The sequence below is a fragment of the Echiichthys vipera genome (assembly GCF_963691815.1).
Source record: "Echiichthys vipera genome assembly, chromosome: 4".
NCBI lineage: Eukaryota > Metazoa > Chordata > Actinopteri > Perciformes > Trachinidae > Echiichthys > Echiichthys vipera.
Window position 1 is genome coordinate 11,391,856 of NC_139829.1, and position 72,089 is coordinate 11,463,944.

At 40.6% G+C, this 72,089-nt stretch overlaps 4 protein-coding genes across 4 annotated transcripts; 1 reads left to right on the plus strand and 3 right to left on the minus strand.

The window, feature by feature from the left end:
* Positions 1 to 13,261: 13,261 nt before the first annotated feature.
* Positions 13,262 to 14,120, minus strand: LOC310946233 (gamma-crystallin M3-like; the record flags this gene model as incomplete). Its single annotated transcript, XM_083912650.1, has 3 exons — positions 13,262 to 13,540; positions 13,628 to 13,870; positions 14,088 to 14,120. 3 exons carry the CDS (start codon positions 14,118 to 14,120, stop codon positions 13,262 to 13,264), a joined length of 555 nt encoding a protein of 184 aa, XP_083768776.1.
* Positions 14,121 to 16,072: 1,952 nt separating this feature from the next.
* On the plus strand, positions 16,073 to 22,935 carry inpp5e (inositol polyphosphate-5-phosphatase E). The gene is made up of 11 exons (XM_083913103.1): positions 16,073 to 16,119; positions 16,651 to 17,525; positions 18,047 to 18,170; positions 18,283 to 18,380; positions 18,493 to 18,617; positions 18,892 to 19,011; positions 19,296 to 19,403; positions 19,983 to 20,144; positions 20,269 to 20,384; positions 20,548 to 20,684; positions 21,025 to 22,935. The coding sequence occupies exons 2-11, from the start codon at positions 16,720 to 16,722 to the stop codon at positions 21,155 to 21,157; spliced, it is 1,929 nt and encodes a 642-aa protein (XP_083769229.1). The 5' UTR covers positions 16,073 to 16,119; positions 16,651 to 16,719; the 3' UTR covers positions 21,158 to 22,935.
* A 237-nt stretch (positions 22,936 to 23,172) lies between these two features.
* On the minus strand, positions 23,173 to 30,250 carry pmpca (peptidase, mitochondrial processing subunit alpha). The gene is made up of 13 exons (XM_083912016.1): positions 30,198 to 30,250; positions 28,666 to 28,868; positions 28,490 to 28,569; positions 28,323 to 28,405; positions 28,071 to 28,165; positions 27,867 to 27,967; positions 26,419 to 26,682; positions 26,209 to 26,301; positions 25,993 to 26,111; positions 25,791 to 25,881; positions 25,029 to 25,091; positions 24,757 to 24,901; positions 23,173 to 24,601 (listed from the first exon to the last, which is right to left on the minus strand). Exons 1-13 carry the CDS (start codon positions 30,242 to 30,244, stop codon positions 24,432 to 24,434), a joined length of 1,554 nt encoding a protein of 517 aa, XP_083768142.1. The 5' UTR covers positions 30,245 to 30,250; the 3' UTR covers positions 23,173 to 24,431.
* A 19,847-nt stretch (positions 30,251 to 50,097) lies between these two features.
* LOC310946632 (prostaglandin G/H synthase 1-like) lies at positions 50,098 to 54,186 on the minus strand (the record flags this gene model as incomplete). Its single annotated transcript, XM_083913145.1, has 8 exons — positions 54,057 to 54,186; positions 53,684 to 53,827; positions 52,920 to 53,101; positions 52,500 to 52,583; positions 51,647 to 51,893; positions 51,290 to 51,576; positions 50,593 to 50,740; positions 50,098 to 50,447 (listed from the first exon to the last, which is right to left on the minus strand). The coding sequence occupies exons 1-8, from the start codon at positions 54,169 to 54,171 to the stop codon at positions 50,098 to 50,100; spliced, it is 1,557 nt and encodes a 518-aa protein (XP_083769271.1). The 5' UTR covers positions 54,172 to 54,186.
* Between the last annotated feature and the right edge of the window lie 17,903 nt (positions 54,187 to 72,089).

Here is a 72,089-nt window from a genome sequence, read left to right on the forward strand (position 1 = left end):
AGACGACAGAAGTTCCCATGCCCTGGAGGCCCCTTGGGAGTAGTGGTGGCAGATGTGACGTCTGGAGCTCGGCCTCCCTCCCTCCCTCTCTTCATCTCTTCATCTCCACTACTTCCCTTCCTCCCTGGTCTGGTGTCCTCCTCTCCGTGTCCTGGCTCGTCTGCTGCCTGTCTACTGACTTCAATCCATCACTCTGCCTTTCCATACACTGCCTTTCCATTCCATACAAACAACAGACTCAAAACTGATTCTCATTGGACGGGAGCATGTATTACTCTCACGACCAATTAGAAGAGATGTTGTCTCCTTGTCTCTGAGGATCCTGCAAAAAGTGTCCAACAATCGTATTCATTTTAATTTTTCATTCCTGTTTAAATTAATAATCAAGGAAGTCACGTAACCCTTAAAATGGCCGTCATTTGTTAATTAAGGGCTTTTGAAACCAAGGATCTGTCATATGGAATGTGAGAAACTCCCTTCATGTGTTAAAACCAAAACATTTTAAAAGGGTTTTGAGACTTCTTGTACCCAAACAGTATCTTAAATCAAATATTCAGGGATTTGTTTTATATTTCAAATAAAAGGAAAGGTTAAAAAAATGTTCATGTCCGTCTTAAAACAATAGTGAAGTGCCAATCTAAATATTAAAAACATGTTTTTCAGACTTTTTCTGGCTGCAATCATTGTTAAGAAGAAAGGAAATAAGGTAAGGAGGAAATGTACTAAAATCGCTGTAACTTTCAAAGATCTCAGGCTGCTGAAGCCAAATATAAACTTTAGACTGTAGTTTTGCACGGCCAACAAATAAGGGATTTCTGTCTACCAGACCAAACACCATAATTTAGTTTAAGGTGTTTGCCATGTTTTAAGGGAGTGAGGTTTCATAATGGTTGGTAGTTCATGTGCCTGAGAAAAATTGGAAAAACAAAAATGGTTCAGGCTTTGCAGTTAAGTGCACAGTGCCATGAACCAGCACCACGAGGAGACCTCATCATAACAACGATAAGAGAGATTTATGGGTAAAAAAGAAGGCCGAGCTCAAGGGTTTGAAAGGAAGTGTGAGGCTGCGAAGAAAGAAACCTGTGGAAAAGATACAGCAGTGGAGATGGAAAGGATCCTCCCAGATCCACCCCGAGCCGGTTTTTCCAAGAGTCTGTCAGCATGAGACAGCTGTGAGCAGAGGCCTTTATCTTACTAATGCACTGTATTACAGCAGGCCTCTTGGAGAAAGCTTCGTCTCTGTGCGGCTGGATGAAAAGGATCCGGATTGGATCCCCCCCTCCTCTGAACAGATTAGGACCCTGTGAGCAGTCACACATCTGCAGCCGCCACGTTACTCTTTGAAGCCCTACGAGTGGCTGTCGACGCCATCAAACATGGCAGCAGGAGCATGGCTCCTGACGCCGCACCGAGGGACCAAATCTCCGGGTTTGAAAACCAGCAGGCAGCTTTCTTTGAGGCCTCTTCCCCCTTCTAGCTCCCTGATGATCTGTAAATAAACATGTTTAAAGTTCCTGACTGATAAGCGCCCACTTACTTTGTGGAGGGTTTTCTTTGGGAATTAGAAAAAAGGAGAGGAGGTGATGAAGGCATAACAAATTAAGAAAGGACTTCCTGGATTGTTGGAAAACAGCTGCTGGGCCATTCAGGATGATAAACAAACAGGAAGTGACCTCAGATCCTCTATGAAAAATGCAAAAGGAGTTACTGTAAAGCGGATACTTTCAGGTCCTGAGAGACATCCTCCTTCTAGGATATGGATGTATTTTAGGCGCATTTTCCCACGTAACAATTCAATATATAAGAAATATTCAGCCCTGCTGCATGTCAGATTACTGGCTGTTTATTAGTTTACCTGGCAACAAGACTCACAAACATATCAATGAATCTAAATTATATTTACAGTAATAAATTGCTAGGAATTGAATAATTTTACACAGGTTCTTTTGTGATTATAATAGTCACGAGTGATGTGCGCGATCATCAACTTGTCATCACACATTATAATGTACACAACTGTTACACTGTTAAAATCATCATTATCATCAAACAGCAGAGGGAAGCAATACGTCATTTCACCATAGAGTCTGCCAAAGGAGAAGTAGTTGTTGCCGTCTCTCCATTCTGATCTGAAGTCCTGACACATGTCCATTTGGTCGCATTCATGTTAGCGTGCTATGAATCAAAGAAGCGGCTAACGCCAGCTAGCTCAATGAATCAAACGTGCATGCTGAAATACCAAATGATATAAGCGATGATGAACCATGACTTTTTTGAGACAGCAGTTAAAGTTTTGTGAAATATTAAGTTAGCTACACCACACACTGGGTTTGTGAGGTGCATTCCTCCAGCAACCATAACGCACAGCGGGGACATAACGTTATTGATTTTAGCTGCATTTAAAATACAATTTGGTTTCTGAAAAAGTCTTAATAGTTACTTACTTACTAGAGATAGAGGGTTTACTTTGACAGTCAAGATCAACTTTTCAGCCATTGTGGGTGAGAAGAATGAAAAGTTTGATATCACCATGACAACAGAGTATGCATCATCTGCTTATGGAGTCATGTGTGATATCTGAAAGACCCAAAACAAGTGAGTGGTGAAAGAAAATGAATTAATGGAAACTTATTTGAAACAGAGGAGGAACTGACTCTTTGCTATTTGAAATTTCTGAGACATTTTAAAAAGTTTGACCATTAACCTTTCCAAAACTTAAAGTGTATTTGTATGTTTGCATTTAGGAATCATTAAGTCTGATTGAAATAGTCACTTGAAATAGAAATGAAGAAATACAGAGATAGAAAAAATGTCACATGTCACAACAGCAAGAGGGCTGCAACTTAAACTGTACTTTCCTGAGCAAATCATATGTTGGTTATTTAATAAGATGTCAGACATAACTGTGAAAAATCACAATATCTCAGAGCATAGGGTGATGTCTTAAAATATTTTTTTTTGTCCAACCAACAGTCCAAAAACCAAAAGATAGTCATCCTGTAATTATACAACATAGAGAAAAGTAAACTCACACCTGTGGAGCCGGTAATGTTTGTTATTTTAACCTGATAAATGAAGAATCCTGCACACAGTCATCACATGACATGTTGGTCCTCAAAGTTGATTGTTAATGGAGTTTGTACATGTGATCAACAGTGCGTGGGATAATTTTAGTCCTTCAGAGTCAAGAGTTTCTGATGCTACACAACGTTGGCAAGTATTTATGCCTGTGCATCTCTATTTGCAGCACATCAGGGAGATGTTTTCAAACAATAACCTATTTTTTGCCATTGCACCACCTTAATGCAAACACTGTATTGTCATGAAGCATCCACCCTCAGGTATTTTTGTCACAGGCATGTAAACTGTGCTGCACACAGGGAGAAGGCTCTTCCCTATTGGTCCTTGGGGACGCCTCATCCACGCAGCACCTGTTACTCTTTACAGAAAAGGATGTCCTCTCACCCACCAGCCCCCCAACCTACATGCAACAATACAGAAAACCTATACTCATGAAACACACGGATGTACAGTGTTAAATATAGATCTCAGGTCACTTGTCCCTGTGGAGCACCCATCTGACACCATTGTCCCTGCGTACATTAACACCCACACTCACACAAAGCCGAATCTTTGAGATCGAAGTAAGGGGCTAGACAAAGGGTAGTATCTTCACCACAGTGCCTTCCACTCTCTCTATCTGCCTACAGGGCAGGGCTTCCCAGTCACTGAAACTCTTGATACCAGAGCAGAGAGAAAGATCCCAGCGGCATCTCAGATCTGCTCTCGACAAAGGGTCAGAGTTTGGTCTTCTTTGTCAGGTTTTGTTTCAGATGTTTGGCTTAGGGAGAGAGATCTGGTGAGTGTGCTCTGCAAAATTGGAGAATCCCGTTCCAGATCAACTGAGAATACAAGGTGGAGTATCAGGAGTAACAGCACCACTGCCCCCTTCTGACCATAGGGGGTACTGTACTGACAAAGGGGCAAACCTGCTTCTTCCTGTCTTGAATTCTTGCATTCATCAGTGGTTGCATCAGCTGTTGCAGTGGTGGAAGAAGCACTCAGAGGCTTTAAAGTACCGGTACTACAATAATATTAGTATTATTATTAATATTCTTCTCTGCAAGTCATGCAGTCAATATATTACCGATATATTGTATTTTATTTGCTGTATGGTGCTGTTTCCATGTCAAATCTCTAGTCCTTTACACACATAAATTCCACAACAGCTCCACAATAAAGGAATGTAACAACACCGGCTTTTTGTGAATAAATGTTACTGTGATCGCTCTTGTTCACAGTGCCACAATGAATGAATGCCACAACACAGACGTTTTGTGATTTCACACAGAACCAGGCAGAGGCGTAAAGTTGGGATTTCACACAGAACACTGGCATTCTGAAAGCAAAAGAGGCGTCTAGTGTGTGTGAGCCGATCTGCACCGTCACTTGAAGCCGACACGACCCACAAGGCCAACTTTATACATTTTAGCAGCACAACGGTCAGTAGAGAAAAGGACAGAGACGGACTGCAGCACTGTGGAACCCGCGTTCGTGTGTGTTTGAGAGGCAGGGAGAGCAAAGAGAAATGGGAAGAGACAGTGGACTATTAAATGCAATGTCACTTTTTGACCTTCCTCTGGGTCAACTTGCACAACACCACTTTGGGTCGTTCAGGTCTGTGACGTTCTAAGTTGCTCAGAGACTGCAGCCGTAATACAAGCACAAAGGGGCCGGTTAGGTTAGGGTTAATACAGTATAGCACTGACACAATTTTATATTCAGTGTTAAACAGAACAAGCTCAAGTTAAAAACACATTTGACTGCAGGGGATACACTTCTTATCAAAAATCAGTAACATAAAAGCTAGAGCTATAGATTCTAATAGTTCCCAACCAAATCAGATTCTAAGTTTGGGTGAAAAACAACAACAAAAAAAAACCTAAAACTAGGTTAAAACAACCCCTTTGCCCACTTCGGGTCAATTCTGACAGGGATTTCTAGTATGTAGCAACAGCAGCTGTCAGATAAATGTAATCTGTAAAAAAGTATTTCACTCTAGAAGTTAGGGACATAGAAGTATAAATTAACGTAAAATGAAAATTCTCAAGTATAGTGCAAGAATCTCATATTTAAGTGCAGCACTATCCAGCACTATGATATTTATTGAATATGACTACATTAAAGACTGTGGAAATAGAGTTATTGTACATGAAATAACATCAACCTAACATGAAGATGTTTTTCAGATCATATGACCACTGTTCCAGGTCCAACAAAATATCATCTCTGCTCATCATAGAGACATTTTCCTTTTCAGGTCAGAGAACATTTCCCAGACTGGTTTCACACGTCGGGGTGGGGAGAAAATCTTTCCAGTCTTTGTGCTTTCGTGAAGCTGCTGGGCTGGCAGCAGTGAGGTGCATCCTGGACAGTTTACACCCAGACTGCAGCTGTGTCAACAACACGGCCCACGCCACAGCCTCGGCAGAATCTGATAATCTGTCTGTGTATTACTAAGGGGAAAGATAAAGTACAAGTCACAATTTAAACCCTCCTTTCCACATGTTTACTGTGTGTGCTTTAACACTATAAGAAAGTGAAACTTGAAAACATGCTTCAAAGAAAGAAAATACTTTATTATGAACTGTATCATTTACAGTAAGCTAAAAACCCCTTTGATCATCCTCATCTTAATAAAGTTTGGTATGTTCCACTCATCCAGACGCAGGGGAAGTATAATTAAATTACTCTAAAGTGGTCTCATCCAGGCTCACCTCTCTGAATCCCCATATGGAGCTGATCTGCTGGGGTTATATTAAAAAGGCCGGGGCTAAGGCCAGAGCTCAGAGGTCACAGCTGGGCATCAGGGCCTCATCAGCGCCTTCACACCACAAACTGCCTGAGGTTGATTCAGAAGCCTCTGACATAGAGCTCGGCTGTAGATTTATTGTTTTAAGGCGGACCTCTTCTACGTTAAAAGCCTGACCACATAAAGGCTTTCTATCCGTTTAAGTCGTGACGTAAAGCCCTTTCAAGACGCGTTTTCCGGGCCCAAGCCTTGTATTTGTACAAATAGTGCTGTGCCCCTGTTGTTTGAACAGATCTGAATAAAAAAAAACAACTAACATAACTGTCATTTCACTGCTTTACTATAGATGTCTCACTGAAGAAAGAAGTGATCATTATTGTTCACCAAGTTTGGCCCTTGTTTGTTTTGTTCAACGGAGCATTGGGACTGGGAAATCCTATTGTGAAAGGGTGTCAAGTCATATTTAAGAACCTCATATCTAAAACGGTGCAGTGGTAATTCTTAAAGTAAATATCAAGATAGCAAAACTTCTAAATGTGGGCTCTAGAATTAATGTAAACAAACGAAGGCATATGGTCCCACTGTGCATAAACATTTTTAAAGTGGAGCTACTTTATCAGCCCAGCTACTGGTGTTCGACGTGTTTACCTTCTCAACTTGCTAAGTGGAAAATGAGGCAAAGGTCAGAGGTTAATCCAATGAGGCAGACTCCCAGGTCGTAAAGAGTTCCCTTTAACGTTTGTTCCTTATTTGAGCATTGATGAGTCCTGGAAATAAAGGTCATACAGTTCAGTAATAGTAAAGATAACAGGCAGAATTATAAATGTCAAAATTAAGTGTCAGAAAACAGTTACTCATGAGTATTTACACAACTTTTTAAATGTTGTGCTATCCAGCTGGGGCAGATAATAAACTCTTTTGTATTTAATCAGTATCTGTCTCAGCGAGTCATCTCTGGATCGTCTACAATCGGTCCAAAATGCTGCTGCAGATCCAGATTGGTGTATGACTCATAATAATGTAATGTTTTTTTACACTTGCTTCCCATCAGGTTTAGGATTGATTTTAAGGTTTTTGTTTTAACTTACAGAGCCCTGCAGCACCTTTAAATCATCTTTTTTTTGTTTAAAAACAATTGAAGACCCATTCTTTTAAACTGTCTAATGTCTAATGCTTGTTTTTGTGCATATCTACCATTGTCTGTGTTTGTTTGTATTTTTTTTATAAGATCTTATCTTTTGTTTGTTCTAATTTTCTTTCTTGCTCTTTTCTCTTGTTTTCGCCTCTTTTCGCCTTGTGTTTGTAAAGCACTGTGAATTTTATTTCTGTGAAAGGTCCAAACCAAATAATCTTCATTATTATTGTTATTTTTATATTAACAGCACATGAAATTACTTGAATGTGTGAGGGAGAAATATGACCTCACTCTGCTTTATAAAAACTTTTAAAATGCTCTAAAAATCCTACCAGCTCCATGTGAATGTTTCCACAACATATCATTAGAAATACATACAATAGCTACTGAGATATCTCAGTCTGGGCAGAGGACTGAAATATCACAGCAGAGAACCTATTTCATCCACGAGACCCCTCAGAAAAATTGAAAACATCAGAGTGAGCGACAGCAGCTCGACTTTCTTTAGAAACATTGGGACACAGAAGGCCCTACTTTTACTGCCACATCCACTCTCCGTCCACCCACTTCCTGGGTCTGGTGTTACGAGCCACCTGATTTCAGTGTTTGTTTCTTTTCCAAAAGGCTTCCAACTGCAACAAACATGGGGAAGAAGCCGGCGTAGACAAACACGCGGGGGAAACACGCAGCGCCAGAGCCCACATTCCTACTACAGAGCAGAGTTATTATCAGTGATGGCTGGAAACAGGAGGCGCAGATAGTGAAGAGAAGCACAGGAAGCAGCAGGAGGGAGAAGAAGACTGTTTGGGGATGGGGTGCCATTGTAATCAGAACTTTCGGTTCGTTTGAGCAAAGGTAGGAGGTCACACTGATACCGAACAAAAGCAAAAGATATCATTCAAAGTACTGTTTACTATGATACAGTAGTACCTGAACATAACGTCAGTATTTTGATTTTGTGCAACTTTGTGTTTGATTTGGGTCACTTAGCCCTGGCTGTGCTTTAAATCAATGCTTAATTAAGGTAATTGCAACCTTTTTTAAACTACAATATTGCTAATAGTAACCATGCCCCACAAGGACATGAAATCCTCAGTTTTATTGCATTATTGAACATTTTTTGTACTGTTCACCAACACTGCATTATCTCTGGTCAAATATAAAGAAAACTGAAGATATGAAAATAAAGTAGATAATAAAGACTACCTGTTAAAGCGACAACATGCAGTATTGGCGCTCAGGCTCCCCCTATAGTTGGGAAACAGTATTTTCTAAGTCAACTAAGTGGTGGCTGGCATTGTCCATAATGTCCAGCAGTTGTAGTATTTAGTATTTTATTTAGTTGTAATAATACTTGAGATAATAAGTAGCCTACTTAAGTAGCCTAATAGTTAAATTAATAACGTACAGTATTTGAGATAAAAAGAAGTTCTACTTCAAAGATAAATTAACGATTTTTGAAAATACTTGAAAAGTATACCAAAATATACCCATCCGTAGACTACATTTAAGTCAAGTCAATTCATCTTTATTCATATAGGCCTAGCCTATATAGTCCAAAATCACAAAACTGGAGCAGCAACTGAAAGGGGATCTGTCCTAAAGGACGGACAGACGTAGATAGCAAAATTACAATATGTAAAATCAGGACAGAAAAGAAAATGGATGTGGGAGGATGACATGCAACTTAAAGGTGCTGCCAAACAGATAAGGCCTGATACAACCTCCACTCCACCATTTTTTAAAATGAAATAATGATTTCTTCCGCTGTTGCCCCACTCTCGTGGCAACAGTAATACGTAACAGTAACAGTGTATGTAAGGCGAGCACACTGGATAGTCAGTAAATGCAGATATGAACTGTTATCTTTTCTTCTTAAGAAATGGAGCCAGCAGTGTGTGGTATGTCTGCATGTTTATTCCCATTTTTGTTTATGATCACTCTTTCACTGATCTGTGTGTGTTTTGCCTGATGTGGTCACGCCTCGCAGCTCGAGTGCCTGAGGCGTGTAACGTGTGCTTGCTATCTGTTGGCTGCAGATGCTATCATGTGTGATTAGTACACCGTGTTTGTTGGCACACGCTCTCCCTGCGTCTCATAGCAGTTACAATCGTCACAGCTGTGAGCTGCCCCCGAGGAGAAAAACCTCTGCACCTGCCTCTGTCTCTGCACAATGTAAACAGCTTTTTTTTTCAGCGCCTGCATGTGAGAAGGGGGAAACGTGAGATGTAAATGAAGTAATTTGCACAGATAAGATCAAGTTGTCAAGGTGCATTAAGGCGATCATACCGGAGTAGAAAAATGACACGGCGCTTATTAGACATGTAAGATCAGGGGGGTCGTGGGGATGAGACCCAGAGGATCACTGATGCAAATGTGTGTGAAATAAGGCAGGAGCTTGGTGTGGAATACACCCAGCATGTTGAAGCAAAGCATCGCCTCATTATCGCCCATCACCATCGCCTGTTCAAGATTTCAGGTTATATATCTTGGTTTTTATTTGGTTGAATTATGGTCATCGTTGGTGACGTAACACAACAATTGAGGAAGTAACTAAACACACGAAACCAATCGGACAAACTGACAAGACATGGAATAAAACATGCTCAACAATGGGTAGCAAAAGAGGGGCAGGACATGCAAGAAAGGTCCCACAGCTGGAATCAAACTGACCTTTACCAGACCTCCACAGCATTGGGGATATGCTCTGGCTACACCCGCTTATCATTTGGGGTTAGCAAAACATAACACTCTGGCTTGTTTATATTTCCTTAAACGGATCTCACAAAGCCAACTGTGCTCTGCCAAAACAGAGAGTAGCGATTGTACATAAGAGGCCTAATGTCAGGCTTCATCCCAGCTCTGTTCAACCGCACACCACTAGTGTGGCTAAAAAAATGTGGGAAAAATCAGGTCTCTCACTTGAAATTGTCATTGTACATGAAAAAAACTTACCCTTAGGATTTACCAAACTTCTTTACAGAACTACAAAAGAGCCCTTGTGCATTTTGCAGCATCAAATATTTACGAGAGAATGCCACGGGTGCATCATTGGGGAAATCATTTAAGCTTTTTCATCTCAAGATTTGCTCATGCTATGTAGAGTGATTTTCTTCATCTGCACCGGTCGAGATCAGGGGGAAAAAATGAAAACCTGCCAAAAGAGCAGCTCTGATTTAGAGAATCCCGCCTCAGGTTAAAAGACGATGAACTACAGCGGGCTTTGATCTGAGTTCATATCCAGGCAGAATAACGATGGCTCCTTTGACCGGAGCTAATGATGTCTGTGGTGCGTTAGCATACTGCAAAGGGGGGATTTGTAGCCACACGGGTACCTTTAATGAGTTTTATTTGTTTTGTTTTATCCTCCTCCACCTCCTACTCACCTCGGTACACAAAGTAATGAAGAGGGAGGGGTAGTTTGGGTTAACAATCAGCCTTCTCCACACCTTCATGGGGCTAATTATCCAACCCTCACGAGGATCATCTCACAGCTAAAGGAAAAGAGATTTCTTCTCCTCACTCGACATATAATTCTACATTAACCTCCTTCGTTATCCTAAATTGGAGTTTGTCTGGATGGGGCTATTTTCACTTTTTTATACCAACTATTCCCATCCAAAGGATTCATACCAGCGTGCTTCTGCCTTACTGAAAGAAATAAAGGAGCAAACACAATGCAAAGTACAGAGAAATAAGCTCATGACAGATTAATCCCTGCACCATCAAGGATATACTGTGTGCACTGTCAAAAAAATCTCAAGTATACCTCTATTTTTGAACTTGGGTAAAACTTCCCCAACTTTTGTGTTAATGCTGCACTAACATAAAACACTGAATCTTTCCAGGGCTCAGCATTAAACTTTAATCCATCTGTCCCACTTTTATTTTTTAGTAATTTTCACACTCTCAGAAGTCGATAATCACTGGCACAGACGTTGCCTGGAAAGTGTGCCTTTTCACAGTATCGGTCACAGCACTTTCTCCACACAATACACTCCCTATCTCTCTCTGTCGGACGGCAGGTCCCAGTCCATCTCCTCCTCATTAAGCATATGTCTCATTTTCCATTTCAGACAGGAGATAGCATAGAAGTGCACACAAAAGCACTATTTTCAGGCCCTTCTGCTCATCTCGTCTGAAAGTCTAATGAGAGCAGATCAAATATAACTGACACCGAGGGGAGACAAAGGCAGAAGTAGCCTTGGGTGAAAGATGAGGCGAGGTAGAACAATGGGCCTAAATGCGCCGTCACTGCGGCGGTATGGAGCAGAACCAGTGAATGCAGATGATTCTGTAATGAGGGATTAAGTGGTGGATTATGGGTCTTTATTAAGATGTTTCTGATCCTCATTAGGCTGAATCTCGTATCAGGGCATTGATTCCCCACTTGCACACAGGATCGGCCGTTCTCTGGAGGAAGAAGAGAGAGGAAAGAGAAAGAAAGAGCGAGAAAGAAAGATAGAGAGACATGTGCCTCTGCAATCCTCCTCTGAGGCGTGAAACAAAAAACTATATGTACATAACTTGTTGGAGATAGGCAGTGATTTATACAAATATCTTTGTATATATTTTTTAATAGAGTTTAATTAAAGTACATCTTGATCTTGGAAATACAAAGAACAACTGAGGCTGATGGGAATGTCATTAGCTCTGCAGGTATTTGTGTCATGAACAAAAGTATTAGACTTAATGATGGTACAAGATGAATATGTCACAGAATCACCAAAGTTATTACAATTCATTCAGAGCGGAACATGAACATGCATACTAAATTTCTAGACAATCCATCCAATAGTTGTTGTGTTTTTTGTGCCAATCTTTCCTGTAAATGTTTAAACATTTTACTGGATAAGTGACATGAAAATGCAGAGGATCAAAGCCAAATCATCCTGTAGGGAGCATTAATGTGTGTAACAGATTTCATAGCAATCTGTCATAAAGTTGTAGAGACATGTCACTCAAAACCACACGTCAACCTGCTGGTGGCAACAATTTCAGTAGGATTCATCCTTGGGGCACCATGAATGTCTGTACAAAGTGTCATGGTAATCAGTGCAATAGTTGTTGATCAACAGACCGATTTACAGACGAGCATTGCTGTCCCCAGGGCTAGGCTGCGGAACATTTGAAACATGTCTTTCCATTTGCATATTGTTACAATGCATGTTTCATATGTAATTCCAGTGAAAAATGACCTGACTGGTGTTTAGCTGTGTGACTCCTCTGTTATTGTCAACCTAATAGGAACAGGACTGAAGGAAATACACAGTGAAGCAAGGACAAATCCAGACACTCCAAAGACAATATTTACATCTCATAACAACTCTGAACCAGACCGAAAAAAAATTGGAGCAGCGTTAATATAATCAGAGAATCTCAGCTATCCCAGTATTTATGTGAGGATGTCCAAGTTCAGTGTAAACTCTAGACAGACAGACAACGGTTTGAATTCAGCTCTGAATTAGACTAAACTTCCTCCAGCTTACACAAGCCTTTTTTTATGACAAAGAGGGAGCGGTATGCATCACTGCTTCTCAGCTGCAAATCAAAAAGCGTCACAGACGGTGAACAGCAAATCTAGCTTCAGACTTCTGACACTCCCTCTAGATGTACAGCCCTTCTTTTTATCGCATCAGATCTAAGGAGACGAAAATGATCTGGATCTTATTCTTAGGGTCAGGGTTAGGGGGTAGTATTAGGGTCTACATGAGCCTATTTGCTGGGGAATTCGGCACTGAACATCGGACCCTTTTTTAAGAAAAGGGTCCGATGTTCCATGGTCACATACAAAGTGGGGAACATAGGTACACTCCCCTTGGCTCTCTCCAAAGCTAACAGCACTTAGAAAGTTCACTAATTCCTCATTCCAAACAAGAACTGGAGAGTAAAAAATAAGTTTTTAAAGGTGTTAGGTGCTGGAATATTGCATGGCAAAACATGTGGAATGAACAGAAATAGTTAGTATAATAGTAGTGTATGATGTGTACGTTGCTAATGACATTGCAGCGCTGATGTATTACCGTAGATTACTTGTGCAGGTTTTTGTGTTCAAGACCACAGTCATATGTGATTGGAGACTTGAGATTGGGAAGTTGTTGATTCAAAGTGTGGGTGGGAAATGAGAATAAGAGGGGAACAATTAAAGAAAATGAGAAACCTTCTCATCTTTGTCTACAACCTTGCGTTTGTGATTTCCCTGTCAGTCTGAGATCAGATTGGTGTGAACTGTTTGAAGTATGGGTGGTCAGAATAAGAAAGACTTAAACACACCAGCAGTATAGGTTATGACAGTTTTATTCAGTGCTGAGAGTCTAATAGCAGGAGTCGGTGATGCGCTTCATGCTCATGAACCTCATGTTGCTACTGGCCATGTTCATGAAGTTCCTGTAGTCGCCGGGCCTCACATACATCATCCTGCCTCTGAACTGGGACTGCTCGTACATCAGCCAGTGGCCCTCCATCACGTTGCACGACATGCAGTTGGACATGCGGAAACGGCTCATGATGTCCTCACAGTCATCCATCAGCTCAGACATCTGACCTCCGAAGTTCTCCCTCTCGTAGATCTTCATCCTGAAGGATCCCCTGTGCTGTTGTGCAGAAGAGAAGTGAGTTTAACTCAGAAGATTTCATGTTTTCAGCATCTACAGTAAATCTAGCCAGGTGTAAGATCTTACCATGGGAATCATGCGGCAGGACTTGATGCAGTCGCTCATGCCCAGCATGCTCATGTAGTCAGAGTAGTCTCCCCTCCTCATGAAGAACTGGTTGCCCATGTAGTTGTTGCGGTCATACACAATGAAGCAGCCTCTCTCCACCCTGCAGGAGTGGCACCTGTTCAGGTAGGAGGATATGTCGGGGCAGTCGCTGGTGCACTCATAGTTACGACCCTGGAAGTTCCTCTCCTCGTAGAAGATGATCTGAGGGTAAGAGAGGGGGAAAAAGATTGATTATATATGAAATAAGATTTATTCAGAATCAGAATCAGAAATACTTTAATAATCCAAGGGGGAAATAGTTTATTATATATTCAAGTACAAAAACAGCATGTGTTCAAAGGCCACAAGGACAATTTGCAGTTCATCCCATTAAGTTTTAGTGACATTTTGAAAATGAAAACTATCAGAGAGAACTGACCTTGCTCATCATGTTCATTCCAGTGGAAGTCATTTTGCTGGTCAGAGAGGAGCTGCTGCTGCTGCTGCTGGTGGTGGTACTGCTGCTGGTCTTGCACTGCACTGTACCCTACCTGGTTTAACCCTTTGTTTTTATACCTGACCCACAGACTGGCCCTATTGTGTGAACCCCCTGAGCCAGCAACAGTGCCATAGAAATGCACAGAATATGAAGGGCTGGCCTTTTTTTGTCATTGCCCAGCGGGCTCAGAAATCCTTTCAGCTGCCTTTTCTCGTACAGTGCAGGGGTTCACAGAAAGGGTGAAAGGGTTAACAATTTGAGGTCATATATTGATATTGTTTATTCACTGTGATATGTGCTGTACTGTCAGCAATGTTTTCTGTTGTTTATTTTTTTGTTGTTCCTGACACATAGTGGCCTGGTAACCAGACCAATCTGCAAGTCTCATGTTTGAAAATCACACCGTTTAGTTTGTAGTGTATGTGGAAAGTTTTTTCGTTGTGTTCAATTTTTGTAAATTTCATGATTTCACTTAATGATAGACCTACATGAAGAAGCATACTAATAATATTTTTCTCAGAGTTAACCATGGCAAAACAATATTATATAATAAACAGCAACGCCATATGGAAAAATGTTTTTTTTAGTGCACAAAGAAACATGTAAATGATCTTAGGTTAATTGTATTACACCCAGTAATAAAATAAAAATACAAATAAAAAAATATAATGAATCATGGCAAATGGCTGTGTTAGATGTAAGGGAAACAATAAAAGCAAATGTCTTCACAAGAATAAAATATGTATTCATGTTTAATTTATTGAAACAGTGTTGTAGGATACAGATACATGCATGCAGACTGATATGCTGTTTGATGAGTTGGCAGCTTGTGTAGACAAATGCTGTCCTATTAGGACAAACAGTGTCTCAACCCTTAGTTAAGTATATTGCCCTGTTCAGTTTTTTAAATGAGGATAATTATAACCTAATATTCATAATAGTTTATCAGACATTGCCACAAGGCAATTTAAGATAAATAGAATACACTATATGAAATTGCACATGCTGAAACACTTAAGAAGTGTATTCTTAGTTATGATAGCACCTGTCACTTCCCACTTCATCAGTGCCTTTAATTGTTGCTTTATATATTGTACAGTATGCCCATTGAATTGCACATTTTCACCTCCTGTTTTTCTATTTCTTTGCACTACTCAGTTTTTTGTGTTTTTTCTATTTCTCTTGCACTATTTAGAATTTATTTTATTTATTGTATATATATTTTGTACTATAGCATCGTGGGTTGGAGAGAAACTTATTTTCGATTCCTTTGTATGTCTGGGACATATTGCATCATTGACAATAAAGCTGACTTTGACTTTGATACATGCACTAATATTAGATGATGACAGCACTACAGTAGCCTACAACAAACAGGTAGACTAGAGATCTTCAACAGGGGATCCTCACTGTTACTGCAGGGGGTCCGCCAAATTGTTTGATAATCTTTCCAAAAATATGTCTGAAAATATACATTAACATGAATGCAATGTATGATTTGCAAAGACAAATTTGTGAGAATTTTTTTTTCTTACCAAAACCTGATAGGCCGACTGGCTTACAAGATTAACATATGATGTAGAAATGTAGGAATATGTCAATAATGATCATTGTGATATCTTTTGTATGCACCATAAAAAGCTGTGTGTATAGGCTTTAGGCAACCCTAGCTGTTCGGCCCAATTTAATATGCGACTCAATTGTATACCATATTTGTAGCAGGGGTCCCTGCTTTGCCTCTCTTTCAGCTAAAGGGTCCTCGGCCTAAAAAACGTTGAAGACCCCTGAGGTACACTACAATAGTTTGGGCTGCATGTACTTTCACTTCCCGGCAGACGGGGGCGCTGTGACGCACGCTCCGCTCTCTGTCTTGACTCTCTTGTCCTAGTAACAGAATCTGTTATCAACGTTGCTAGGGAAGTAACTGGGCTGCTCTTAACTTAGCCCCCTGACACCAAACAGTAAACCACAGGTAACTTTACTTCAACGTGATAATAACAGTGAAATATCTAAGTTATGCCACATAAGACGGAAACTACCAGCATTACCTGTTCATTATGAATCTTAGCTTAGCTAGCCTGTATAGCGCTACTGTTGTGCTAGAACATGCTAAGTACCGTAGACTAACTGAAGTCAGTAGTGTAGGTTATATGTTAACTGTTACGCTTAACTTGTTTGCTGGATGATAGATAGTTTGTTAAGCGGTTAAATTGTAAAAATAAAAAGGACTTCAGACTGATTATGAGCTAATTTACGCCGCTATGGCTAACATTAGCATAATTAGCTCACGCAGCTAGTATTCAACAAACTAACTATAGTTAGCGTTAATTGAGGTCACATTGCTAAGCTAACTAATGCTACACGTTTAAGGATTATTGTTAGTGCCTTTATTTGCTAATAAGCAGGACCTAAACTGGTTATTCAACAAACGTTACTAATGTTTCCTTCTCAGTCGTTTTAAGGCCAGCATTTCACTGAATCATGTTCTGTCCTGTATGTTCAGGTTTATGTTAGCTAGCAATGAGAGAGCTCCATCCACCTGACCACAGCTGTTTTCAGACATGACGAGAGCATGAATGGAGAGGAGAGCCCCCTCCATCAGTCCTGTGAAGCTCCCGGTAAAGGAGATTCAGTTGTCAATGACAGCAAGGCACTCAAGACCTCATTAGTGGATGCCAAATCCTTCAAGGAACACAATGATGCCCTTAAACTCATTGATGGAAATGCAGAGGGAGAGATCAGCACATACCAGCCTCGGCCACCCTCACTACCCAGGCTGTCAAAGTCCAGCAAAAGTGTCTCCTTGGAGGAGACCGCCGCAAGAAACAGGAGGCTGAGAAACAGCCAGGGGAGTCTGAGTGACCCGGTTGAGACTGGCTCCTCCACAGACTCTCTTAAAGAGGACCAAGCAGCTCCAACTCCAGGAGGGACTTTTCTCAGTGGTGCTGCCACTAACAGGAATGACCAGGACTCTGATGTGAGACCCCTTTCTGCTGTTGCAGCAGGATCCCCAGTCTTTCGGGACAGAGGGAGCAGTCTCTCCGAGTATGACAGGAGGCCTCCCAGCCAGCAGAGTGACCCCACAGACAACTGGGCCAGGTCCACCAAGGTGCGTCTGTCTCCGGTGCAACCCACAGGGACACTGCCTGCTCTGGGGAAGAGTTTTGCATCAGCCACCTTAAGGGCAGCTAATAGGATTGACAGGGATTGTTTGGATTATGCCATGTTGGCCAGAGAGAAACTCGGTGAGAGACTCCACAGAAACCTGAGCGACAGCCGGCTTCTGGAGAACATGGGGTCGGATAGTGCCTCTGTCAACTCCATGAGGTCCACCTACAGCGTGCTTAGCCCCATCAGACCCCAGGATGTGAGGAACAGGTACAGTAGGCATATCCAAAGCATGTAGATGATGTACCTGGAGTCATCCTCAGGCTGGGTGCAAAGGCTCTTTTGTAAGGTTTACTTACTGTTGTAAGAGAGAAGGCTAATAGAAGCCGGTCTGTTTCAAGGGTACCCTAAGGTTCTGAATTAGATACAGGCCAGACACAACATAAAACTAGGCAAATTTAGACCTGGGTGTGGATATTTTTTTCCATTGCTACAATAGCGCAGTCATGTAAGGGCAATTTGTCAATACCATGTCAGTCTGACTATTGGCCAGGCTTCAACTACCTTATCCTTGTAAGAAAATTGCTCAAAATAAAGTATTATGCTCAGGTACTGAATAAGAATTAGGTACATTGTGTTATACCCATTACAAGCCTTTTGTTATTTATTAAGCTTTTTCCCTTTTACTTTTGAATAATTGATGTAACATCATTTTTCCTACACTGCATCCTGCAAAACAAGTCGGCTGCCCTGACAAGCGCTAATTTTGCTTTCCAATGTGTATTTTTCAGGAGCTTTCTGGAGGGCAGCGTGCTGGGAAGCGGTGCCCTACTAGGGGCCGAGGAGCTGGATCGCCACTTCCCCGACAGGAGAGTGGCCATCTACATAGCCACTTGGAACATGCAGGGTGAGAAGGTAGGGGAAAGTCATGTCTCTGCAGTATCTGGCAGACTAAGAGTCGTTTAAAATCATATTACTAATTACCTAATTAGGGAATACGTTGTAACTAAGTTTCTGTCATTTTCAGGGGCTTCCTGCCAACTTAGATGATCTCCTCCTTCCAACAGACTCTGAATTTGCACAAGACTTTTATATTATTGGGGTCCAGGAGGGATGTCCTGACAGGTGTGTTGTGTTTTGTTAGATTTTATTTATTATCACTGAATAAAAGTGAGTCATCATGACTCTATCAGGGCTGTAAACACAGTTATACATCTGTGTATGTGCGTTTGTGAAGGAGGGAGTGGGAGACCCGTCTTCAGGAGACTCTGGGACCGTACTACGTCATGCTGTACGCAGCATCACATGGTGTTTTGTATCTCACTGTATTTGTCAGAAGAGACCTCATCTGGTTCTGCTCAGGTACTAAACTCCTATATCACTCCCTGCTTATATAACTTTTGTGTAGTGGAAATTGCGCTGAGATGATCTCTCAGTTATGTGATGACATATTAGCATATAGCATCAGATGCTAGTTCATCATCAATGGTCAAGAGTCTTCCCATAAAAGGATTTTAATGTAGTGACACATTTCTTTTATGTACACTGCACATGCACAAGGTTTTGTGTTGAACTGATGACACCGTTATGGCTCTGACATTGACCACTTGTTTTTTTAATCTATTGACCCACGCAGAGGTGGAGCATGCCACAGTCACAACCAGGATCATCTCTCAGATCAAGACCAAAGGCGCTGTGGGGATTGCCTTTACCTTTTTTGGCACTTCCTTCCTCTTCATCACATCCCATTTTACCTGTGAGTAGGTTTCCCCAAAGTCAGGGAGGATGTTGACTGAAGCAGTGGTTAGTGGTTATTATCAGGATGGTTGGAAATTTGTACTAAAGTTTAAGAGCAACACTGGTGTCTTTCGCACCTAAACACCATCCACACATTCTATGAGAGTAAAGTTTTAGTTATTAAACTCACCATGACTGCTTTTACATCTGCCCTTAGTATTACACGTTGGCATTTAAACTTTGCAGCATTGACAGCTAGGCAGTCTTACGCGTTTCCAATTTCTGATTCGGTTGTTCTTCCAGCTGGAGATGCCAAAGTTTACGAACGAGTGCTAGATTACAACAAGATTGTCGAGGCTCTAGCTCTACCCAAAGGCCTTCCAGACACCAACCCATACCGCTCCACACCATGTAAGTTACCATGTGTTTCTATGACCAGAGATGATTAACATGATCTATACTTAAACAGATTAACCTGCAGCAGTTAGCCTCATATTCTGTGTTAAAATATTGTCTTTATGAAACATGCAACATTCTGGCAGTGGGATACATTATACTTTACTTACAGTATCCAGCTAATTTTTAAAAACAAATTTGCTTCACTTGATTTTTGGCAATTCACAAATTATATTCAAGTCTTAGCCTTTTTGCACATTTTCAGTTCAGTTCAGTTTAATTTATTTATAGTGTCAAATCCTAACAAAGTTATCTTAGGAAACCTTTCATAATGAGTCAGGCCCACATTATGGTTTATTTAGGATTTATAGAGACTTAACAATTCCCCCATGAGCAACAGCAAGTTGCACCAGCAACTTGGAAACAGTGGCGATGAAAACCTAGATTTTTAAATTGTCAGAAACAGACCTGGCTCTATGATGGGAGGCTGTCTGTCATGACCAGTGGATAGAAAGAGAGAGCGACAGACCCCTGTTAGTAAGAATAATGGCTAACGATCTTTTCATAATCACCGGATGTCATTTTTAATTGTAGCCGACGTCACCACGAGATTCGACCAGGTCTTCTGGTTTGGAGACTTTAACTTCCGGTTGAGTAAAGCCCGGGTCGATGTGGAGACCATCATAAACCGCACAGTAGGTGGTGATATGGGCCCTCTTTTGGAGCACGACCAGCTCTCTCAGGAAATGAAAGATGGTATGCTTGAATGTTGGAGGCTACATTTCTGTGAAAACTTCTAACATTTCAATTTTTTTATAGAAGTAGGCTGTTGTGTTTGATTTTATTCTCACCGTGCAGGTGTGCTTTTTCCCCCCTCCAGGTTCTATCTTTAAAGGTTTCCAAGAGGCACCAATACACTTTCTCCCCACATACAAGTTTGACATCGGCTGTGATATCTACGACACTACTTCTAAACAGAGAACACCTTCATACACAGTAAGAAGCTAGCTTAAGATCATTAGCCAACCTTTTGATAGAAGGCACTTTTTATCACTTATATACTTTCCAGCTGCTCTAATTAACATCTCAACTGGCCAGAGCGGTTTAATCCAGTTTATTGTGGCTCTCAAAAGTGTTAAACCTCTGTTTGTGTTCACAGGACAGGATCTTGTTTAGGAGCAGGCAGGCTGATGACATAAAAGTGGTCAAGTACACCAGCTGCTCCAGCATCAAGACCTCAGACCATCGGCCTGTTATCAAAGTCTTCCAGGTCAAACTCAGGCCAGGCAGAGACAAGTGAGTCCCACTGTTATTCAAAATCATTGCTTAACATGGGTGTTCATCATGTTCAGGATACGTTTCACAATGTATATTGTTCTTGTAATTATATCAGTGAATATTATATATCACAAGTTGTTCTTAACACACGAATGAATAATAACCACCTGGAAAAGTACTCTTGAAATTATGAGTTTATAAATAACTGTGTAATATGTGGTAGTCACTTTGGAATGCTAGGGCAGCAAGAATCTTTTCTGCCCCTTTATACCAGATTCTTAATGCTTAATACTTAAATCCTAAACATTTCCTTTACTTGACCTCATCAGTCACACATTTGATTATTGCTGTTGTTTAGTATTCCCCTAGGTGCTGGACAGTTTGACCGAGGCTTGTACCTTGAGGGCATCAGGAGGAGGATCACTAGAGAGCTGAAGAGGAGGGAGGCCATGAAGAACCGCAGTAGCAGCACCATCTGCACCATCTCCTAAACCATTAAAACAAACTTTCCAGACCAGACCTGACTGGATCAAACTGTGCCAGAGACTAAGAACTGCCAGGGAATGTAAAACCAGAGGGGCAGAAAAGGACCAGATAAAACCAGAGTTGTGATTATGACACAGAGCCCAGTGATGGCTGTGGTAACTGAGCTGAGTGTGCCCTCTGTTGGGCGTCGTTGGGAACTGTCTGTGTGGGAAGTGGCTGGCTGTACTTGAGGGCAGGGACCTTGAGGTCAGACATGCACAGAGAGGTTTACAGACACAGCAGCAGTCTGGCCTTTATTTATTCAGCCCCCTTTACTCAAACATGACTGACAGAGTGTAAGGGGAAGGGGGGGACCATCGTGGCTTACCCTTCAGTCACATGCTCCAGTGTGAACTGATCGAACCTTTAAGGCTCTGTGTAACTGCATTTATTTTTATTTATTTTTTTTGTAGGTGTTTAAAAAGCATCTTGAACTACAATGTGACATTATCCTTAATGCTAACATCAGTGTTCAGATGCCTTGTGAATTTGTCAACGGCTTAACAAACGTAATTGCATTTTGGCGGCACAAGGAGGTGCACTTTTTAATGTAATTTAGGTGTATGCCAGTGGTCGATTTTAACTTGAAATTTGTTCTAAGATGAATGTTTTATAGGAGAGATACATTATGACTGAAGAAGGGAGGTTAAGTTTATAATTTCAAGGGCGTGACATTGATGCACACTACAGTCAGGAAGTTGTCACTACACGTTACACGCTACTGTTGAATTTCAGGGAGATCAAATGTATTTGACAGCTTATATTTAAAGGCATAATATGTAGAATATTGTACCGTGCGCAGAAATAACTAATAAACAGCATTCGAAGCTCGCCCCTCCTCTCCTCCCCAGCTTAATAGCCAGAGAGAGGGAGTGGTGGAAAGAGAATGCAGCAAGTCGAGCGAGTTAAAGAGTGAAAGAAGAGATGGAGGCGCTAGTTAGAACTAATGAGTAAATCAAGGGAATAAAATGGTATTTTCGGATTGCTTCATGGCGGTTACGTTCAAAGCACAAATAAACACAAACACACCTCTGCACGAAAGTGCCATATTGTTGGATTATGAGTGATTACAGAGCTTCCTCCGGTCTCTCTGTGTGTGTTGGTAAAAAACACAGCCTTGTGGCCTGTGTGTCAGTATGAGACGCTGAGGAGAAGGGGCATAACAAAGCGATGTTTGAGAACAACAGGCTGTTCACCCTGTGCGCTGTTGTTGGCTGGAGGTTAAACACCCATGCAGGGCCAAAGCTCTTGGCTTACACTCACAAACGTCCCTGCACAGCAGAAAATCCAGGCAGGCGGAAGGGTCTCTGCAGATACAGACACCACCAAACACTTCTAGAGGGTTATAAATTATGATTGTGAGGGATTACGTTTGTATTAGTTTATACATCATTTTTATGATAATCTGACTTACCTTTAACTGTTTTTGCAGGAACTCACTTACTATACAATAGGTTATATTTACACTGTTAACACCTGTCACTACTTTTTCCTGTTATTAGGCCAAGTGATCCTTTGCTACAGACTGTAACTCAATGCCTTACCTCGCACTGCTGCGTAACCTCATTTGTACTATAAACTGATGTACTGTATGTACCACATTAATGAACTTTTATTCCCAGCACGGAGAGCAATCTGCTCCCAAAACTTAAGTGCCTGTGGGTCTTGTTTTCATTTCCCCAAGACCTCTTAACTATATCCGGGTATTTTTTTTATAAGTCATCCATGATGTAACATCCTGTAATAAACGTTTTAAAACCCACTTGTTTGTTGAATAAATTGTGTCCATTGGACTCTAATGCAAAACCTTTAAAATATATAATTTTATTGATGGTAGTAATTCTTAAGAGATTCACATACTCGCTCAGAAACCACCGAAATACTTAAAACGTGTGTATATTGGTGTTAAACAAAAGCTTTGTTTTTAAATGTCTCATCTGGCAAAAGTAAGCCTCTAAATTCATTTGAATGCAGAGGAGACATGTCTTTTAGTGGAACAGTGTGACATTTTGGAAATGCTACTCGCTTTTGGAGTTCACAGAGGAGATGAATGCCATTTTCATATTTGTCAGTTAAATGTTTTAAAGTTTACAGCTCACTGCCAGTTATATTAACCTAAACATAAAAATTGTACAGTTGAGTTAATGTGAGATGGGCAGGTTAACACGGTAATTAGTGAGGTTAGAAGTGATTTTGATTTTGTTAGAGCTAGGTGAGAAGTTTCCCGTCTTTGTGCTAAGCTAAGTGGCAACGATTTTCTCATCTGGTTTAAACCTCTGCCCCTGAATTGCCCCCCGGGGACAAATAAAGTTTTTTTAATTGAATTGAATTGAATTGAAATAAGCATATTTCCCAAAATCAAGCCGTTCCTTTAATTTATCCCGATAATTTAACATTATTTTTTAAATTTGCAAGGGCACGCAAAAAAACACAAGAAATAACAGATTTCACTTTAGATTTAAATGTCTTTACAGTACATCTGAGACACACTGATGACAGAAACCATGATTTCAGTCTTGAGGATGACCTGGCTACAGTTGTGAGTTTTGTCACATCTATCAATATGTTTCCAAGGATTCCTTTGTTAATCTGTTCCATCACTGTGTGTAGAGCCTCCTGTGCATGTGAAGGGAGACTATTAAGCGCTTTTTTTTTTTTATAAATAGTAAGATTTTCAAAAGTTTTCTGATCCATCCTCTTTGGAAAACGAGACGACTCGAGGTGGAGCTCTGTGAATGTTAGAGAGCTGAAGGTTTGCAAGCTGCAAGAGCTCAATAAAAAAAAACAGTTTAGACACTGCTGGGGTTGGTTAGCTGTCCCCTTCTCTTGCCTATAAGCTGCTTTACTTTTACAGTCATTCTTTTGTAAGCTTAAACTTAAAAGGTTGGTATTTAGATTTTATAATGAGAAACTAACACTTGAACTGTGCCTTTTGGTAGAGTTGTCCCTTTAAAACTCCTGCAAACCTCCCCAGAAAACGATAAAATGTGGTTTTCCTGCCCACAAACAAAAAATATAGATACTCCAACTGTATGCAGACTACGGTTACTGTTGAGTAAAATGTAACTTTTCTATAAAATCCCAACTCTTGGCAGTTCAGTCAAGAGCCCGGGCATTAGTCCCCTCCCAGAGTGATCTATATTGAGTTCTGTGTCGGGAGGGAACACTAGCGTAATCTTCCAGTCCAGTTTATTTACATTGATGTTTCCCATTGATGACCGGCTTGATGGCCATGGGGGTCTATCGGAAGAGGCGATACATGCGAGGGAGACGTCCGTCCTTGCTGGACAGAGCGGCCTGGATGTGTTCGTACGAGGGAAGCTCCGTCAGGTCTCCCAGAGCGGCAACTGCCGGCTTACTACGCAGCATCTTGGTGGTTACTCTCTTGATGTCACTGGCTGTCACGTTGGCTGAAAATTATTTGTTGACAAGTCAAAAAATAATTTAGCCGGGTGAAATAAGAATATTTCAAAATTTTTGCTCTCTTATACAAGTATTTTATGACATGTCCCACTCATCCGGATGAATCACGAAGAAAAAACAGTGAATTTTGTTCAATACTCACTTATTAGATCGCACAGTTCATGTGGCAGCTTTCTCTTTCCTGTGGAGAGAACCTGGCGACCAACATCTTCAAAAATAACCGGCCGCGACTCGAGGTTCATCATCAACATGGACTTGAGCTGAGTCTTGGCTCTCTCCAGCTCCATCTGGATGAAAAGAAAAAACTATTTGAACAATGCTCCAAGAATGGTACATCACCTTTGTTTCTTTAATCAATAACCAATATTGTTAATAGTGTGGCGGATTGCCCTGATAGTGAAACATAGCCATTACCTCTCCTGCATTGCCAGACATCTGGATGAACTCCCTGGTTATTATCTCCACCATTTCCCGCACCTGGAGATGAATGTATGTAATGATAAGAGCTCTGCATAAACATCACTAAAGACGACATAAATCGTGATCAAGTATTAGAGGGATGTTTGACATGATTTAAACATTCCTCTGCAAAGCTGTGATTGGTCAAAGCTATTTGGATGCAAAGTTACAATAAGGCCCCTTTAAAACTAGATCAGGCGCTCCTGGAAAAACAGCAGTAGTCCCATTAATTTGAACGTGGGTAGTGACTTTAGGCTGTGGCGGTGGGGATGAGAGATTTTGAGAAACACAACACCAGACCAAAATTTGAGAGTGTGCGACTGCATTTTACGTCTAGTCGCACATGCGCAACCAGATGTCTCTCCATATCAATTTGTAAGAGGTTAAACAGCAACAGTGTCAAATAACACAGGCCAATATGTAAGCAGTGCAAGAAGATAGTGCCGTTAGCACAGTAATAAACACGTAAGGCCTGCAGTTTCGTCAACATCAGGCTACAAGTTATGACAGTGATGCACCTGACGGACCCAAAGCCTCTGTTAGTGACACGCTGTAAACAGACGGTTTCTGACAAGAAAACAATAAGTTTGAAATATAAAGCTTACTTGTGCTACAATGACACTCCCACATCTTTGCTTTGTATCGCCGGACCGCCTGATCACATCTGAACGTGGCCTAAGACTAATTCGAACCCTGCTGCCCCGAGCCTGCACCCACCTGTCTTGGGTCTGCACTGGCATGGATACACAGCAGCCCACTGTCCTCATAGCTATGATGGTAGGCAGTGGCGTTGTACATCCAATGATGCCTACAACAGACAAGAATAACCACAAGGCAATTAGTGATACTGACTGGTCTTAAATCAGTGACTGATGATTATCTGAAATGATGCCGAATTGAGGTTTTTTGAGACGTTTACCTGTTGAGCACGTTCAGGTAAAGGCGAGTGAACATGCCTTTCCCAGGTCCTCCTGCAGAAAAGGAGCCACCTCCACCCATCATCATGTTGAGCACCGCAAATGGGATGAAGTCCTCTTCCTGTTAAGATGAAAAAATATTTGGGAGCTTGTAGCCAACACGTATCAAGCAACTGATTTGAGACTCTTCAGGGTAGCCAGGCACAGCAAACACCTACCAGGAAGGAGCAGCTCTCCAGGCCGATCATGATGTGAGTCAGCTCTGGGATCGGGGTGGGGCCAAGGCTCACATCTGACATATCCTTCTCCATCTAACAGATATCATTATTCACTATTGTACAACTGGAAAATACACCAGATAAATGCTACCCAAGGACGACATTTAAGATCAAATCTGGCACAAACATAACTTATAAACAATAAAACACCTTGATGATGCCACCAGTGTACTGTGCTACAGAGAGGTCCACGTTGGCAACTGCACTCGTTCCCCACACCGGCTTCGCGTTCAGCAGGTATTTCCTGGCACACTCCACCAGCTGCTCATGCTCGATGCCCACTCCAGCCAGCACCATCCGCTCGGGACAGAAGTAGTTTCGCAAATAACCGTGAAGCACGTTCTTGTCAATTTTGTCCACGTTATCCACGGGACAAAAGCGAGGAAGTCCGACCGTGTTGCCTCGATATGCAGCCTGGAAAAAAACAATGAACTATAAAGTTAAAGGAAAAATAAAGTTGTAATATTATCTTTGACAGGCTGCTGTTTTTATTGTCAAGAATTAACCTAAATGCTCCTAAATTAAACTACTAGAAAGCACAAAATGATGTTTCTATGGGGATTGGGTAGTTAAAATAGGACTGAAATAATGCCGCTGTGATTATAGTTATGGTACTTTTTTTTATTCATCATTTTAGTGAATTATGTGGGGAAAAAAACCCTACATATTAATCACACCCTTAATGCTTAAAGGAATACTTCACAGATATGTTGTTGAAATATAACATTTCTAATTTGGGCCTTCATGGCAGAGAAAAGGCAGAAAGTGACTATTAAGTATATAAGTGTCGATTAAAAACAATAACTCCCATAATGCAACACAATGCTGTGCAGGCAATTCCCACTGGTATAAAAAAAAACTCTCTCTGCTGGCCTTGGCTGACGTTTCCAGTTCACCTTATTGTTGAATATGTGTCCAGAATGCCGCTGCCCATATGTGGGGCGTAACTAGGAGGCTCAACAACACATACCGTTTCCTCGTCTGACCCAGAGATTTCGTCCAGAAGAAATTTACATCTTCGAAATTCTGTGCAGCAGGCCTATTCTAACTCTGTTTCCACATCACAGTGAGCGCTCCGGCACCGGTCAGTCCTCCCCGGCTTGAGCATGCATGGGCAACTCTGCTGCCTTGGTAGCATCTGCAGTAGCCGTCTTCTGTTCCTCCACCATGAAACTCTTATTTGAGCACCAGATCTTCGAACTCCCCTTCTTCCATATCATACTGATTACCTTCCCATTTGTTGACTTTCTGCAGGTTGCGGCCCACCCACCAAGTGAAGTCCTACCCACTGACCTGTGATCGATCTGAAGTGTGTGTGTGTTTCACCCCCTATAGCCGGGTTTGAAAAATTAGGAACTAGAGCTTCTAGTTTTGGCTGAGCGCGTCTCTCTCACACTTCTGCTTGACAATGTCTTTTTGCGTCATTGTCATTCTGAAGTGTACCGTCTCAGGGGAATGATGCAGGACCATTCAAAAATATGACTTGGTTTCTAACAATACAAAGCTTAATGCAAATAGGTGAAGTATCCCTTTAAAGCTCATGGATTCATTGATTTACTTTCACAGAGGGCTGATGTTGGAGGAACTAAACAACTCACAGCATGGATCATCTCAGTGAGTAAGGGTTCAGGGTCTGGCCTCATGTTTAGATCTTCTAACTCAAAGCGTACCGCCATTTTGGTCATCTCAATCTCGTCATCTGCACATAAACAAAGATAGGTTATCTCTGGCAGGCAGTGGAGACCGACAGACATGTGGGAGAGTTGCCAAAAATGTGTCATTTAAAATAAGAATTGACTTACCCAGCAGGCGAGGCTGTAAAACAGCATCAGAGAGAAGATTGACAACTGTGTCCAGACCCTTAACTTCAGCAGACACAGCATACATGGTGGTGTCTCTGCACAGCAAAATGCATGATATATCACAAACACACACACACAACAGATGTGATGTATACTCTCCAACAAAAGGAAGGCCTAGTTCCCAAATGGGAGCTAGTAACACACAAACATCTTATAACAATGAGATAGACATTGTGCTGAGAGCAGACATACCTTGATGTTTGGCAGTCACATATTCCTCCGTGTTTTTCCAACGTGAGGAGAATTTCATCTTTACTCCCGTACTGAGCTGTGGACTAAAGACAAAGAATGACAACATCACTTACTTTATGTGCTTCAACATCCTTGACCTTTTGTAGTCTTTACACTGTTTTACTTACAGAAAAGGCTAGTTTCTCTATGAAGTGTGCTATTCCACTAGGGTACTTTGCTTCATGTCTGGATCCAGAATTGACTAAAACTAGAAATAAGCAAAGAAGACAAACATTGTATTCACTTTAGCCAGATCCTGAAGAAAATATGTTGTGTTAATTTGCATATAACTGTTGCAACTTACTTCCAACTGTACAGAATTGACCAAACTTGTTTTGGGAAGCGACCCTGAGGCCATTTTCTAGAGTAGTGATCTTAGTCTCGTTTTTTTCCTGACCATCCACAGATGCAAACACTGGCTTGGGGATCCCAGGCAGAGGTGCAGAGAGGGAGACATTGGGGTATCGACTGCCACTGCTGTACTTTCTGTAAGCTGCGATCCCAAACCTTTGAGAACAACAAAGCAATGATTCTTTAACTCATTCTTAATTGTAAAAACAGTGTTTAAACTCTTAATTTGAGCAAAAGTAGCAAACTGTAACAGGGAATTATAAAATTGAGGCGGTTAACCTGCATCACTTTACTAGACCATGGTTTAAACAGCTAACCTCAAAAACACCGGTAGCTTTAAGGTAAGTGGTTTTAATATTGAATCGAAGAGTGGATATGTATTGCAGATATCCACAATGACATTCTTACTAGTACAAATTACATCACTTTTGCCACTAATGTGTATTGTACTTTCAATTCTAGATATCCAAAATTTAATTTTAAATATCTAGAACGAACATTCTCCAACAAAACACTCTAGATATCTGTAATGTAATCCTACCATCCAATTGTTACTAGTCATAGTTTTTATTTCAGATATCCCAAATAACAAAAAAATATCCATAATGTAATTTTGACTATCCAAAATATATTCTGAAAGGTAAAAATGTCATTACGGATGTACAACAGCAATATTACTAGTTAGAATCACATTACACATATCCAGATTGTTCATTCTAGATATCTAAAATGTAATTTTGCAGATCTAGAATTTAAAGCCCAATACACATACACGCAAAAAGTGACGTCTTTGTACTAGTAAGAATGATGTTGATGTAGGAAAAATGCCATTGTGGATATCTTAAATTATCATTCTGACTAAGATAAGATATTCCTTTATTAGTCCCAAAAAGGGAAAATGTCCATTTTACAGCAGCAAAATGGATAGCAAACATAGAAGAAGCATCAATAAGAAAATATGAACAACATAAATACATGGAAATATAAAATAGAGGAATAAGAGGAACTATAGGTACAATTTTTTATGAATGTTTTAAATTTACACCACTAAGGCACAGAGGAAAATATTAGTATTGCACATTGAGTTCAATTCACCTGAGCTAAGTTTTTCACACTGAAGTGAACACAGTTGGTGACCTAGTAAGAACTACAAATGTTTCTAGGAGAAATTGTCTTATCGATATATAACATGTAATTACAGATATCTGAGTGTGATTCGGTCAAATTTTAAAACCGCTTGACACAGGGGCTCTGTACTATTTACTCATGATGTCACATGAACCATCCTGACAGGACCACAGCTTGTCTGACGGCTAACATTTAGCATCGTGCTAGCCGAGGAAGCTAATCTTGTTGAGGACGCAAGGAAGTTACGTCAGAGAGAGGCGTGTCACGGGAGACACTGCATGTACCGGTTATAATGTTTGTCTGTATTTAGCTCGAGTCTGGCGACTATTTAAGAATTTATTTTATACGTGTCACTACCTTTGAACGCGACTCCAGCTTCTACATCGAGACATGTGAGTCGCCATCTTGGATCCTCTGTGACCAGACAGTAACCCGGAGGATGATGAAAGAAGCACTTCCGCCGCAGACACGCGAATCTTTTTTATTTATTTTTTTTTTTTTTCATTTTAACGAGTCAGTGTAAACATTGCTTTTCTTACATCTTCCAAATGTATTTCTTGATGTAAAAATAATAATAACATAAATTAAAATGTACAAAGACAGTAAAAGAGGAAAAAGGAATGAAGAATAACAAAAAATAAATAGGTAAGTGATCTGTAAGGGAGAAAAGTTGAAATGCCTAGTATAGTAATATATATGGCAATATATATATATATATATATATATATATATATATATACAGTTTTTGCCAATCTTTGCATTTTGGGTAACTTTGAGTTACCCAACCAACTACCCAAGTAATACCTGCTTTATTTATTTGGACAATATATTGTCTCACCTTTATTGTTTTGTATTGTTTTGTCAACACAACTTTTGAGCTGTACACTGAAATGTACAGAGCCACTGAAGTCCCAAAAGATAATATTTGTATTTATACTTTCTTGGACCTAACTGGTTAAGTAATTATTAATTAATTAATATAAAGTTTAATTACAATTTGTGAATTTTCGCATCAGTTTAGCACATTTTATAGAATAGATATACATAAGCCTAACTTTCCAAGCAAAGCGAAACAAAACAGTGCGGTGTAATATTTTAAGATGGACGAAAGACTCTTTTGAGTTGGGCATAATAAATTCTATGATAATAATAAAAAAAAGCTCAATGTTTAAAAGTGACCTTTGTCTCTTTTCCTCCCCTTTGTCTTTGTGTTGTATCTCTAAAACAACTCGATCTTTGGTTCTCTCTTATTTGGGTTCTGGGATTTAAAACAGAACAATTGATCCTTTAGAGTGGTCCACAGGCCAGGAGTGTTGAGCTACATCACTGAATCAATTCTGACACAGAAATAGGCCAGCTCTTGAATAATGTTACCACTTCCACCTGATTTTCAAACATTGAAGAGCTGCAGGAGGAATTAACGAGACTGTGTCCAGCACCAAATTTGACTGAGTGAATCCAACGACTACTACAATGTTCTCCATCTTGCAAGTCACCGCAGTTTTATGGTTCATTTCTCTCCTTTTGTGCTGCAGCTCATATGAGCTCCAGGACACCATCCACACTCTGAAAGAGGAGAACCTCCACCTGCAGCACCGACTGGAGAACCTCACCCGAGCTCTCAGAGATTTGAAACATCTGCTGACAGAGAACTCCAAAGGTAAGAGAAGAGAGTTATGGGATTATATATTAGTAAACTGTCAGGGTGGACTTTGTGAAAAGCCATTTGTTTCCAATTAAACACAGCTTCTGAGGGACATGCCACTGAATTTCTGCACATCTGGAAGGAATGGTCTCAACATGGTAAGGTGAAGTCTGACATTATGGAAAAGATCCTGTTTTGGTGCAGATGTTTTTTTTGTCCCAACAATAGTCTTGTGTTTTCCAGGTATTAGTGCTGAGACTCATCAAACGTTGGAGCAGGCCCTCTGTTTAAACGAGCTCCACGGAGCTGCACAGCCCATCTTCATCTCTCCGGGCTTCCTCCTCCTCCTCCTCTCACCTTTTGTCTCTATGTTAATGTCGTGACTTAGCGTCAAAACACCAACATCTTTAAGCCCGTAACAACTCCACCTGGATATCCCGATGATATACATAATCAGGAAAGTATTTGTAAATGTTATTATTATCCTAAAAGTAATACTTCCAAAGCAGGAGTGTGGCTTTTTTTGACAAGAAATCTCTGAAAAAAGAATTTGGTATTTAATTTATCCATTTGATCTTCAGTTATATCTGCTGTATATATGTCTCAACAGGTGTGTAATTCTGGTGGATAATACATCTCTTTAACACTAACTTCCTTATTGTTTGATGACTCCACTGCTGCATATGATTTAATAATAAAAAGATAATAATGTATTTTTCTTTTTTCTGACCATATTTAAATCTATATATTTATGCATTACCACATCCATTTATTAATATCCCTCAAATGACTTCAAGATTACATGAAAGTTTGTGTCTTTTGGACATTTCAGACCGTGTCAGTCATTGGGTCTTTTCCACAAAGAAACACATTTTATTGTCTACATTAAACTGCTCTCACACAGATTATTTGGGAGAACTCTGATGACACCTCCTCTGGTGGGTTTATGTGTTTGATGTCCTCAATCCAACGGTGTTACACTTTGCCTGCTGTCTTTGTCTGCTTGATTAAAATGACCCTTTCTGCATAGATTATAAATCGGTGCATTTGTACTTTAATTTCCATTTGATTATGCTGAATGAATTGTCAATTTACATTTGCAAGGACTTCATCTGGCCCCTGCAGACATGTAGCAGGACTACAGTGTTAGCTGCAGCCCTGTATGTGAGTGAGACAGAAGCCACCGCATGAATGTTTTTTTATGTGCTTTTCTCTACTTTTTACTTTAAAAACTTGCACTAAAGAATTATTATCCACCATTAACCTACATTTAAGAGCAGTCCACCAGTGCTTGTACATATTGAGTGATAAGGTGTATGATTGAATGACGCTGGAATAATGATCTATTCAAACATCAGATTGAAAGATGTACAGTTTTTAACCCTACCCCCTTTTAAACATTTGTTGCTTTTAATGGTTTAGTTTGGACCCTTTATTTCCAATTAAGGTAAATCGGAATAGCACACAATGATCCTGCACATATTTTAGACAAAGGTGTGTTTCGAACTTTGTGGCAAACATGTGGGGAAGGCTCTGTCCTGTTGCACAAAGCCAGGATTATAAAGAAGTGGTCTTCAGAGTTTTGGTGTAAAAATATGGTGTGAACAGAGCCCTAATTCGAACCCCCTCCAACACCTTAAAGACGAACTGGAACTTGGACTTATTGCCCAACATCATCCAACTCTTGTAGCTAAATCTAAATGACGCATTCTTCTGCACAGCTAGCAGAGCATTGACAAGTTTGTGAAAGGACTGCCAGGTGCACTTAAAGCAGATGACTAATCTACTGTATACCAAACGTCACAACTACCAAAACAAAGACAAGAAAATACCATGGGGCATATGGGCTTGAAAATATATTTATCACCCCGCAGAAAAGGTTTTGGAACCACTGGTTTTAGAATTAGTTAGTATGTCCAAATGCTTTTGACCATGCAGTGTGTATACATAGGTACAGTATATACAGACACATATACTGTGCAGAGAAAGTTGTATCAACAACTAGGAACATGTGCTGTGTATTACAGTTTTTTTTTAATTACTTTGACCTGGTTGAAGAAACTGGTGACCCCTCAGTCATCATCATCACTCTCTCAGCAGAGCAAAAGACACCTCTTGCAAATGAGTTAAACCATTGTCATTGATTTGACACACTTCCCGCATCCTTTTGCAAATCAGTAAACGCAGATGTCATTCAAGCAGTCCTAACTCCATTGCTTTAGCTGAGATAACCAAACAGAACATATATGTTCCAATCTCTTAGACACTTCTTGACCAGTATGAAATCACTGAAGCACCTGTTTGACACTGCTTCACAAAACTTTTCAATTTGCAATCAGTCTGCAGGCTTCCTCCATACTCTCCATTTTTAAATCCTAGGAATTCTTCAGTGCATGAAGATGGAAGGTTTACGATCATCACCCCTATGACCAGATGCCCTTGATTGATGCAATGACGGCTGCTGCCCAAGATATAGATGCAGAGGCATGCCAAGGCTGGATCAGGCATGCAAGAAGATTTTTCCCTCGGTGCATCGCAAGAGAAAATATCGAGTGCGATGTAGATGAGGCTATGTGGCCCATTCGTCAAGAGAGAATTGACTAGAAGAGATTTTTTTCTTTATTGTACAGAATTTTTATTTTAATTTTCCTTATGTCTTACACAGTGATGGATTTTTATACTATATATGTGGTTTCTGTTGGAATATTTCATTTATTAGCCACAATCTAAAAAAAAAAAGAATAAATACTGCATTCAATAAAATTGGAAAATCATTGTAGATGATTCTGGATCTATTTTTTGCAAGAAAGCAAATTGGCACTGATATGTAAGCTGCTGACCAGTAATGCAGCACTGATTCACAGTGAGAGCTGAATGTTGTATTTTGATGCCCCTTGTCTAATGACTGATTGGAAGCGCTTATGCACTTGTTGTTTGGGGGCAAAATTTGCTTTTGGTCCATATCTTAAATGTTTTGGCGGAGTTAGAGCCTTTTGCAGGCAAAATGAGTCATTTTGACCATTGGTGCCACTGTTTAGGCGTTAGCGTTAACAGTTTTGAAAAATGTGGATTATGAGTCGACTACTGCATCAAAGCAATCAAAAAAACATTTTTGTTTCTGTTTACTGTCTCGGTAATGGGTACACAATGAAGAGCCTTGTGCTTCATTACAGCTTTGAATGGCTTTTAATGAGAATGCACAGTGTGTGTGTGTGTGTGTGTGTGTGTGTGTGTGTGTGTGTGCGTGTGTGTGTGTGTGTGTGTGTATGTGTGTGTGTGTGTGTGTGTGTGTGTGTGTGTGTGTGTGTGTGTGTGTGTTTGAAGGGGGTGTTTGAAGGGGGTGTGAGGGGGTGTGGATGTTGTGTAGCACATGCGTGTCGCTGCGCTGCTTGTTCTTGACAAATGCATCAGGAGGACAGAGGTAGTGCACAGACGGCAGACAGACAGATAGTGGTTTAAGACGAATGGTTTGACTGCAGATCAACACAGAAACAATCCCTGGACACGTGCAGAGTAAGTATCATCACTCTCTCTGTGGTCTTTCAGTGGAGCGGATAACAACGTGAACATCTTTTGAAAATAGCATCCAATGTTTTGGTTTTACAATTCTGAGGTACATTGTACCTTTGCAAGTGCAAGTCCACAGACCATTCAGTGTAGTGTGCTGGGGTTAGTCAGCTGTTCATTTTTTTCTTTTTCAATCATGTGCAAATGCAGCCCTTATCTAGTTGCATGGCACACACTTAATGGAAACCAGCACTCAATTTGTATTTCTCTTGTTTGTTTGTTGAATGCATGCGGGCAGTTTACAGAGCTTGATTCATTTTTGGTGTTGTGTTAGTAGCAGTACTAATGTGGCTAGACTAAAGAGACTGCAGCAGCTGTTTCCAAATGTTCTCCCAGAGTTGTACACTTAAGCAATAAAACTAAGCATATGGAAATAATTACCATACTAGGCGTACAGGTAACAAAAGACAGAGCAATTAAAATCTAGCTTAAAATATGAACAAATAACCCCAACCTGCCTCCTTAAGCGGAGATTCGTCGTCTTGCACTACGTCGCCTGCTTTTAATATGTGGAACACACACAAAATAAATATACGAAAAAAATAAACAAATTACTGCACATTGCCTTTCGTTATTATATGTACAAAAATGCATGAGAACAGCCTGCACTATAACAATGAACTTTACATTTGGCATGTAACTTTTGAACGCTAGTCACAGAAACATTATTTCTTTTCTCTGGATTCTGAGGTACCAGACAAATCTATTCATATAAGTCACGCCCGTTTGCATCTAGACAGATCTTTTGCCATTTGAATTGTGTCTAAATAATTTTAGATTTTAGATCATTTTCTTTTTTTTTCTGTACAGAACATCCCTGGACCAACCAGATTTTTGATATTCCAAACAGTTTTGCTATAGCTGGCCTTCAAAGTTTCTTAAATGCTGTGGGCAGGGCTGATATTACAATACATTTCATATCTCATGAAGACTTTGTGCTATTGCAACCACATTTGGTGGACCACTTGTGACACATTCCCCGGAGCTGGAGGAGCCCACCTGAGTCCCATTTACTCTTCCTTATAAGTACCTGCCAGAGACTGTGACTGACCGAACAGTGACATTTCATCTTATTTAATTATTCCAGCATTATTTGGTTATAAGACGGCAATGGCATTCTGAGGAAACGTAACAGTGTGCTAAGCATTGTGTTTTGTCATATGTATACAGTATGATGCATATTATACCTTTCTCATCTGTATTAAACAAAGGGCATATGAGTCAGTGTGTGGGCTAAAACATCGTAATGACATGCTAAACAGTGTAAATGATGTGTTGTGAGTCAAACAAATACACACCCACAGGCTCTCAGCATTCGCTCTGCTAAACCAATCAAGCAATTCATTGATGCGTTTAGTTCAACAGTGATGACTAATGTACTAATGTCTGAAATCAAGAGGTTTTTTTTTTTGTTCATTGTGTCTTATTTTTTTCATTGATTCAAGCATGTCATCACTGGTGGGAGTTGGGTTTCACTATTTACACTATGCTATGTGAACCGATATGGAAACGTTCCTTAAATTATCATGTTTTCATTATTGTTTTTCACAGTTTGAGGTTTAGCTGACACCATTTTGTTGCACTATCTTCTCCTGCAACAATTTAGTGGCAAGAATAAGAATAAGAAGGATGACGTCTCACAATTTTAGAGCCTTTATTGTGACACTGATACGTTCAACGCTGTGGACCAATGAGACATTTTGATGTGAGACTGAAAACCTTTGCTACAGTTGTCTGAAAAGCCGCAGAAGTCTCCTTTTAATGATACCATATTTGCTGAACCTTCCCAACTGATACAAAACATCTCTTTATGTTTCTCTCTGTCATAATTACACATTCAGTTTTAACCCTTCAATCAAAAAGCCTCTTGAGATCAAAATATGTCTTAGGCATGTTTCAGTATGCTGTTAAATTTACTTGTGCAAATTCAGCATTACATAAGCAAAATTTGTGGCACATTGAAACAATAATGGATCAGCCCTTACATGGCCATATTGAGGATCATGAAAGCCTATGTGATCAGACAGTCAGCGTCCCTTACAGAGGACCAATAACTGATCTTCATAGTACAAAGCTCCGCAGCCTCTTTTCATGTCACTTTCATTGAGTGGAGGGCCACAGTGCGTGCTTTATAAAGTGGTTGGGCCCATTCAAGAGACTGAAGAGGACAAAGCTGAGCTTGCTGCTGCTGCTGTGCCACAGGCTCACAACCAAAATAGGAATGAAGCAAAGGGGAAAGGGAAGGGGAGGCATTAAGAGCAAGAGAGAGGGAGAGTAATGTTAAATTCATCTGAATACATTTGCGAAAAACTGATCAAAAGTGATCTATGCGCACGGCAGCTTCGGTGGTGTTGAAATGGCTGCTGTTGTAAAGGATGTGGTAATGGTAGAGAGGAATATCTGCAGTTTATTTGAAACGGGACAGTGCATTTAATACATACACATGGTATAAAAAAGGTTGTTCTTCATCTGGAGTCCCTGGCCAAGGTGTTACAAAAAGCTTCCAAAAATACACCAAAGCAAGAACGACATAACATGGCAAACAGTTTAAAGATCTGTGAGGCTTTTTCACATCTTTTTCCATCATTCTGCACACATTCAAAATTAGAGTAAATATATAAAGCATGGGGCGGCTGGTGGCTGAATGGTTAGAACAGTCACCCCATGTAAAGAGAAGGAATGTCCTCGAGGCAGAGGCTGCGGGTTTGACTCCAACCTGTGGCCCTTTGCTGCATGCCTCCCCCTCTCTCTCTCACCCCATTTCCTGTCCGTCCTATATAATTAGGGGTTTGAAAAATATACAAAGCATACTGTTGGGTTACTTTATACAACTGTTACAATCTACTGATCTGTTTAAATTGACATGCCACTTTTTTCCCTCATTGTAAAAATATGGATACATATTGCATATCAAATCAAATCAAATCAAATCAACCTTTATTTATATGGCGCTTTTCATACAGAAAAGTATCACAAAGTGCCTTACAGAGATGTGCATATAATATGCACATTATCTTTTACAGCTTACATAGCATTTGTGATTGCTTAAACGTAAAACTTGAGCTTGTGTAACAATAACCAAAATAAAACGACCCAAGTTAATCCAGTATGTATCGTTGCTGTCTTGACTCAGACGTTTAACCCAGTAAATGTGATAAATTCTCATTATTATCTTTTCTATGGAAGTATTTATGTTGAGCTCACCAGGGTGTGGGGGCTTTAAATACAGCGCTATGAAGCTAATGAACAAACTAAATCATCAAAACATCATAATATGTAATTTCCAACATGCTGCAAGAAAGTTAACCGTATGCAACATACAATTTATTATCTAGTATGTTTAACTGCATGTCAATTACCTGAACAAGGTTAAAATCGACCACATTTCCAATGTAACTCTTTCACATGTGCACATTTCCCAAGCTGACACCATGGATGAAGCTGTATGGTTTCCTCATGCGTCCAAGCGAGCTCTGCAGTAGGATGCATGTCTGTGTCTCCATCTGGAGTCTCCTAGAGATGACTTCCCACCTCGGCTTACTCTTCCTGTCCAGCCTGGCAGTCTCATCCCAACTGGGTGAGTCCAGACTAGATGTTTGCTGTCCTTGATTATCATGCACGGTGTCAACACAGTGATCATCTGATGTGTCTTTATCATCCATCTCCTGTTTATACTGTGTGTTCCAGGTTTGGAGGATGTTTTCTTCAGCCCCCAGGACCAGACAGTCAGGGAGGGAGAGGGGGTTTTCTTCCAGTGTGTGTCCGGGGAAAGTTCACCTCCTGCGAGCATCACCTGGCTCAGCGACGGGACATTGGTCACAAGTGGGCGACACATTCAGGTGAGCACTGATGCAGCTTTAGACTGATCTGTTAAGGCATCAAACAGCATTTTCCTTGGAGAAAAGACTTTGAGAGGGGGGAAAAAAGACTTCTTTCCAAACAGGCAAGACATAAGACGCTTAAAAGTGCTAAAATGCAGCAGGAGCCTCTCCACAACAGCTCAGTTGTCTTCACACCACTTCTGAAACATTGAGCCTTGTGGGAAGAAATTGTGATTTGAGTCATTTTCATGCTCTAGGTCAGGCTTGCACAAATGACATTTAAGAATTCAAGAGTTTCAAAGAGTCTCTGAAAAGCTTTATTAGAAGAAGTAGAGAACCACCACAGACCCATTTGTGTCTCTTTTTTTTTTAAAAAGGGGTGGGCGGGGGCTCTTTAGAAGGAGATAGCAGGTTAACAGTATCTGCCACATAGAAGTTGTATACATCATCTGAAAGCTGGGAAAATGAAGATAATTTTAGATGCATGAAAACATGCAAACATGGAGTGTCAAGTTTGTCTAGTCATGAATCTGTCATTTCAAATTTTGGATGTTTATAGTGTGTGTATAAAACCATATATATGGTGCATTATAATGGGAGTACATGCCATTCACACACTCACTTATGTCTCATAAGTTGTTTCAATGTTTTGGGTTGATACCATTTGTTATACAGACTTTTACCTTAAAAAATGGTCAAAAATACCTTCAAATTGGCTCAAGTTCTTACAATTTTTGACACAGCTGTATTATTACTTTTTCTTCAAACTGTGTTTTTATGTCCAGGGTGAGTATGGAGGTGGTAACCAGAAGAAGACCTCAGGCACTCTGCATCTTTTCAACGTAACATTAGAGGACGATGGGATTTACATTTGTGTCACACACAATCCTTTACTGAACATCAGTAAGAAGAGTAACCCGGCTAAACTTACTGTGCAGGGTGAGTTTGTTTTTTACCCTTGTCAGTTCATACCAGTAAATAATCACTTTATGTCTGATTCATGAAAAAATAACAGAATTGTCAACGTCAATGTGTTTAATGTGGCCTTTCAAATTCCTCTTTCTTCGATGCAGCTTTAGTATTTTTGTCAGAATTAAAACAATGCAGCATTCAGTAGTATTACAAAAAAATTGAATTTAATTGAAATTATCTACATGTTTCAAGATGTGCTACATTTCATGTCTTCTATATTTTCTGCAGTGGGGTTAATATCTCACAGTGTTGTTGTCACTCTACCTCGCAGGAGTCCCGAGAAGGTTGCAGATCACCCAGGGCCCTGACAACATCACTGTTGCTATGGGGACAGGGGTCTCCATGCACTGTGCTGTCAGCGGCTTCCCTGTTCCCATGGTGCACTGGTTCAAAGACGGCTGCCTCCTGTCGAACTGCTCGGCCTCGTTCAGTCTCCAGAACAATGGACAGCTGCTCACATTCAGGTCCAACACTGCATGGGACAAGAGGAACATTTATCCTGTATTGTCAAATTATAAATGATGAAACAAGAACTGTGCACCATAAACATGATGCTTCTTTTGCATTGAGTTGGTTCAGGAATATGTTTAATAGTTTGTAATAAGCTTTTATACTTGCACAAGACAAAATTTAAATTTCTGCCTGTGTTCTCCAGGAACGTGACCAGGGAGGATGAGGGCTTGTATCACTGTGAAGCATTCAACCAGAAAGAGTCAGTCAAGTCGCAGCCAGCCTTCCTGCTTTCAGCCGGTACTGTGCCAACGTCTGCAGCAGACTAAATTGTTTAATATACCTGTTTTTCTTAATTAGTGAAGTTATTAATTTTCACAGTGAGTGAAATTCCTTGTAAAAAAATAAACAAAGACCCATTAAATAAGATCACGTTTAACATACCTGCTCCACCTGTTATAAAAGATAAGATGGAGTTTACAGAGGAAGGAGCTATATTATCTCACTACAGGAAAAAAAATCTAGATTAAAAATTATTTCCCAGACATAGATTTCACTTGTAAAAGCCTTTATTTAACTTTTTATTGATTGCCTTAGCTTGTGAAGGGGAGCCACTAAATGGGTATAGGGACATGTTTTAACTTATCTGCATAAAACTTCCACAGTTGATTACTTACATTATGAAAATTGTTTTTTGTATTAGTAGTGTATTGTAGTTTTGTCAAATATTAAGTTTAAATATGCGAATGAGGCATTATCAAATGTCAAACTTTTGGCAATATAGTGAATAGACAACGGTGAGTAAAATAAACACCTAAATGTGTATTTTGGGTGTTTTCTTTTCACTTGTCTGAAAGAAAACATGTTATGGAGGCAAAATCTCAACCAGTGCATGTTTTGGCTTGTGTTGTCTCACCTTAATGTCAGGTGCACCGAAACACCGATACAGTAACAGACTGGCAATGGGGACCTAAAAAATAAACTGAGAAAAAACAGGCCGAACTCAAGGATCATGTAAAGCTTCAACGCCACAAAAAGTGATGAAACTACATGAAACAAAATGGGAAAAGGTGTTTATAAAGATATGACTAACAAAGATACAAAACAGGTGTACAAGGGAAGAACAGTAGGGCTACAGGAAACACAGACAGGAAGTAAAACAAGACACAGTACAAGGTTGGAACTTCAAAATAAAACAGGAAACAAACTAAGACCATGACACTGTATTTGGAACTCTTTAGTAAACATTATAATATGTGCAATGCAAGTTATAGTGCAATCGATGTTGTGTTCTCTAGAGATGGACTGGAGTTTCGTCCAGCAGCCCGTAAACCTGACGGTGAAGAAGGGAGAAAATGTCACAGTCACCTGCACGCCTCCGTACAGCAGACCAACAGCTCAGGTGTCCTGGTTCAAAAACAACCAGCTTCTCATTCCCACAGCTCATGAAACTGTGCTGCCCAGTGGAGACCTCTTCCTTTACAGGTGTGTGTGTCCAAATTCCTTTGAAAAAGTCTCCAAATTTCAGGCTTTCATGGTTTTCGTGTGTCTTGACTTTATTCTCTGCAGTGTCCAGGAGTACGACAGTGGGAGCTACTTCTGCAGGGCCTCCAACATCCACCTAGAAAGATTTCTTACCTCTAGAAGAGCAACCCTGACTGTGCTGGGTATGATATTACAATACACCCATCAAACTGTGCCGCTGAACACTCAAACCGTTGCTTCATCTACGTGTGCACTAACAGTCGTTCTTATCTCCTCCTGGCAGCCCCTCCATCAGTGAAACTGTGGCCCCAGGTGTTGACGGTGCCTGTAGGTGCTCGGGTGGTGCTGGAGTGTCAGGTGTCCGGTCACCCTCTGCCCTCCATCAGATGGTTGAAGAAAGGCAACTCCAAGCAGACTGGAGGCAAGATACTTACAGGGTATGTTTTGTGACTTTACTTTGCAAAGGAAAGATAGTTGGTCATATTTTCTGGTGGAAAATGTACTCAAATGTTTTACTCAAGTAAAAGTAACAACACCACAGTCAAAATACTCTTTTACAAGTTGTAAAAATGCTGCAAAAGTAAAAGTACAATATGTAAAATGGTCCCTTTAAGAGTGTTATATTATTGGGCTTTGAAAGATGATGTGTATATTTTTTTACATCATGCACACAAGATAATAATTTGTACACACAGTCGGTATTATTGTGCTACAATAATCTATACCCTGTGAGGATATGTGTAAATGTGTCACTACAGCTCTCAAATAAATGTAGCAACGTAAAAAGTACAATATTGTTGCTCTGAAACTCACAGGAGTTAAAGTAAAATTACTTACATTTTTTTTATAGTACTTGAGTAAATGTACTTGCTTACTTTCCACCTGCAAAATCGCATGAAGTACTTCGACAACTGTCTTGCAGAATGTGACCATTTACATCTTTCTCATACAGATTGAGAAATACTACTCTCTACATCCACTCAGCCCGGAGCTACGATGAGGGAGTGTACGTGTGTGAGGCCTCCAACACTCTTGGCCACAACCGCAACATAGCAATGCTGAGAGTCGCCGGTAATATTTACACAAACTTTACTGTATTGCAACGTGACAACTACTCGTCAAATTAATAGTTGGAGTCCAGGTAAAGTCAGGACCATGTGAAACTGAACATATGTTCTCTAGTCTTTGTGGGAGCAAAATAAAGCACATACATTGCTTTTATCCACATTATTCAACATTGGACCTCATAAACCTCTCAAAAAGACAATTTGACATTGTACTTAAGTGCATTTGTGCATAAAACAATGACCAATTGGCACAAAATCCTTGCCACAAATCATCAAAGTGTTCTATGCTGGGGTTTTTATAAGGATTTTGTATTTATGTTAAAATCATTTTCTTCATCGTATTGCACATAAAGTGAAGGTGCCTAAAATGCAGAATTTGACTACATTTTCCTCTTTCCCCATAAAAGTGAGTCCGATCATAGTGACCTTCGTAAGTCAGGTCAGCTGCAGGATCGGGGCTTCAGCAGTCCTGCCCTGCAGAGCTGTAGGGATTCTGCCCATCAAATATACCTGGACCAGGGGCCGAGCAGAGACACAGTCCCCCATCAGTCCCTCTAAAGGCAGACACATTGACGGTGAGTCCAAAGTGTGACTGGAGCTGTTTATTTTCATCATGTTCTCTTTGGAAGTTGTTATCAGCAGCAAACACCTGAACTGCTGGGGACTTGTTATCTTATGGTCCGTGCAGAAGATGGAGCTCTGCACATTTCCAGTGTCCAGTATTCTGATGTAGGGGAATATTACTGTACTGCTGAGAACCGAGCAGGACGACACCAGAGGCAGAGCATCCTCACTGTCCCAAGTATGTCAACATCTACTCATCATTTCACTCTTATTTTGTCTTCAAAATACATCATATTACTAAAAGCGTACATGCACTATATTGTCTTATTATACAGTACATTCAGAGTGGGTGTGTTTGTGTGTTCTGTCATTACATGAGGTATTTTTACGTGTACTTTGAGATGTACACTTACAGCACATAGTTATACAATGAGGATTTTTTTCTTGCTGATTGTCTTTCATGCTGTCCTCTGTCCTAAGCTGAACATCATCCAGCTGATAGAGGCATGCAGACAAGACTGATTTTGTCTGCTGTGAGTAATGAAGTTGTGGAAATCTCTGCTGTGGCTTATGTGGTGAAACTATTTGACCCCCAAGTCAGTGTGCGAACTCTGTCCGGAAGCTGTGAATTATTCTTGATTGTGTGTGACCTTTGCAACTTTACATGTGGTGACTTGGCTTATTACTTGTTTTGTGGCTTGGCTAATTTAAGTTTGTGTCAAACGTTACGTCTGTCTGGAAAACTAAGTCTGAGTCTTTCATATTTTCTAGAGCACGAACACTAGCGAAGGACTGCCAGTGTCCCAATCCAGTGACTCTACGGCTAAGCAACACCTTGAGACAACACTTCATCCACATGTGCAGGCACAGCACAAGGAGTCCACATGTATGTACTTTAAGGAACACTTGTACATACAAAGTATTTGCTGAGATCTTTTAACAACATCACTAAAAATAGGTACAAACTTGGCAACAACAGGGAAAAGTGAGAGAATCACACAGGCTGAAAAAAAAACCTTGGGGTTATTAAACTTTAGCCTCCCTGCAAAGGGAGGCTGGACAGCTAAAGTCTTCTGTGAGGTAGCCAAGCAAGGTAATGAGCAAACACAGCTATTGTCTGTGTGAGCTAATGAGGGTTCATAAGTGCACTTACTTGAAAGCTAATCTGGCAACACAGTCGGCCTGTTTACAACCTGATTAATAACTACAAACTGCTTATTGGACCTATTTTAGTGCTGTGCTCCAAGATTGACCCACTACTTTGGTGAGTACTAATAGAACTAGAGCAACAGAAGAAAAACGTATTTTTCCTGTAAATAACACAGTTTTTCTACTATTTCCAGGCTCCTCAACACGCTGTGATGCAACAACAATTAGTGCTAGCACATTTTCTACTTTTACAAAGACAGTCATGGCTGAGCTAAAGATGCCAGCGGGGTCACTTGCCCGTCTCCTCGAGCATCGCCTGAATCAGCCAACAACCAATCCAACCCAGCATTTAGTCACACAGATGCAGCCTCCAATGTTACCACCTCCTCCACATCCGAACTTCCAGTCAGTAAATAGCCACACCCAACCGCCACTGATTAGGGATCCCCTTTGGATTTCAGATAGTGAACCACCAAAAACACAAGTTTTGGGTACAACCCTTCAGTCTCTATTCACTGAAAGTCAATCGCGTTTGACATTACCATCATCACAAACACAATTTCAGCATCAAGTCAGTCACAAATTGTTGATAGAGCCTGATTTGCAGGACTCTGACATCCACACTGTGTCTCTAGCCAGACAAATCAAAGAGCCCTTCACTGAGACGTCTAACCATCCAGTTCTGAAGTTGGATTCATATTTGCAGACTCCAACACAGAGTCCTGTAATGAGCCACTCTGGTTCAGTCATCCAGTCTTCTGCTTCACAAACTGAACTGCACCAGTCTAACGAGCTGGTTACAAAAAGCCAATTTTACCAATCGTTCTATGAGCCAATCTCAACGCAGATTTCTCAAACCAAACTTGAGCGGCAAAATCTACATCTGAAGACAGATCAGCAGCCTTCTCCAACTGTCTTGCGGATATCTCAATCTGATCCTCAACAATCATTTAGTCCTTTTCCGAACTTCCATCTTGAGCTATCGACAATGTCGTATAATCTGCCTTTTACACAACCTCCACCTTCTCCAGCCACAAAACCTCAACTACCCCTCACTCACGGTCAACCATCGCCTGCAAAACCAACTTCAACCATACCAACATTTCGCCAATCATCTCTAACACAACATCCACTGCTCCACTCACAAGCTCCTCCATCACAAACAGAAGAGTTTCCTTACCAACACGGTAACCCCCTTAAAGTGCAGCCTTCGATCTCAACGCTGGACCCCGAGACCCCTGTTGTTCATCAGGTCAACATGTCTGATCAGGTACAGCTAAACACTAGCCATCAAGGTGACCTGTTTCAGTTATCCAAATCGGCCAATAACACAGATCTTACAGAGTGGCTGAAGAGGAACACCTCCCAATCACCCATGACCAGCAATGATCCCAGGTAGGTCAAAACAAAATATGGTAGAGTGATGGATGTTGTGATGAGTGTTGATTTTAAAAAAGCAACAAGATTTCACTTTTGTGCTCTACACTCCAGAGTAACGCAGCCGTCTCCATTGTGGTTGCCCGTACTGGAGAAACATGACATTCCCATTGTGGTGGGAGTGGGTGTGTCTTTGGCTTTCATCTTCATCACTGTTACCTTTTATTCAGTGGTCCAGAAGAACGACGCTGCACCAACATGCCGAGCAGGTCAGGGATCTTCAGCTGCATCAAATGTCTGCACACCTATTTTAAATTCTGAGCATGGTAAACTTCGGAAAATCTTTATTCTTCAAGAAATAGTTTGACATTTTGGGTAATATGCTTATACGCTTTAGGGCAGAGAGTTAGATAAGAAAATACCACCCTCATGTTTGTTTGTTAAAGGGGAACCTCCCTGGTTTTAGACATCAAAGTCTGTTTACAGCTTTTATGAGCTACTACTGCATTTGTTGCATACATTTTATAAATGTTTAACTGCCCATAGTGAGTCCAACAGTGTGCTGCTCAGTGGCACAGGAATCCAAAAGTGTTCAACTTACAGTTTAGTGCTCCGGCTAACTTGACTAGTGATTCAATTATTTAATCGTACGGCTCTTCTAGACTTTCATAATGTTATCCGACGAAATGTATGGAATTCTGATATTATCACGAATCCTTTCACGGGTGTTGTGATACTTCAAAAAATGAGCCACAGATTTACAGACATTAGTCTTTTTGGGCCGAATGGCATCATATGACCGACACAAAATTTGTAATTCCACTGTTTGGCCACTGTATCAAATTGGCTTCAAAGTCCAGTGCACTTCCTGGGTTCATGGTTAAATTAAAATTTAAAAAATTGGTGGAGTGGTAGCTTCATATTTTATAGACATAACAGCAGTGTCAATCTTCTCTGCACCAGAAAGCGAATAAAGCATATTTACCAAAATGCCAAACTACGCCTTTAAAATGTAAATGTTCTTGACAGCTCAGAGGAATCTGGGTGTCCCGATACGACACACTGAACGTCGCGCTGCAGGACGTACGTATGAAAACAGGTAAATACACTATTATACAGGACAGAGAAATGCATGAGAGGTGACCTTGCATGTGATCTTTTTGCCTTATTGTAAAAGATGCAGGAAACCACAGTCCTGTGTTTCTTGCACAGAGCTTTTGAAGATGATGACTGTGTGGCAGTGATTGAGCAGAGCCCCAACACATCAGACACCCGAGCCCGACCTCCAGTACCCTGCCTGGTCACAGTGCAGATGGAGCCCACGTTCGAGGTTCTTCAGGAGGACACACAACCAGCTCTGGACAATCACTCAGTCAGTGTAGAGACTTATCCTGAGTCCATTCTTGACACAGAGGTTTGATAACACATAAAATCAGCCTTGTTACCCTTTATTTAATCAAATCAGTTAAATGAGAATTATTATCATCAATATTTCAGATTGATCCCCCACTGGAGGAAGAGAAGGGCTGTAGTTTGTCCCAGCCCAGCATTCAGCTACAGTGTGCTGAGGACTGGACCAGCAACAGAGGAGACAATCGCTGCAGCCCCTGCCAGGATGCCCTGCCTCCCCCATCATCCTTACCCTCCCGTTCTCCTTCCCCCTCTCCACCATCCAGACGTGAGGAGGGCCTGCGCTCCTCATTAACCCTGCAAAGTGCCGAGGCATGTGTAGCACCCATCCACCACAGCCTCAGCATCTCGCGTGGCAACCCTCCCCTGCTCCTTTCTCACCACGTCTCCTTGGGCCTCACGACAGTTGCAGTGGATGTCCATTTTTATCCAGAAGCCACTTCTTCCATGGCAGTGGCCACTAGCACACATATCAATTCTGTTTCAAATTCCACTTCAATGGCTGCACCTCTGTTCAGTCCTCCGTTAGTTAACAGTCAGGAGAATGACCAAACAGCTGCCAAATTTCATCAGTGCAAATAGATCCAGACTGAGGCATCCAATCAATTATATCCTCATAATACAGTTAAAGATGTCATGTTACAGGATGGAGAACAGAGGGATTTTAATATGGAAAGAGCTTTATAATTTTTTTTTTGTATAACTGAACAATTACCACAGGTTTCAACTAGAACTTGGCAAATGTACAGCTTAAGAAGACTGGAGACGGGAAAACAGTTGTCAGTTGCCTTGTGGTGTATTGTCTTTGTTGATAGTTTCAGAGAACAACGTTTTTAGCGAAAAGTCTCATTCACCAAGCACAAGTGATTTGATTGAATTGCAACTCCCCCATCAAATAACAACTTGTAGTTTTCTGTTTGTAAACAAACAAGATTCAATGTGGTACTTACCGAGCTTCAGTTATGCTGTTTAGTTGTGTACTCTGAACACAGGCTAGCTGTTTCTGCCTTCGGTCGTGATGCTAAGCTAGGCTAACTGCCATCAAGTTTCGAGAACAGGTTTGATTGTCTGTGTTTTTTGGATCCGTCAAAAGCCAAAAGTCAGAACCTCCGCAATCAGTCTGTATCTCACAGATTCAGTGTTGTTTTTTTTTCGGTTCAGGCACAAGTTTTTGTAAATCAATGACGGTGTGATAGTGTGATGGTGTGATGGTGCATTGGTGTGACGGTGCAAGGTCCTTTTCAGTGGAAGTCACAGAACGTGAATATTCGTTGTTGGCCTTGGTGGGAGAGGTTTGAATGCGAAAAACCATCAAAGAATATTTCTGTTTTTGTTACATATTTCGTTTCGTTCACTGTGTGAAAAGACCTTAACTCGAATGTACATGTTTATCATCATAATGTTGAGGTACTACTATGGGGCTAACATATTCTGTATTAACATCCACATCTTTCTGTGTGTGTATTTCAGCTTTCGCGCAGCAGTTTCTGTATTACTCCCTGTGGTTACATTTATAACTGTCATGTTATGGCTTGAATGTAGAGGCTACTTCTGAATACAACTAATCTTGCTTTATTATATTTCTTTATTTTACTACTGAAACATGAAAGAGAAAATGAAACATTATTTTTATTATTAGAATATAGGAATCACATGTTTCACTCTGATTCATATTGTGCTATATGTAATGAGTTAGTTCAAGTACAGTGAGACTTAAATGTTTTGTACATTTTTGACTTCTTTAGTGAAACAGCCAAGGATACTTTACTTTGTTACAAAACACAGATTTTTTTGTATTAGTGACGTGCTCATTCTCTTATATGAAGATACTTGACTGTTAATCCCTTTTTTTCTTAAAACCAAAGGAGGATAAGAGGAGTTGTATCAATAAACATTTGGTCAATACAACCAAAGTCTTTAGTGATATTTTTGCATATAACCATAAACCTTGTTTTCAACATAAAGTATGTCTTCATGTCAAAAAATGTAAGTTGCTGCACCTTTTCTTTTAAATTAAAAAAGTCAAACTTGACTCCAAACCTCATTACTCCATATCCTGTATCAGGATGTAGTGTAGTAATCAGTTCACATGGTAGACAAATAGGCTGTTTGTGCTTCACAGGGATGGGTATATCTTGATTTTTTATTCGCAACATTTTGTTTAAGGGGCTTCATGCCTACCAAATGAGAAATGTCTGAAAGTTGAGACACAACAGTTGCACCAAAAAATAGTTGGACAATTTTTATACACCTTTTGGCAGTTGAAAGTACTTTTAATTATTGTTTAATTTAATATGTGTATCTGCGCGGAGCAACGAGGCAAAATCATTACCGACAGTAAGCGCCATGAGTGGTTGTCCATAACATCCAAAACACGCATAATTCAATCTCAGTGAAATGAGAAATAATTTTGCAAATACTGATGTTTGAAAATACAAAAACAGCCAAAATACACAGAGCTACCTGGTGGAAAAGTCATGCCAGCGGTGTTTGGATCAAACGAGTCGGAAACAATTCTACACAGACATCGTGGCATCTAGTTCTACAAATAACATATACTAATAGTATTAATGTAGCTCACATTTATCTGCAACTGTGCAGAAATATCAAGTTTATAGAATGGACATGCGAAATAAAACGTGAACGTTATGAATAAAGTTTCTATTCTATTATGAGTATAGTTTCAAAGCTTTAAACTATTCGGTACTTGGAAAACACTAAAATTAGAGCTCATTGGGCCAACTAGTAATTTAAAGTTCAATGGACGGTTTCCTTTGTTTTGCCTCCTCCCCATCTCGTGGAACATGGAAGGCCACATATGGACACCACTTGGTGTTGAGGCACACCAGTTTCTTCAAAGTGGAAGTTTGGACAATATTGAAGCCCGTCTCTCCCCCAAAGGTGCTGGGCTTCCAGTACTCAGGGGAGCAGATGGGGTTTGCCAAAAGGCCTTTCAGGGAGAAAGGAGCACCCATCTCCACAATACTTTCACCAAAGATGCTGTTGGGGCGAGCCTTTTCAAGTAAAAGGCCAGGGTAAAACTCCAAAGCATCTATGTCACCATAGAGTTCCTCTAAACCTCTGGCCATTTCCTTGTCATCTATTTTGGAAAAGAGAAATTACACTTTGTTAGTTTTCTATCTAATTAAACTGTAAGTGAACTGAAAGAAAGTATTTGTAGAATGCTACCTTAACAAAAGGCAGCCAAAACATAACTTGTAACATATAATATCACTCTATCTTACCAGTGAATTCATTAAAAGCGTTGTATGGCTTCAGGTTAAACTTCTTCCTGTATTCATTGAAGGGCTGCACACGTGCTGCACGAGACTCTTTGATGACCATTTCTGAGACTTTGAGGAGGCTTTCATGAGAATTGCGACCACCACCAATCTGAAAGGCAGAAAAACATTACACTAATGCCCGAGTGATGAACTTTAAACTATCTATGTGCAACACTTTGTCGATGACACTCTGATTATCAGAGCAAAAATGTTGCCCCTTGACTTTGAGTCTAAATTCCTATTGGTTAAAAAATGTACTATTTCTTTTTCAGGTCATTTTTAAAAACATCTTTATGCAGATGATACTGTTTACTGCTGATTTTTGTCAATTAACCATTGAAAAATCGAAACCCTCTTTTCATGCACGGCAATATTCTCTTATTGCTCTTGTGCTTAATGGAAATTGGACCTCAATCAATTAAGTTGATTAACTATTTCTCACATGAAATCATATAAGGTTTAATTCCAGTGAAATGTAATCCCGACACTTACGTCAATTTGTGTATCCGGCACATTCTTCCCCACCTTATTTTATTAATTTTATGGGCTTGGATGACTTGTTTTTTAGTAGAACAAGCAGGATATTTGTATCAGGTAAGACTGTAGCTGCGTTTGTAGCCCTAGTTCCAGATTAATGTATATCAGTGGATGAATCTACCTGTCCTGCAGGCTGCTGAGAGAAGGCTTCCACCAGTTTCTCCACCCCATAATGCATGACGAGGGAGGTGTTGAACATAAACTGGGAGTAGGGGATTTCATCTTCCTCAATGAGGAAGCTGTCAGGCATCAGCGGGTGCCAGTGGTAGAGGTGGTTGAACTCCAGGGCGATGCGGTTGCTGTACTGGAAACGTGCATTGAAGAGCAGGGTGGGATCAAACTTAAGGCGTAGCAGGTAACCACTCAGCTGCTGCACATACTCCTCAATTATAATGCGGATTATCTGCCCTGTAGGATAGAAATAACTTGTTTTGGCTATAGTCATCAATCTTGTAAGTTGATGCCAAACTAAACTTACCAATGATGATGAGTCTGGAAGTCTGGAAAAGCTGCTCATCATCCCAGGTGGGATGTTCTACCTTGAGGACGTCACAGACCCTGTTGTGTTCCCTCAGCCATATGGTAGCGTACATGGTGAGGCCAGGCAGGGTGCCATATAACTCCTGACCAATGACCAGACGTTTCTCTGGAGGGAAGTCTTCAGGATACACCATGTGCACAGGGACTTCAGATACAGTTGGAGGATACATCTCACCATTTATCAGCTGTGAACAATCAAAAAAATGTGTACATTTTTTTATTATTATAGAAAGCACATTTTTGATTTTCTTAACCCTTTTTTTCTCTCATGAGTGTTAACAAACTCAAGTTTTCTCTGAGTCTGCTTTGTTGTGAGTCATGGCTGATTCATTTCATAGTACCATACTTATGCATACAAATTAAAACATACTCCTTGTAAAAACATAGTTCCATAGCACTAGTTGTCAAAAACTCCACAGGATCCCTAAACATAGAGAGCAGGATACATGTGCATCACATCTGATTATCTGAAATATTATTCAGTTAGCAAGAGAATGTGCATACTGTATAATCTGAATCACCCTTCAACCTCTGATACACTGCTCTTCTCATGGATGCCCATGTCATCTGAACAAGGTGCAAAGCAAATTTGTCTTGTCATTGCTAGTGAATGTAGTGATTTTTACCAGCCACTCACAAAATACATTTAATTATTTCTTTTGGGCTGGTGAGTAAATCAAATCTAATAGCCACTTGCATATTTTACCAGGAACTGGCCGGTAAATGGTGCTAATTCTGTGCCCTATCTGAATGCTAAAAATGTAAAGAAAATGTAAGTGCTCATTCAACACCTGATATTTCAGCTTTCCATCTTTGTGAAGTCGAAGATGAAGCTGTCGCTTTAGGTTGTCTCCATAAATATTTCCTGCATCGACCTGAAAGTAGAAAGGAGGGAAAATGTATTAATTGTCTCTAGAAGGAAAGCATTTGTTCTGCAGATGGTCCTGAAGAAGTATAACTTGCATAACAATTAAAAAATAATGTCTTTTTAAGAGCTCAGAGCTCTACTTTAGCTACATGCCTATCATCTGCAGCCAACACAAACACTGGTGTCCACAGCATTGATAACAGTTATTAATGCATAACTGTTATCTTCTTGTCTAGTGATTAAAGTTGGGTTTAATTTCCATGCGTAGTTTTGGTAGTTTAGCTTGTCCTAAATCACTATTTTTAGCGTGAGGACTTGAACAAACATTGTCAGTGTGTCTCACCCCATGTCCTAAAGCCTTGGTGAAGCCCCCTTTAACTTCATGGTTTGTCTTGAAAAACTGGTGAGTGAAGTGTTGCGCCATGAAGGCAAACATCAGATTGGTTCCCTGCGGGTCTGGACGGAATCTGGTTCTCTTAAAGAAACGCTCAGCTAACACTTTAGGGTCAGGCAGAACAGGTTTTCCTGTTGACAGAAAATGTACTTCATAATTACTTGCAGCAGTTAAACCTGTCTTCTGTCTGATGAACTCAGGTCCATGAACTGTCAACACTTAGGCTGGTTTTATGAAGTTTATATTCATACTTTTTAACCATTTATAGATTACTTTTAGCTGTTTTCCCACCACTTTTATCAAACACTTCGATTTCATTACCTGTCTATTTATACCAGCCATATATCAATTACCTGTAGCCAGTGTTGCATAAAGTTGCTTTTAATAGTAACTTTTTACATTACAATATTACTGACATTAACAGTGTTACCTACTGAGAAAAGTAATTTGTTAGGAAACGTTACGAAAATTAGGTTACAGCAAAAAGTTATCTGAGTACTTTGTTATTAGCTTTTCATTCATTCAATTGCAACATGTAGTGTGGCTTTGAAGCTCAAATATATTTTTAAATCATACTGTAACTTCTAAGATTTCAAATAAGTTGAGTCACTCCAAAATGTCTCCACGTTCCCCCTGGCAACTGCAGAAGTGGGAACCTCTTACAGTATCAAGGGTGGTCTATGATGTATGTTGTTTATAGGTCAATGATCTACCTTTAGTTCCCATTGGCAAAGGACAGTCTTCAGGTACAGGAGGCAGGATCCTGGTGTAATAAGTGAGGTTGTAGTAGGACTCCCAGCTCAAATATCCATACTTAAGGTTGTAAGTCGGAGGGCTTGGAATAAGGCTGGCTCTGACTTTTGAAGGATTAAAACACAATACAGTAATGCATTAATGACTTCTGATAATGTTAAATTAATATACTGTATGTATGTAATATGTTGATTTTCCAAAAGAGTGGAACAAATATTATCTATCTACAGTATTCCTCTCACGAGAGTAACGTGCTTTTTGTACAAAGAAATACACGTCATTTGGAGTAATTATATATGTTGTATTATAGTGGTAAAGAAGAAGACTGCCTACCTGTAAGCACCAATTTCATTAAAGTGCTTCGCAGGAAAGAGTTGTTGACAAGGTCCCAGAACCACTGGAAGTGGGTGAGGAAATAGTGAAGGACGTTGGGGTTGGGTTTCAGCATGAGGCCAACTCTGGACCAGAACTCCGCTATGGAAAAAGATTCAAGGAAAGGAAATTCAGATAAGTGAGATTTAAGGACAGTTTTGATATAAGGCAAGACCTTAACTTTTCACACAGCTTTGGTTCTCTATTTACAGATATTGACTAGGATCTGGACCATCTAAGAACTGCTGCTGAACTTACCTGACACGTTTTTTAACAGTGAACATGCAATTAGTTACTGCTTTAAAGATAAGGTGATTGGCTTGGATATCTGGGAGAATTTGAACTGCTGCTCCTTCTTAGAAAACTCATTAACATAGGACCAATTCAGAGTCAAAATCAATTTATAATAGAAGAAGAAAGAAGAAGAGAACAGACAGTACACTTCAAATAAGTGTCTCCCAGCATGTTCTGAAGTCAGTTGTCATGATCCAAGTTTAAGAGAAACAGTTGTCATGGTAACATATTAAGAAAACACAAGTAGTTATCTGAGAGTTTCCAAAACAATTCCTCCTCAGCTCAGCTAAAGGTTCCTTTCCCACCACTGATGACAAAACAATTTACACACACATTTTAGTATTATAGTGTTCTGAATTTTTCCATCACTCCTTCACTTAAAAAAGCCACCTGAGCAGGTTCTGAGCACTATTCAATTCAATTCAATTCAATTCAAAAAACTTTATTTGTCCCCGGGGGGCAATTCAGGGCACACAGAGCAGCAAATAACGACAGTGCAATTATACAGAACATTTTAACCTAACACAAGAATAAAGTGTAAGAGAAGAATAAGTGTCAGGATGTTAGTGTGTTAGTACAGGTAGAACAAGTGTCAGGATGTTAGTGTGTTAGTACAGGTAGAACAAGTGTCAGGATGTTAGTGTGTTAGTACAGGTTAGATACAGAGAACATGAAAGAATAAATTAACTCACGAACAGTGCAGTTTTCCCCATAGAAGCCAGTGCGAGTGCAGTCACATTCATAGCGATCTGCACCAAATCTCACGCAGACTCCTGAGTTCTGACAAGGGTAGTAGCAGCAGGGATTCACTGCAAACAAAGAAAAAATCTTATCATTGTGTGCACTATAGACTTAAGTTTCTACAGCACCATCAGTGTGTAGCTGGTATCTTTGATACTCATCTCATCTCATCTTCAGCCGCTTATCTGGGGTCGGGTCGCGGGGGCAGCAGCTTTAGCAGGGGACCCCAAACTTCCCTTTCCCGGGCCACATTAACCAGCTCTAACTGGGGGATCCCGAGGCATTCCCAGGCCAGTGTGGAGATATATTCTCTCCACCTAGTCCTGGGTCTTCCCCGAGGCCTCCTCCCAGCTGGACGTGCCTGGAACACCTCTCTAGGGAGGCGCCCAGGGGGCATCTTTACTAGTTGCCCGAACCACCTCAACTGGCTCCTTTCAACGCTAAGGAGCAGCGGCTCTACTCCGAGTTCCTCACGGATGGCTAAACTTCTCACCCTATCTCTAAGGGAGACTCCAGCCACCTTCCTGAGAAAACCCATTTCAGCCGCTTGTACCCGTGACCTTGTTCTTTCGGTCATGACCCAGCTTTCATGACCATATGTGAGGGTAGGAACGAAGATTGACCGGTAGATCAAGAGCTTTGCCTTCCGGCTCAGCTCTCGACAACGGTGCGGTAAAGCAACTGCAACACCGCCCCCGCTGCTCCGATTCTCCGGCCAAACTCACGCTCCATCGTCCCCTCACTCGTGAACATGATCCCAAGGTACTTGAACTCCTTCACTTGGGGTAAGGACTCATTCCCTCTTTGATACTTCGTTTGTTTAATTTTAGTTTGACACAGAGCAGCCTTTCTCACGATATGACTCTCCCTCAGGGGAGCCAAGCATCAGATTCTAATACGAGACAGACTGTGCATTAATTGCAGAATTTGTCATTCAGATTTACCCCCCATATTTAATTGCTTAACACTTTTTTGCAACGTTTTGAATGAAGAAATTTCCATCTAATTGCCATCTTATAACAAGCTACTTTTTCCATTGGTGTTTTTCTAATCTTGTTCTATTTCTTTTTAAGTAAATGAAAAATTATGTCAAAAATCAGCCAGCTTCAATACTTTTTGTAATTCAATTGAAGCTACTGATATGCATAAAATATTTGTAGACACTCTAGATTGTGCATGAAGCTATTGTGAATTCCAGGTCTTTAGAAACTGTTTTACTCCCACAAACCTCATTTAACATAGGAAAGAAGAACTCCCTCTATTATCTCTTTTTCAGGACAATGTAACATAGTCCTTTTGATCAATTTTTTAATCTATTGTATTTTACAGTAAGTCTGTTGGATATGTTTTACACAACGCTGTCACCTAGAAATTGTGTTTAAACATTAATAAACTGATTTTCTATGCTGATATTTTGCCAATTTAATTAATTGCCATCGTGTTGTGAAGCACTACACTTATGAACCACCACAAGAAGGTGGTCGCAGGAATTTGACACCAGAGATTGGGGTTTGTATCCAGACTACCATCTGTGGGTGGATTGAGTCAACCGAAAACACTGCAAGTTGGCTGTCTGTCTGTTGTTGTGTCAAACACTCTACAGTAAAATTGATGTAAAATTGTCCCCTTATATAGATGAACGTAATTTCTAGGAGAAAGAGTTTTATTTTATAAGCTTTATCATTTATGTTGTGTGAGTTGCAGCAGTCTTGGTCTAGACATTCTCCTAGAAGATTAATATTATCTTGAGAGTGGTTAGAAAATAAAATAAAATGTTTTAGCTTAAAATCTAGACTACTAGCTGCAAATAAAATTATTAACAGCCATTTTTGATATCCTTACCTAAGAGACAAGTGTACCTTTTACACTTTAACATTAGCCTAAAGAAAGAATAAAAAAAGAATCCAATATACTTTACATCCCATGTGAATTGCAATATTTCTACTAAATATTTGGAGTTTTCTTAGTAAAAACACTTACAAAACACTACAAACTATGGTAAAGCTGCTGCAGTTGTTAAGTTAAAGTAGTTGACCTGCTCACCAACACTGGATTCCCCCGCACATGATGAGATCTTCAGCAACAACAGGAGGGTGAACACCCAGATGGAAACAATGCTAAACCCTGAATGGGAACAAGAGCAATGTTTTTCTAATTTGCTGTGAATAAAAACATCAAGGGATAGTTAAAAAAAATGTTTAGAAGAAGAAAAACTTACCTCTCATGGCTCTGATCAAACACCTAAATGTGTGATGCTCTCCAGCTTGAATTAAAGTTTTGGATTTAGAGTCAGCCTGTTTTCATCAGGAGAACCCTCTGCGTGATATGGCCTGAATGCCTTACATGACATTTGGTTATATGACAAAAATTGGGTAGTGTCAAATGTTAAACCACACTTGTATTGCAATTTTACTAATGTCTCCGACATTCAAAGTAGCCTAGCAGCCTCAGAAACACAAATAAAGAGACTACAGTTGCAGGTGCAGGTCAAAGGTCTCACCTTTAGTCCCTGTAAGGAAAGAACAGGAGGAGGGATCCTGTGCAGTAAATTAACCTTAAATTAGTCTAGAGTGTGGGTTAGGCAGGTTTCGGAAATCTGAGGTGCTTTATGTGAGAAGCTAAACGCCGGGAAGACCAAAGAGCTGGTGGTGGATTTCCGCAGGCACAAACAACCCTTCACACAGGTGAACATCCGGGGAACGGACATTGAGATGGTGACATCTTACAAGTACCTGGGAGTTCACCTGAACAATAAACTGGACTGGTCTGACCACACTGCAGCAACATATAAGAAAGGTCAGAGCAGACTGTACCTTCTGAGGAAGCTCAGGTCCTTTGGAGTGCAAGGGGCACTCCTGACCTCCTTCTATGACTCTGTGGTGGCATCAGCCATTTTCTATGGAGTAGTCTGCTGGAGCAGCAGCATGTCGGCAGCAGACAGGAGGAGACTTGATAAACTTATCAAGAAGGCCGGCTCCATCCTGGGACGCCCGGTGGACCCAGTGCGGATGGTGGGTGAGAGCAGGATGCTGGACAAGCTGTCATCCCTGCTGGTACAGGAGTCCCACCCCCTGCAGGTCACTCTCACAGCACTGGGCAGCTCCTTCAGCAACAGACTGATACACCCTAAGTGTGCGAAGGAGAGGTACCGCAGGTCCTTCCTTCCTGCTGCTGTCAGACTTTACAATCAGCACTGCTCCCAATAGACTATTGACCTCATCCTGTACCCTGCACTGTGCAATATATCTGTACCAAGGTCACTTCTGCTTTTTGCACTATTTGGACTTATTTAATCATATTTATTCACTCCATACTACATTATTACAAAACAAACAAAACAAGAACAACTGCACTATATCATGTGAATATGTACATATGTCTATTTCTATTTTCTTCCCTTTTTAAATTTAACTTTATTGCTTATTTTTGCTATTTTTATCTTATTTTGTCATACTCTGTTGCTGCTGTAACAAAAGAATTTCCCCGTCTGCGGGACATTAAAGGTTTTCTGATTCTGAAATGATTAGTACTGTATAAGTAATGTAGAAATAAATCCTTGCAAAAATACATGTTAAAATTTAACTTGTAGACACAAATAAAACTAAAATGAAATGGGAGAGAGCGCAGTTGATCAATACAGTGGTGCATCATCAGCGTACAAGAAGATTTCATTTATACCATAGACTAAATACAATATGGACGTAGACTCTCCATCGAGACCCGTTCTCTCAACTTGATCAAATCCAATCTGGGAGTCCAATAAGAAGACTTTTTTTTCTTTTTTTTAAATTTAATGCCCTTTATTGCCATTGCTTACAAAGTTTACTTAAAGCAAAACACAAAACAAATAGCATATTCAAATGATGGTGTACTCAATGAGAGTGAGATTAAACAGCCCACAGTCTCTCTCAAGTTGATCATTTATTTCAAGTAGTCAAGACTTTGGGTCCCCCAAGTGCTTGGGGGTATTCACGATCCAGTCAACTCCACTTGACTTGCTTGATTCTCAGACAGTTGCTTCGGACTTGCATCCATGTTTTTGTCCTTTCTCAGCGAATACATACGTTGAAACGAAGTTCGTCCTCTGTATTCAACCCCTCCTAATCACTAGGAGCATTGGGCCAGTGCCTTGGTCAGGGACAGAGACAGGAACATGTTTTTTTGGTGGTGAAAGGATCCTGGATCACCCAGAGGAAACCCACACCACCTTTTGCGTTCCTGTCAACATTTTGCGTCTCTTTGTAGATGTTGAATTTTCTTTGTGGTTGGTATTTTCTCAGCACTTACGTACATTGAAATTAAGTTTGTTCTCCTATTCACTAGGAGCATTGGGTCAGCCATTTCTTACAGTTATACTGTGTACTGAGGTGGGGTGAAGTCTGCCCCCCCCTGCAGGTCACTCTCACAGCACTGGGCAGCTCCTTCAGCAACAGACTGATACACCCTAAGTGTGCGAAGGAGAGGTACCGCAGGTCCTTCCTTCCTGCTGCTGTCAGACTTTACAATCAGCACTGCTCCCAATAGACTATTGACCTCATCCTGTACCCTGCACTGTGCAATATATCTGTACCAAGGTCACTTCTGCTTTTTGCACTATTTGGACTTATTTAATCATATTTATTCACTCCATACTACATTATTACAAAACAAACAAAACAAGAACAACTGCACTATATCATGTGAATATGTACATATGTCTATTTCTATTTTCTTCCCTTTTTAAATTTAACTTTATTGCTTATTTTTGCTATTTTTATCTTATTTTGTCATACTCTGTTGCTGCTGTAACAAAAGAATTTCCCCGTCTGCGGGACATTAAAGGTTTTCTGATTCTGAAATGATTTGTACTGTATAAGTAAGTAACGTAGAAATAATTCCTTGCAAAAATACATGTTAAAATTTAACTTGTAGACACAAATAAAACTAAAATGAAATGGGAGAGAGCGCAGTTGATCAATACAGTGGTGCATCATCGGCGTACAAGAAGATTTCATTTATACCATAGACTAAATACAATATGGACGTAGACTCTCCATCGAGACCTGTTCTCTCAACTTGATCAAATCCAATCTGGGAGTCCAATAAGAACACTTTTTTTTTTTTTTTTTAAATTAATGCCCTTTATTGCCATTGCTTACAAAGTTTACTTAAAGCAAAACACAAAGCAAATAGCATATTCAAATGATGGTGTACTCAATGAGATAGAGATTAAACAGCCCACAGTCTCTCTCAAGTTGATCATTTATTTCAAGTAGTCAAGACTTTGGGTCACCCAAGTGCTTGAGGGTCTTCACGATCCAGTCAACTCCACTTGACTTGCTTGATTCTCAGACAGTTGCTTCGGACTTGCATCCATGTTTTTGTCCTTTCTCAGCAAACACATACGTTGAAACGAAGTTCGTCCTCTGTATTCAACCCCTCCTATTCACTAGGAGCATTGGATTCACTAGGAGTTATACTGTGAACTGAGGCGGGGTGAAGTCTGGCCGGGGGTTACCCTGCGCATAGCTGAGTCTCTCATATCTGATTTGGAGGGCACTGTGAGTTTTAAGCAGCTCACGATAATCAGAATTAATGTCACTGTGTCTCCTGCCTAGATCCGCATATTCCTGTTGCAGGTGGTATAGAGCCTTTGTGCTCTCATCCAGGGCAGTTGTCTGTTGGTTGAGTCTGAACTCAGTGTCACCGGCGTGCCTGAACTGAAAGTTTGACCCTGGCAGCGGTTGTTCTTGAAGCCTTGCGAAGGTTTCCTGAGCTTTCTGCAGAGCCACGGACAATTTCTGCCTTTCCTCCAGTGTTTCGATCTGCTTGGTCAAAGCTTCTTTGAGCTCTGCATGCTGATTATCACAAGTGGTCCTTGTTTTTTCAAGATCAGAGGTGAGCTGAGCGACTCTCTGCTGCAACATGGAGTTTGTTGTCTTTTCCAGTTTTAAAGCATCTCTAAGTTCTGCCTGACTTGTCTTGCTCTCTGACTGTTGTTCTCTGAATCCATCTACCATGCGCTGGAGCTTCTCGATGGTACGCTGATTCTCAGAGATGGTATCATTTTTCTGCAACTTCATCTCTTCATGGCGCTCAGAGAGCGAGTGGTATTTAGACTTCACTCTGTCAAGTTCTGTGTTCATAGCATTTAACTTAGCTGTGATGTCTGCATTGTACATTCTTAATGTCTGCATGTCATACATCAGAGACTCTCTGGACAAAGATGCTTTTCTCTGTTGGTTTTCTTTAACCATCTGCTCAAAGCGCTTCTTCTCACATTGGAGGGACGACTTTAAGAGTTTTTCAGTGTGCAGGCTCTTTTCCAAAGCCAGAGTCTTTTCAGAGAGTTCTTTCTCTTGGCTCTTGACCTTCTTAAAGGCTCTTGTGAAGTGAACCTTCTCCACCTTAATGGCCTCCTCAAGTCTGCTTGCCTCTTTGTCTTCCTGAAGCTGTTTTTGATCAAGCTGCCTCTTCAGAGCAGCCTCAAGTTCAACTTCCAGTCTCTTGTTCTCAGAAGCCAGTTGTTTTTTCTCATGAGTCAGATGTTGCAGCTCTTCAGATTCCTTCTGCTGCTGGGAGACAGCAGCCTCAAAGTCCCTCTGAAGTGAACAGTTTTTAGTTCGTTCCTCTTTGAGGTCTGAGGCCAACTGGTCCACTTTATCCTGCAGTGAGGAAACAATGCTGTCCTTGGCTTCAATGACGTTTTGAAGATGCTGGAGATTCAAGTGGAGGGATTCAATTTCTTTGTCTTTTTCCAGACTTTCCTCCTGCAGCTCAATGATTTGGCCTTTTAGTGCATTGATTTCTCCACAATTCGCCATCTCACAAGCTGCCATTTCTTTTTTGTGCTGATGAGAAGACACATCCAGGTCGTTCTGGAGTTTCTCAATCACCTTCTTGCTGTCTTCAAGCTCAGCGGTAAATTTGGCGATCGTGTCTTTCAGCCTTGCCTTGCCACGCTGTGACTTCTTGAGTTCAGCCACTTGTACCTTCATGTTCTCCATTTCAACACGTAGGCTGTTTTTTTCAGCTTGCTGCCTCTCCAGAGCCTTTGCAAGACCGTCTTTTTCTTTTCGCTCCTTCTTCAGGGCATCTTTGTATTGAGCTTTTGCTGTTTTTGCCTTTTTCAGGGCCTCTTCAACAGCAGCTGTGGCTCTTCTCTCCTCCTCTATGACTTTCTGAAGACCAGCTGATATCTCAGATCTCTCAGATTGCTCCATCTGTACAACATATTACAATTATTAGTTGTTTATTCATGCAGTCTTTTTAATTAAGATGTTCACTCTTGAGCAATTTGTGTAGAAACCAGATTATGAGGAGATTCATCCTCTAACATGTTTACTTGCAGTGGTACACAATTTGTAAAACTGTGGCATAATAATCAGAAACAGATGCTTTTTAATGTATTTTAAAAGACATAGATTATGTATATTTACACCAAATATGTTACTTTTCGCCCATTTAGAGACTAACATCTTTTTAAATGAATCGCTATTATACTCTTTAAGACAATGAAGGTGGGGGTGATTATTTAATCAGAATTATCAGCTGCATTATTTGACTCTCTTTCTGTTCTGGTGTGTGGTGTAAACACTTTTTTTTTTCTTACCTCATCGAAGGAAGTGTAGGAGTAGCTTTCTCTGCCGGAGAGCTGCTCTTGAACCTCCGAGATTTCCGAGATTTCTTCCTTAACCTCTGAATACTCCTGTACCTCCTCTACAATTTCCTCCTCAGTCTCCTTTTCTTTCTCCTTTTCTATCTCCTCCTCAATCTCCTCCTCAATCTCCTCCTCAATCTCCTCTTCAATCTCCTCTTCGATTTCCTCTTTAACAGAGAGGTCCTCAGATGGATGATCACTTGGGCACCATGAAAAGCTCATGAAGTGCTTGGAGAAAGGTCCTCCTGATCTGGCTTTGTCCATTTCCTTTTTCCTTTTTTGAAGAAGAAGAAATGACTGCACGTTATTGATATTTGGTTTGAATGTAGCTGAGATAAAAACTAGCTTTTGATATTCCTGCACTGTAACTGGTACACCTGTCCTGTCAATGTAATTAACATTTAGTCAAGAAGTGAACTGTGACATCATCATCATCATCAAAGCATCACAGAATGTTCTTGGTTGCGATTCCATTTATCTGCATTCCATTCTTAAAGGGCCAGTTCCCCCAAATTCCAACACAGAGAGTATTCTTTCCTTTCTCCTCATGGTATATATAGTAGCCATGCTTATATTTTGGGGTTTTATTAGACTGTTTTGGTGTGATCTGACCCTTCAAGTAATCTGCTTTGTCCTGAGTCCTCAAAGACTTTTCCACAGTGCAACTGCCGCATGAAGGTCTTGGTATTATACTGTACAGTGGTCAATAAAAGCTGACTGAATCCATAATTGACACATTTTATAAGCTAAATAAATAGCTGGATGCACAAATCAAGTCAACAAGATCAATTTTAGTCAGGGAAACAAGAGGGATATTGCTTTTGCAATTTGCAATTCTACATTCTTTTACTTATTTTTGTTGTCTTATAACTAAAATTAAGTCACACTATTTATATTATAGCCATTCATACAGAGACTTGCACACATTAAATACACTTTATTTCGCTTTTTTGCTTTTATACCAGGTAATTTGTAGAAGAAGTGTTTCCATCCTTGGCTTGATCTGCTATTTTATTTATCTTTTATTTGTTCTAAATAGGATTAATTGTATGTAGAGTCACTTGTTCTGAGTCACTCTTTGAAGAGGAAAAAGTCTTTTTCACTTTTGCTTTGACACACTAGAAAAAGCACAGGTGTTACTAATAACATTGATGATGTCTCTGCTTTATTCAAATATCCCAGTCAAATCAAGAGAGTGCCACAGTGAGTGAGAACGTACAATACCAGGACCCTGAAACTGAGGCAACTAAATGGAATTCCGCCATCATAAACCCTCTGCGTGATATGGCCTGAACGCCTTACATGACATTTGGTTATATGACAAAAATTGGGTAGTGTCAAATGTTAAACCACACTTGTATTTCAATTTTACTAATGTCTCCGACATTCAAAGTAGCCTAGCAGCCTCAGAAACACAAACAAAGAGACTACAGTTGCAGGTGCAGGTCAAAGGTCTCACCTTTAGTCCCTGTGAGGAAAGAACAGGAGGAGGGATCCTGTGCAGTAAATCAACCTTAAATTAGTCTAAAGTGTGGGTTAGGCAGGTTTCGGAAATCTGAGGTGCTTTATGTGAGAAGGAAATATTGTACCTTCTTACTCTACTAAATTCATCTGACAGGCAAAGTTACCTACTAGTTAAAGGGTTTACACACAAAACATATTATTTAATAGTTAGATCACTTGAATAAAAGATACTGCCCGGGGTAAATTACAATTAAGATGCTTAAAACCCTTACTGCTAGAATGCAGCAATTTGCGTCACACTTTAAACTCCGTCTCCGAGACACAACTCTTGATACAAGACTTCGATTTTGGAAAAGTCAAAAGATTGGAGTTTTTTTTTTTTTTTTTTTTTTTTTTTCTCCAACAAAGCAGTTGTGGCACTTGTTGTTCTTCACATCATACATTATTTAATTTAGATGATTAGATTTTACAGGTGTAAATGAATACATATGTGACCACATCTTTCCAAACTGAGCTATTTATTAACAATGGGGAAGGTGTTTTCAATGTCATGTTGAAAAATAGAATATTGTCATAAACAGTATATGTCCAAGACTTCATTCGCTGATAGGCCACAGTTTTCAACATTGTGATTCTCCTTGAGGGGAGCCCAGAAGCCAGATTTAAATGTGGAATAGACCTGGATTCAACCCACTTCATATATATTCAAATTTAGTTCCACAATGTTTCCCCACAGGAATTTCCTGAAGGTAAACAGTACATTATATTCTACAGTAAGATGGCGCTGCCTAAGTGGCAGCCTGTTACAGCAGCTGTCGCTCACTTTTGAGCTTTTTCCTCTTTTTATATTTCTTTTGCACTTTTTTTTAAATATTCCTTATTAACACTCTTTTGAGCTCTCTCTTGGGCAGTATGAAGACCAGACTCGCGTACTTCGTTCTGGTCTCAATACTTATTTTTTCAACTTTTTCCGTTGTGTCCGGGGAGCCTGTACGCAGCCCTGTTGTTTACAGTAGGGATAAGCTGTTGGCCCTCAGTAGCGCTGCGGTGCAGCCGCACGAGCGGCCTGATGTCCCCCGCAAGCTGAGGACGAGGAGACGCGGGTGCCGTTTCGGAGCCGCTCGCCGTCGCAGGAGGACACGCCACAGACCCGTCCTCCCGTCTGTCATCATTGGGAATGTAAGATCTCTTCCCAACAAGATGGACGAGCTAACGGCGCTGACCCGGCATCAGAGGGACTACCGCGAGTGCAGCATCATAGTGCTCACTGAGACGTGGCTAACGGAGTTGCCTCCGACACGGACGCTAACCTGGACGGGTTTCAATTACGGCGGGCTGACAGGACGGCAGAGAGTGGTAAGAGAAAAGGAGGAGGGCTGGCTGTGTTCGTTAATGACAGATGGTGCAACTCTGGGCACATCACTGTTAAAGAGCAAGTCTGCAATAGGGACATCGAACTGTTAGCTGTGAGCATGAGGCCGTACTACCTCCCGAGGGAGTTAACACAGGTGATTGTGTTAGCTGTGTACATCCCCCCCTCTGCTAACGCTGATGCAGCTTGTGATGTTCTTCATTCAGTCTCAAGCTCACTGCAGACACAGCACCCACAGGCCCTCTTCCTCATCTCTGGGGACTTTAATCATGCCTCTCTGTCCTCTACTCTGCCCACATTCACACAGTGTGTCACCTGCCACACCAGAGACAATAAAACTAAGGACTAAGGAGTCTGAGGAGGCTCTGAGGGCGTACTCACACTGTCCTTCTGGCCGGGGCCAAAACCGTTTTTTCAGTGTGCACCCGCTCCGCGCACAACTGTGGCCAGCGGGCCGTCCGCTTGAAAGAGGTGGGCTTTAGCGGAGCCGTTTGCTCATGTACGAGCGCGCGCACGTGTACAAACACGAGCACGAGCCCTACGGCAGTGGCGTTATGTCCGCCTGTTCGGACATAGAAATAGAAGGACGGACCATGCGCGGACATTTAACAACAACAACAATGGCGGTGAAAGGTTCACGTTGATGTAATGCAGAGGTGGAGTGTTTACTGCAGATTTGGTCAGATGAAAATATTCAAAAACAGTCGACAAGACGCACCAAAACTCCGAGGTCTGTGGAAAGATTTGTAAACAAAGCCACACACACACGCAATCAATGCGTGTGACGTGTTACGGCGTGATGGTGTATGGACAGCAAGAAGCATTGGCTGGCCCTGGCAGTGTGAGTACAAACGGGGCTGGGGTGCGGGGGGGAGAGGGAGGGGGAACAAGTATCCTAAAGCCCGGGGCGCAGTGCTGAAGGACAGTGTGAGTACGCCCTGAGGGACAGCTTTGACTCAACTGTGTGGGAAGAACTGTGTGTTTCTCATAGGGAGGACATTGACAGCTTAACAGACTGCATAACGGACTACATTAAATTTTGTGTTGATAACACTGTACCCACCAAGACTGTACAGTGTTTTTCAAACAGCAAGCCCTGGATTAATCCTGACATAAAGGCCCGTCTTAAGGAGAAAAAAAAGGCCGTTAGGTCAGGAGACAAGGACGAGCTGAAGGCCGTGCAGAGGGAGCTGAGGAAGAAGATCAGAGAGGGGAAGAATAACTACAGGAGGACTCAGCAAACACATACGTTAAAACGAAGTTCGTCCTCTGTATTCAACCCCTCCTAATCACTAGGAGCATTGGGCCAGTGCCTTGGTCAGGGACAGAGACAGGAACATGTTTTTTTGGTGGTGAAAGGATCCTGGATCACCCAGAGGAAACCCACACCACCTTTTGCGTTCCTGTCAACATTTTGCGTCTCTTTGTAGATGTTGAATTTTCTTTGTGGTTGGTATTTTCTCAGCACTTACGTACATTGAAATTAAGTTTGTTCTCCTATTCACTAGGAGCATTGGGTCAGCCATTTCGTACAGTAATCGTGTGTACTGAGGCGGGGTGAAGTCTGGCCCCCCCTGCAGGTCACTCTCACAGCACTGGGCAGCTCCTTCAGCAACAGACTGATACACCCTAAGTGTGCGAAGGAGAGGTACCGCAGGTCCTTCCTTCCTGCTGCTGTCAGACTTTACAATCAGCACTGCTCCCAATAGACTATTGACCTCATACTGTACCCTGCACTGTGCAATATATCTGTACCAAGTTCACTTCTGCTTTTTGCACTATTTGGACTTATTTAATCATATTTATTCACTCCATACTACATTATTACAAAACAAAAAAAACAAGAACAACTGCACTATATCATGTGAATATGTACATATGTCTATTTCTATTTTCTTCCCTTTTTAAATTTAACTTTATTGCTTATTTTTGCTATTTTTTATCTTATTTTGTCATACTCTGTTGCTGCTGTAACAAAAGAATTTCCCCGTCTGCTGGACATTAAAGGTTTTCTGATTCTGAAATGATTAGTACTGTATAAGTAAGTAATGTAGAAATAAATCCTTGCAAAAATACATGTTAAAATTTAACTTGTAGACACAAATAAAACTAAAATGAAATGGGAAAGAGCGCAGTTGATCAATACAGTGGTGCATCATCAGCGTACAAGAAGATTTCATTTATACCATAGACTAAATATAATATGGAGGTAGACTCTCCATCGAGACCCGTTCTCTCAACTTGATCAAATCCAATCTGGGAGTCCAATAAGAAGACTTTTTTTCATTTTTTTTTAATTTAATGCCCTTTATTGCCATTGCTTACAAAGTTTACTTAAAGCAAAACACAAAGCAAATAGCATATTCAAATGATGGTGTACTCAATGAGATTGAGATTAAACAGCCCACAGTCTCTCTCAAGTTGATCATTTATTTCAAGTAGTCAAGACTTTGGGTCACCCAAGTGCTTGAGGGTCTTCACGATCCAGTCAACTCCACTTGACTTGCTTGATTCTCAGACAGTTGCTTCGGACTTGCATCCATGTTTTTGTCCTTTCTCAGCAAACACATACGTTAAAACGAAGTTCGTCCTCTGTATTCAACCCCTCCTAATCACTAGGAGCATTGGGCCAGTGCCTTGGTCAGGGACAGAGACAGGAACATGTTTTTTTGGTGGTGAAAGGATCCTGGATCACCCAGAGGAAACCCACACCACCTTTTGCGTTCCTGTCAACATTTTGCGTCTCTTTGTAGATGTTGAATTTTCTTTGTGGCTGGTATTTTCTCAGCACTTACGTACATTGAAATTAAGTTTGTTCTCCTATTCACTAGGAGCATTGGGTCAGCCATTTCGTACAGTAATCGTGTGTACTGAGGCGGGGTGAAGTCTGGCCCCCCCTGCAGGTCACTCTCACAGCACTGGGCAGCTCCTTCAGCAACAGACTGATACACCCTAAGTGTGCGAAGGAGAGGTACCGCAGGTCCTTCCTTCCTGCTGCTGTCAGACTTTACAATCAGCACTGCTCCCAATAGACTATTGACCTCATACTGTACCCTGCACTGTGCAATATATCTGTACCAAGTTCACTTCTGCTTTTTGCACTATTTGGACTTATTTAATCATATTTATTCACTCCATACTACATTATTACAAAACAAACAAAACAAGAACAACTGCACTATATCATGTGAATATGTGCATATGTCTATTTCTATTTTCTTCCCTTTTTAAATTTAACTTTATTGCTTATTTTTGCTATTTTTATCTTATTTTGTCATACTCTGTTGCTGCTGTAACAAAAGAATTTCCCCGTCTGCGGGACATTAAAGGTTTTCTGATTCTAAAATGATTAGTACTGTATAAGTAATGTAGAAATAAATCCTTGCAAAAATACATGTTAAAATTTAACTTGTAGACACAAATAAAACTAAAATGAAATGGGAGAGAGCGCAGTTGATCAATACAGTGGTGCATCATCAGCGTACAAGAAGATTTCATTTATACCATAGACTAAATACAATATGGACGTAGACTCTCCATCGAGACCCGTTCTCTCAACTTGATCAAATCCAATCTGGGAGTCCAATAAGAAGACTTTTTTTAAATTTAATTTAATGCCCTTTATTGCCATTGCTTACAAAGTTTACTTAAAGCAAAACACAAAGCAAATAGCATATTCAAATGATGGTGTACTCAATGAGATTGAGATTAAACAGCCCACAGTCTCTCTCAAGTTGATCATTTATTTCAAGTAGTCAAGACTTTGGGTCACCCAAGTGCTTGAGGGTCTTCACGATCCAGTCAACTCCACTTGACTTGCTTGATTCTCAGACAGTTGCTTCGGACTTGCATCCATGTTTTTGTCCTTTCTCAGCAAACACATACGTTAAAACGAAGTTCGTCCTCTGTATTTAACCCCTCCTAATCACTAGGAGCATTGGGCCAGTGCCTTGGTCAGGGACAGAGACAGGAACATGTTTTTTTGGTGGTGAAAGGATCCTGGATCACCCAGAGGAAACCCACACCACCTTTTGCGTTCCTGTCAACATTTTGCGTCTCTTCGTAGATGTTGAATATTCTTTGTGGTTGGTATTTTCTCAGCACTTACGTACATTGAAATTAAGTTTGTTCTCCTATTCACTAGGAGCATTGGGTCAGCCATTTCGTACAGTTATCGTGTGTACTGAGGCAGGGTGAAGTCTGGCCCCCCCTGCAGGTCACTCTCACAGCACTGGGCAGCTCCTTCAGCAACAGACTGATACACCCTAAGTGTGCAAAGAGAGGTACCGCAGGTCCTTCCTTCCTGCTGCTGTCAGACTTTACAATCAGCACTGCTCCCAATAGACTATTGACCTCATCCTGTACCATGCACTGTGCAATATATCTGTACCAAGGTCACTTCTGCTTTTTGCACTATTTGGACTTATTTAATCATATTTATTCACTCCATACTACATTATTACAAAACAAACAAAACAAGAACAACTGCACTATATCATGTGAATATGTACATATGTCTATTTCTATTTTCTTCCCTTTTTAAATTTAACTTTATTGCTTATTTTTGCTATTTTTTATCTTATTTTGTCATACTCTGTTAGTGCTGTGACAAAAGAATTTCCCCGTCTGCGGGACATTAAAGGTTTTCTGATTCTGAAATGATTAGTACTGTATAAGTAAGTAATGTAGAAATAAATCCTTGCAAAAATACATGTTAAACTTTAACTTGTAGACACAAATAAAACTAAAATGAAATAAGAGAGAGCGCAGTTGATCAATACAGTGGTGCATCATCAGCGTACAAGAAGATTTCATTTATACCATAGACTAAATACAATATGGACGTAGACTCTCCATCGAGACCTGTTCTCTCAACTTGATCAAATCAAATCTGGGAGTCCAATAAGAAGACTTTTTTTAAATTTAATTTAATGCCCTTTATTGCCATTGCTTACAAAGTTTACTTAAAGCAAAACACAAAGCAAATAGCATATTCAAATGATGGTGTACTCAATGAGATTGAGCTTAAAAAGCCCACAGTCTCTCTCAAGTTGATCATTTATTTCAAGTAGTCAAGACTTTGGGTCACCCAAGTGCTTGAGGGTCTTCACGATCCAGTCAACTCCACTTGACTTGCTTGATTCTCAGACAGTTGCTTCGGACTTGCATCCATGTTTTTGTCCTTTCTCGGCAAACACATACGTTGAAACGAAGTTCGTCCTCTGTATTCAACCCCTCCTAATCACTAGGAGCATTGGGCCAGTGCCTTGGTCAGGGACAGAGACAGGAACATGTTTTTTTGGTGGTGAAAGGATCCTGGATCACCCAGAGGAAACCCACACCACCTTTTGCGTTCCTGTCAACATTTTGCGTCTCTTTGTAGATGTTGAATTTTCTTTGTGGTTGGTATTTTCTCAGCACTTACGTACATTGAAATTAAGTTTGTTCTCCTATTCACTAGGAGCATTGGGTCAGCCATTTCGTACAGTTATCGTGTGTACTGAGGCGGGGTGAAGTCTGGCCCCCCCTGCAGGTCACTCTCACAGCACTGGGCAGCTCCTTCAGCAACAGACTGATACACCCTAAGTGTGCAAAGAGAGGTACCGCAGGTCCTTCCTTCCTGCTGCTGTCAGACTTTACAATCAGCACTGCTCCCAATAGACTATTGACCTCATCCTGTACCATGCACTGTGCAATATATCTGTACCAAGGTCACTTCTGCTTTTTGCACTATTTGGACTTATTTAATCATATTTATTCACTCCATACTACATTATTACAAAACAAACAAAACAAGAACAACTGCACTATATCATGTGAATATGTACATATGTCTATTTCTATTTTCTTCCCTTTTTAAATTTAACTTTATTGCTTATTTTTGCTATTTTTTATCTTATTTTGTCATACTCTGTTAGTGCTGTGACAAAAGAATTTCCCCGTCTGCGGGACATTAAAGGTTTTCTGATTCTGAAATGATTAGTACTGTATAAGTAAGTAATGTAGAAATAAATCCTTGCAAAAATACATGTTAAACTTTAACTTGTAGACACAAATAAAACTAAAATGAAATAAGAGAGAGCGCAGTTGATCAATACAGTGGTGCATCATCAGCGTACAAGAAGATTTCATTTATACCATAGACTAAATACAATATGGACGTAGACTCTCCATCGAGACCTGTTCTCTCAACTTGATCAAATCAAATCTGGGAGTCCAATAAGAAGACTTTTTTTAAATTTAATTTAATGCCCTTTATTGCCATTGCTTACAAAGTTTACTTAAAGCAAAACACAAAGCAAATAGCATATTCAAATGATGGTGTACTCAATGAGATTGAGCTTAAAAAGCCCACAGTCTCTCTCAAGTTGATCATTTATTTCAAGTAGTCAAGACTTTGGGTCACCCAAGTGCTTGAGGGTCTTCACGATCCAGTCAACTCCACTTGACTTGCTTGATTCTCAGACAGTTGCTTCGGACTTGC

What these genes read in the sequence shown, in the direction of transcription:
- inpp5e (XM_083913103.1), top strand. Translation starts at nt 16,720, where the DNA reads ATGAATGGAGAGGAGAGCCCCCTCCATCAGTCCTGTGAAGCTCCCGGT. An exon ending in CAGGAGGGATGTCCTGACAG is followed by an intron (nt 18,381 to 18,492) that starts GTGTGTTGTGTT and finishes GCGTTTGTGAAG; the next exon opens with GAGGGAGTGGGAGACCCGTC. An exon ending in AGAGAACACCTTCATACACA is followed by an intron (nt 20,385 to 20,547) that starts GTAAGAAGCTAG and finishes TTGTGTTCACAG; the next exon opens with GACAGGATCTTGTTTAGGAG.
- pmpca (XM_083912016.1), bottom strand. Translation starts at nt 30,244, where the DNA reads ATGGCGACTCACATGTCTCGATGTAGAAGCTGGAGTCGCGTTCAAAG. An exon ending in TGGAGAGCTGCTCCTTCCTG is followed by an intron (nt 26,112 to 26,208) that starts GTAGGTGTTTGC and finishes TCATCTTAACAG; the next exon opens with GAAGAGGACTTCATCCCATT. An exon ending in CCAGTGCAGACCCAAGACAG is followed by an intron (nt 25,092 to 25,790) that starts GTGGGTGCAGGC and finishes ATTCATCTCCAG; the next exon opens with GTGCGGGAAATGGTGGAGAT.